The sequence below is a fragment of the Carassius gibelio genome, chromosome B19, assembly GCF_023724105.1.
Source record: "Carassius gibelio isolate Cgi1373 ecotype wild population from Czech Republic chromosome B19, carGib1.2-hapl.c, whole genome shotgun sequence".
Taxonomy (NCBI): domain Eukaryota; kingdom Metazoa; phylum Chordata; class Actinopteri; order Cypriniformes; family Cyprinidae; genus Carassius; species Carassius gibelio.
Window position 1 is genome coordinate 34474959 of NC_068414.1, and position 52609 is coordinate 34527567.

Here is a 52609-nt window from a genome sequence, read left to right on the forward strand (position 1 = left end):
TTTCACCTAGATATCACACTATAGAGACGGTGTCCCCCGAACTAGAAAATACAAAAAACGTCCAAACCAATTTAAGAGTAACAATTTGATTGAGGTTCAACAAATAAAAAAAAACAAATGGAATATGGATAAACAAATGATAAAAGCTTGGCTTATTAAATATCAGGTCCCTTTCTATAAATGTACTTTTTGTAAATAATATGATCACTAATCATAATCTAGATGTGCTCTGTTTGACAGAAACCTGGTTAAAACCTGATGATTACATTATTTTAAATGAGTCCACCCCCAAGATTACTGTTATAATCATGAGCCGCGTCCAAAAGGCAACAGGGGAAGTGTTGCTTTAATTTATATCAATGTTTCAAGATTTCTCAGCTTCAAGTATAACTCGTTTGAAGTAATGGTGCTTCATTTAACATTATCCAGAGAAAAAAATGTTAATGATAAATCCCCTGTGATGTTTGTACTGTCTACTGTATACAGGCCACCATACAGACTTTATTAAAGAGTTTGGTGATTTTACATCCGAGTTAGTACTGGCTGCAGATAAAGTTTTAATCGTTGGTGATTTTAATATTCATGTTGAACAATGAAAAAGATGCATTAAGATCAGCATTTATAGACTTTCTGAACTCTATTGGGGTTAGACAACACGTCTCAGGACCTACTCATTGTTGAAACCATACTCTAGATTTAATATTGTCACATGGAATTGATGCTCTCCTTAGAGTTACAAATGACCTGCTTTTATCATCTGATCGTGGTTGTATCTCTCTATTAGTTCTATTGGATCTTAGTGCTGCGTTTGACACAATTGACCACAAAATGTTTTAGCATAACTTCAATGGAAGTACGTTAGCATGGTTTAAATCATACTTATATGACTGCCATCAACTCATAGCATTGAATGAAGAGCTATCTTATCGATCATAAGTGCAGTATGGAGTACCTCAAGGCTCCGTACTAGGGCCGGTTCTCTTCGCGCTTTACATGTAACCCTTGGGAGATATCATCAGGAAACGCAGTGTTAGCGTTCACTGTTATGCTGATGATACTCAGCTCTATATTTCTTTTTGGCCCGGTGAAAAAGACCAATTTGAAAAATGAGCAGAATGCATAGTCGATATAAAAAACTGGATGAGGAGTAATTTACTAAATTCTGAAAAAAAAACAACAACAACAGAGGTGTTAATTATAGGGCCTAAAAACTCTGTATGTCATAACCTAGAACACGGCCTAAGACTTGATGGCTGCTCTGTCAATTCTTCGTCATCAGTTAGGAACCTAGGTGTGCTATTTCATAGCAATCTTTCCTTAAAAAGCCACGTTTCTAGCATTTGTAAAACTGCATTTTTTCCTCTCAAAAATATATCTAAATTACAACCTATGCTCACAATGTTAAATGCCCAAGTGTTAATCTATGCGATTATTTAGGTTTATTTAAAAAAAGAAAAAGGGGAAGTTGTAGACTAGTGGTTGGAGAGTTTGACTCCCAACCCTAAGGTTGTGGGTTCAAGTCTCGAGCTAGCAATAAATAAATGATTTCCACTGCTCTGGGTGTATGTTCATGGTGTGTGTGTGTGTTCACTGCTGTGTGTGTGCACTTTGGATGGGTTAAATGCTGAGCATGAATTCTGAGTATGCGTCACCATACTTATTTCAAGTCAATTTTTTTTAATGACCTCAAGGTTAGTTTTGTTTAAAGCACTAAATAAATTAAGGTAACTTGACTTTTAATGAAAACCTATTTATCGACTGGCATTTACATACAAAAAAATATATAAATGGACCAAAAAATATATAAATATTAAAATTGATAATACAGAATGTTAAATAGGATAAAAAAAGAAACTAAATATTATAACAGATATATATATAACTGTAAAGTGATTTAGAAGACTAGGATTGGATTAATAAAAATGTTTTCTTGTAGGCACATTTATTTATGTTCTTATACTGTATATTCTTTGAACATATAATATCATCTAAATAATATAATAATAACCCAACTCCTCCATGTTTTCACATTTTTTAAATATATGCCAATTTTCTGTAATAAACATTCTTATGAAAAAAAGAAATCTTATGGCAAAAATTATTTATAATTATTTATAATTGCTAACAATGTACCAAAAGGTCAAGTCAAACACATTATATTTTCATTGTTTTTAAACTCTTATAAAATAATCTCTGTCACACACACACACAAACACACACACACACTCAAATTAACAAACGCCCTCACTCACACACAAACACACTGCAGGAAGAACGCTACAATTGCTCACAACAGCAGAGGAATAAATACTCTGTTTGAACCCTGAAAGGCCTTTTTTGCTCTTCATTTTTTTCATAATAAATAATCCATGATGATGCAAACCTAAAGTCAATCTTCATGCACAAACAGGGATAAAAGTAAAAGTCAGCAGCTCTTGGTCCCTGACGTCTTTAGTTTAGTTTCACCTCCTCGTGTTACACATGAATGCTGGGAATTACAGTCCCACAGCTGTCAATATGAGCCGTTTGCGTTACATAAAAATAAAGCTGGCTTTAAAATAATGAGTTTAAGTGATGCTTGAGGGTTCAAACAGCTCGATACTGTAGAGAATAAACAAACTGGACTGTAGTGTGGGCTATTATTCTCCTGTTTTTCCATTTTCTCCTGAGACTTCGGCCACACCAGTCATAAAGGGACACCCTAATTAGCATATAGTCACCTGTCAGCCAATGAGGCGTTTGATTAAGACACTGAAGGACAGGAGGCGGTGTGTTTTCAGTATGTTTCTGAGTCTGAATCGTTGAGTTCCTCGTTGGGGATGATGAGGCAGTCCTTGCGGCCCACACTTTTGAATTTACGGTAGGAGACTTGCTCGGTGCGCAGCACAGATAAAGGGTCAAAGGTCACGGTCTGGGATGGGCTGGAGTAGTGGTTGATGGTGGTAAAGGTGAGGCTGGACATGGTGCCGGTGCTGCTGGGAGAGATGGGGATCATGGAGGAGAGGATCAGCGCCAAACAGTCGGCCACGTCTTTGTTTGGGGCGCAAGCCAAAGCTGGAGTGTAACCTGGAGAACACATTGGATTAAATTCAGATTTCAGATTGTTCAGGCATGCAAAACTAAATCATGTTCAGTCATGTTTTTTGTTTTATTTGCAAACCGTTTGTAATGCAGTGTTTTTATTGCATTTACGTTTACATTTATTCCTTAAGCAGACACTTATCCAAAGCGACTTTCAATTCAGCTTCATTGACTTGTAAATAACATCAAAACACACACATACACACACAACACACAAAACCTTATTTGTAATAGTAAAACACACAGTACACTGTTAAGATGCATGAAAATTTATAAATAACAAAATAAATATTAGGACTAGTAAGTGTGTGGATTTAAGCCAAAGCTGTAGTGTAACCTTGAAATATATAATTATTTTATTAATGAAATGATTAAAATTAAGAAATGTTTAGACATGAGAAACTTCTGCTCATTAAGGCTACATTTATTTGTTAAAAAAATAATAATACTGTGAAATATAAAAATTCTAAATATGTTTTCTACAGTACTTCAATGTATTTTAAACAAATTGTAAAATGTATTCCTGAGGTGGCAAAGCTTTACGGTCTCTTTTAATCAATTTAATGCATCCTTGCTAAGTATTTAATAATAATTTTAAAAAATAACATTAATAATAATAATAATAATAATAATACTAATAATAATACTGGGAGATGTTTCTCTAATATAGATTTCAATTTAAAAGCTTTATTATTTATTTATTTTTGTATGTAGCAGTGTTATTTCAGTATAATAGAGATGGTATTATAGTTTCTATTAATACTTTGAATTTGGTTTTACTTTTGTTTTCCTTTTTTTGTAATTGCGTTTGTCATTTCTTATTAGTTCTTTTATTTCTGCCTTTAATTTTTATTTCAGTTGTTATTTTCCTAAAAATGAGAGAACAAGAGAACAAGAGCTTGGACAAGAAGTTGGGTGGCTTGCTCTGACAGGAAGGGTCTAATCTTCCTATTGTTGTAAAAGGCAAATCTGCAGGACCGGGTCATTGTAGCAATATAGTCTGTGAAGCTTAACTGATGATCCATCACAACTCCAAGGTTTCTGGCTGTCCTGGAAGGAGTTATGGTTGAAGAACCTAGCTGTATAGAGTAGTTGTGATGAAACGATGTGTTAGCTGGAACCACCAGAAGTTCTGTCTTAGTAAGGTTAAGCTGAAAGTGATGACATTCATCCAGCTAGAAATGTCACTCAGACAGGAAAGGGTTAGAAAAAGCCATGCTTCTGAATCACAGATGCTCATGACGTCATGTAGATGGAGAAGAGAAGTGGTCCAAGCACTGAGCCTTGAGGAACTCCAGTAGCAAGAAGTTGTCCAAGACAAGTAGTACAATGATTGGAAAGGATAAGTTTGGAAATGTCTGTCTCTGAAAGTGGAGAAGCAGGAGAGATAGTGTGTATTAGTTATTATATAGATATCATCAGTCTGCAGTATGGAGAATTGGTCACTGATGGTTCTTGTCTTATTAGTGAAGAAAACTGCAAAATCATCGGCTGTAAGATTTGATGAAGGAGGAGGAGGAGGACAAAAAAGAGAAGAGAAAGTTTGTAAAAGTGTGCGAGAGGCAGAACAGTTGTTAATGTTGTTGTGGTAGTATGATGTTTTATCAGTGAAAGCATTTGCAGAGAAGGAAGAGAGGAGAGACTGATACACACTGAGGTCGGTAAAGTTTCTTGATTTATGCCATTTCCTCTCTGCAGCCCTGAGTTTAAAGCAATGTTCATGGAGAACCTCGGACAGCCAGGGGGCAGATGGAGTGGTGCGTGCTGGTCTGGATGACAGACAGTTCTGTTTCTCCACTGCTTCTGCTAACAAGGGCTTCCAAACAGCTAATTAAGTACTTACACTGGCTTTTACCATTTAGCAAACTGAAACTGGAGAGTCCCGTGACTTGCGCAAACACGAGTACAAACGCAATTTGAGCACATATTTACCCTGGTAAAACACAGTAAGTAAAAACAAAGTTTCCTAGCAACAACAACCACTCTGTAATCTAATGAGAAAAACAAGGTAAAACACTTATACTAACTGCTGTCCTTTTCTGTTGCTCGACTGCTTATTTTGATTTCAGTTAAGCTTTAATTCACAGTTTTTTTTTGTTTGGTTTTTCATGGTTTTAGTTTTAGCTCAAGTCAGTTATAATAATATAATATTTGTGCTTTGCTTGAATCAGAAACAGCTGCTTTTGCTTCAGAGGTTTTAAGTGCTCACCGTTCTCATCCACGGCCAGGACACTGGCTCCTTTAGCCAGCAGCTCCTGTACGAGCACCGTCAGCCCGTTACCGGCAGCCACGTGCAGCGGCCTGACAGAGATAAAAACAGCTCTCTATAATCTAGAAAACTGAAGACAACAAATGAGGAAGATACGGATACAGGACTCACGTCTGCAGCGCGGCGTTTGTGCAGTTTATGAGGTTTCTGTCCATCACCTTCTCAAGAATTAACAAGGCACTGGTTTCATGTCCCTGAAAATGACTAGATCTGCATTACCTGATGGAAATACTTCTGCACACAAGACTGTACAATAGATACTGAGATTCATATACTAAATGAATACATGCAATTTTTCTGACTTCCAGTAGTTTGTCTGGCCGCAGGGCTGCAATGATGTACAGCAGATGTTGTTTGATGTAAATCAGTGTGTGTGTGTGTTTAGTACCTTACTGCAGGCCAGATGCAGGGCTGTGTTTCTGTTAGCATCCTGTAAGGTCAGATCAGCTTTAGCACTGCTCACCAGCACCTCTGACAAACACAACCAGCAGCAGCTCACATCAATATCATGATTAACATGATCACAGAAGCTTCCTGAATAACAACACATCTGCTGGAAGGAAACTAGCGCCACCTTGAGCCACAGCAACGCAATGACACACCAGAAGTCTGTATTAATACCAGTGTTGATATTTTTTCATAATATGAAAACTATTCAAATGACTGAAAAAAATTCAATATTAGATTTTGCCTTGGTGACTAACTGAAAATAAGCTGAAGTACTATACTTTAACTAAAATTGACATAAAAATAAAGCTAAATAGGAATAAAGATAATAAAAAAATGACAAAAGCACATAAATTACTAAAACTTAAGTTAAAAATAAAGAAAAAAAAACTACAAAAAAAGACAAACTGACATAAAATGTATAAAACTAAAATTGGGATGAAAATAAACAAATATTTAAAAAAATTACAAAATCACATAAAATTACTAAAACTGAAATAAAAATAAAGCTAATAAAAAAAAACAATGATCAATGCACATACAATTATTAAAACTAAAACTGAAAATGTACAAAACTAAATGTAAATTAATGCAAATGACAAAAGCATTTAAAATTAGTCAATCTAAAAATATAATTAAAATGAAAACTGAAAATAAAACCTTATAGTAAAAAAAGACTGTTTTGCAATAAGAAACATTATTTATAAAAGTAACATTATATTGCAGTTTTACTTCAAATAAAAGTAACTAATTCTGTTACACTGTAGCGTTTGAGAGAACTTTATTAGTTACTTCTATGCATTTGTTACTTGTGTTGTTCTGACCCTGCTAGTGTTCTGTAACTGCAGAAATCTGCTGCGTGTCTCACCGACGGCGTTAGTCTGTCCGTTCTCGGCGGCCATCATGAGCGCTGTTTTTCCCAGCATGTCGATGGCGTTGACCTGAGCGTTGTGAGCCAGCAGCAGCTGCAGACACTCCACGTGATCGGTGTACGCCGCGGCGTGAAGCGGAGTCCTGCGGGACACACACAACAACACACTGCAGAGCTGCTCGGAAACATCTGATCCGTGAGGAAACACTGCTCTCACCTGGACTGAGAGTCTGTGGCGTTTACTATCGCTGGACCTAAAGTCTCTATCAGCATCTCAGCTGCAGACTCATTATCATTCATACTGAAACAGAGAGAATAAAGATTACTAGAAAATACTCTTTCATTTGATTCAGTGCTACTTGCTGTTTCTTTGTAATTAATCTACTATGTAGCAATTTCTGAGGGAAAATCATTTCTACACCCTTTTTTTCCTCCAGTGTGTCATGCTTTACTACAAACATTTAATATGAAGATTAATATGCACATGATATGTGCAGATGTTTCTTACACGGCGCAGTGCAGCGGACTGAAGGAGTTTCCCTCCGGTCTGTGAAACACATCATACTCTAACAGCAGTTCAACACACGCGTCATGACCTGAGATCAACAGAAAATAAGAGAAAAATACATCAGATCATGAAGGGTCTATGATATTGCTTCTTTTATTACTGCACGGCATCTTGAAAAAAAGGATTAAAGAAGAATACAAGACATCTTCACTGCACAAATGGCTGCCAAAAGCAAACATGCTACAAAATGCACATAATTAGAGATTGACATGCTACAGCAAAACAGCCACTATTTCTGAAACCAGCAGCACAAAGTACATCACTGAGCAAATACTGTATAATGCAGGGTGGTGAAGCTGTTCATCACATCGTATTGCTGAGATGACAGTGACGGGAAACGTCACACATGTACCGTTATAACAGGCCCAGTGCAGCGGTGTGTAACCACAGGTGTCCTTGAGGACGAGGACGGTCTTCTGGGCCTTCAGAAGGGCCCTCAGCACCCCCACATGACCACAGGCAGCCGCCAGGTGCATAGGAGAGCGCCCCCTGCTGTCCTGAATCAGCAGACTGGAGCCGTGCTGCAAAAGAGCCTCCACACACGCCTCCTGACCCATCACTGCCTGTGACACACACACACACACACACACCACAAAGAAGAGCTTAGTTTAGAATGACTCTTTCAGCAGCATGTGTGGCATACAATGGATTAAAACAGAAAATAAATTAATCTCATCCCTCAGCTTTTGTTAAATAAATTACTAAAAAATTTACTAAAAATAAAACTTAAAAAGAAATGAATAACATAATATGAAAATATAAATCAAATATAAAATAGCTGATATAAACAAACAAACAAACATACAACATGCTGTAAGCAGCATTCTTTAAATAATATTAATTACCAAATAATTTCAACTCACTTTAATATTCAGGTTTTGTTCAATCAGCCAATCAATAAAAATTTTATTTAAAATATAAACAAACATTAAAATTCAAAACAGGTTAAATTCTCAAAGCACATAACCTGGTTTACTATATTTTTTATTCTTTTTTTTTCTTTTTTTTTGAATTAAAATAAATAAGGGTTTGCCATTACATACATGTATACAATATATTTATATTTTTACACAAAAAATTTAAGCTTAATATTTTCAAATATTTTTTGGCACTGAATTTGAATTGAAACCGTTCCTTTAAAACTAAGGTACAGAAAAGTGTCATTTAGAAAAAAAGATAAATAGACTGGCAGGTGTGTGTGTGTGTGTGTGTGTGTGTGTGTGTGTGTGTGTGTGTGTGTGTGTGTAACTTACCCCACGGTGGAGGGCCGTCCTGCCCCAATCATCCCTGGCCTCCACACAGGCTCCTTCACTCAACAGAAGATACACACAATCTGTGTGTCCACCCAGAACTGCCAACATCAGAGGAGTCCTGTCCACACACACACACACACACACACACACACACACACACGATCAGATCAACAATCCCACAATCAATGGAGCACACATCTGAGAAGCAGAAGTCCTGTAACTCACTGTCCCTTCCCATCACGCATGCTGACAGCCGTCTGCTGGTCAGTGTTGTGGATGAGCAGACGCAGACACTCAGAGTGACCGTTCATGGCTGCAGACAGAGAAACACACAATCACATCAGGTCTGCCTACGCAAGACAAGCAGTATAAAACCAGTCTATTTTCTATTCTATACTAAGTCTATTTTGACCAAAAACTTACCATTTAGACCGAAAAACACCATATGATTGACATATAAAGTGATCAAGCAGTTCGTATTTTTGCATTTTGACATTTATATGCAAGTAAATGTTAAACTGGATATAATTTCTGAAAGATTTAATTTATTTATTGTTTTATGCATTAAATTGACCAAAAGTGACAGTTAAGACATTTAGAATGTAACAAAACTTTCTATTTCAAATAAATACTGTTCTTTTGAACTTTCTATTGTCAAATGTATCTCTGTTTCAACAAAAATATAAAGCAGCACTACGGTTTTCAACACTGATCATTTTTAGAAATGTTTCTTGAACAGCAAATAATCATATTAGACTGATTTCTGAAGATCATGTGACACTGAAGACCGGAGGAATGATGCTGAAAATACAGCTGCACATCACAGAAATAAATTACATTTTTAAATAATTTCAAATAAAAAAACTGTTATTTTAAATAAAAAAAATATTTTACAATATTACTGTTTTTACTGATTTTTTTTTTTAAACAAATAAATGCAGCCTTGCTGAACAGATATTTGTTTTAATACACATTGCTGACCACAAACTTCAGTGACCATGAACATATAGATGTGTTAACGGACATTCAATTTATTAGCTACCAAGCACCTCAAACAACAAAAAAAAGACAAATCCAGCAACTGGTAAATGTAATCAACTGTGTGTAATATGAGCAGTGTTCAGGCTAAGGCTGAGTCTTGTGTGTGTGTGTGTGTGTGTTGACCTGCGGAGTGTACGGCGCTCCTCTTGTGTGTGTAGTCCTTCAGCATCATGGATGCGCCCTGACTGATCAGTAGATCCACACACTCCGCGTGACCCTTAAACGCCGCCAGACTGAGAGCCGTGTGACCCTGAGGCGTCCTCACATCCAGATCCAGCAGAGACTGCACCAGAACCTCCAGAGCCTGATGGTGACCGTGATACGCCTGGACACACACACACACACACACACACCAATAACAACAAGTTTTCAAATGTCATTACTGTACTCAACATAAAAAATATCATAAATCAGATTCTAACTCTAAAAGCTGACTGGATGAGACACACTTTAAATCAATCTAGCTAATCTTTGACTTGCATGTTGAACTTACACTGGACTAATGAACCCTATTATTTGGTCGAAGACTTGTATAATGTGATTATTATTTATATTGCATTTAATTATTTAATGAGCATAGGTGCTTTTTTATTTTTTTTAACATTATGCCCAACAAGACTATAGTACATTGTAATACATTTTTATTTTAAAGGTGTTTATTAATATTTTGTATTAGCTTTTTATATGCTATTTTCATATTTTCACTTTTCATTTGAATTTCAGTTTAAGTTTTATTATTTTGTTCACATATTATTTTTTTTAAATACTTCTAAATAACTTTATATTTTAGCATTAAATCAGAAAATATTTGCAGTGCATCAGTGCTGTTTTTATTATCTAAAACAAACTATTAAAAATTGACAATTGAAATAAAGCAGAAATCAAAAAACCTAACTGAATATTAAAAAATTTATAAAATATAAATATATGAAAATATTTTATTTTAGCTTCGTTTTAATGACCAAAAACAGCATTATTTAACAGTAACAACACAGTGTTTTATTGTTTAATGTGGTTTTAAATGACTTTGAGTTACCGCGAGGTGTAAAGGGCTGATGGGAGGCTGGACATCTGTGTCGTGGAGGATGCTTGATACAGACGTGTCCATCAGCTGAAAATACACATATTTAAATTCAATTATATATGAGTAAAGTGAAAAAAAATTATACTTATATAATGGCATATGCATGCAAGTTATTGAATATTCAGAGAAATAAGTGCATGACTGTGCATGAGGAGTGCATGAGACTGGACCATTAAATGTTAGGTTGTCATTCATTAATAGTATTTTTCGAACCTCATAAGCTTGGATACTTCAACAGAACAATGGTTTCAGAAGTGGAAAGAGAGTTTTACAGTTTGACAGGTAATGAAAGATTATGAAAATGTTCTCATCTTCTTACACTGATAAAACAAACATAAGAGCGGAAACATTTCTTAATATAGTAAATAGAGTTGATTTGTGATCTCATAGTGAGTTTATGAGTCCATTAGATGGCAGCACTGGACAGAATCAGACTTCAACTCACCACATCTAAAGGTGTTTCATTGGCCATCTGTAATACAAAACACAGAGATGAGCACCAAACACAGCAGTGAGGAGTGTGTGTGTGTGTGTGTGTGTGTGTGTGTGTTGTACTGACCAGCTCCAGACACACTCGGTGGCCGTACGCTGAGGCGTAATGAACAGCACTGTATCCGTCTTTATCTCTGAGAGCTGGATTCGCATCGTTCCTCAACAGATACTCCAGACACCTGACAGAGACACCCATCAGATCATGAGGCCTGAGTCAAACACACACTTTACAGAATACAGACGTGTTCAAAACCCCACTCAATCTCTCCACAGTCAAACTGATTTTTAACTCATACGCCTGTAAAGACAAACTCAGATTGTGTCAATCAATGGCTTTGTAAAAGCCATCAGTTCGCATTATTTTCAACTTTTTTTTATTTTTTGTTATTGTGTTCAACAGCTGAATTTGTGGTAAAAAACTACACTACCCATGATGCCGTTCAGAAAAGTCCAACAATCAGATTCACAATCAGTCATTGAAAGCAAATTGTTCTTTTTTCTTTCATTTATTTCAGTTCGATTTTTCATAGTTTCAGTACATTAGCATAAACACAATTATTTTTTACACATATTATCTAATATTTAATTATTTATATTTTATTTAAGCTTTAAAGAAACTGTTTTTCATAGTATTACTTAACAACAACAACGATTCAAAATGCAGTCATTAACAGAAATTGATTTGAAAGACTTCTAAAGGTAGTTAATCAATGGTGTATGCATTTGCAAAAGCAATCAAATCACATTTTTTCAACATATTTTTAAAACAATCATGAAAATACTTCTGGAAACAGTGAGCGGCACTAATGTATTCTATTTGTGAAATTTAGTATGCATGCAGTATCGGTGCACAATAAACAAACCTCTATATGCCTGAAATACCCCATGACCTACTGCATTTGCTGATCCAGTGTGTGTGCTACTAGAACACACCGCTGACAATACTGTATCCCACAATGCACTGCACTCCACTCTACTCGACCTTGAATGTGTGCAGTGTGTTTGTGTTCACTCACTTGCCGTCTGAGTCTGCAGCAGCGGTGTAGTGCAGAGGACCACAGCCCCGGACATCCCGCTCGTTCACACTGGCCCCGGAGCCCACCAGAGCAAACACACACTGATAGTTACAGTTAGCAGCAGCGTAATGAAGCGGCGTCCTGAGAGAGACAGAGACAGAGATAAATCATAACCAGATCTCTGCTGCAGGATTCCTGTAACACTGCTTCATCACTGCAGCTCTAGCAGTATCTGTGCTGGAAATCTGTAGGAAAATACACATCCCAGCATGCTTTAATGACATGTCAACCCAAAAAGAAAGAAAAAGTACTTCAAAAGTAGTTCAAAATCAAATACATCACAGTTTCCACAAACATATTCGGCGGTCTTCAACACTGATAATAATCAGAAATGTTTTTTGAGCAGCAGATCATCATATTATCATGATTTCTGAAGATCATGTGACACTGAAGACTGGAGTAATGATGCTGAAAATACAGCTGCGCATCACTGGAATAAATTATATTAAAACAGATTGACAGATATTTTAAATTATATATTTTTACAGTTTTATTCTGAGCAAATAAATGCAGCCTTGGCAAGCTGAAGAGACTGCTTTTTTTTACCGTTTGAATCGTAGTGTTTCTTTTGATTTTGAAGTTAACTCACGTTTGATGATTTGATGCAACTCACCTCCCAAATCTGTCTTTCCTATTAAAGTCCGCACCCGTGTTGAGCAACAGATTTAAACACTCCAGATTCCTGGAGAAAAGAAGGAGAGACGGACGGTCACGTGATCAGGACAACAGATCATCCAGGCCACAGGGGGCGCCGATGAGCCATTAGTGAGTGATGACTCACCCTCCTGCAGCCGCAGCATGCAAACACGTCCTGCCAAAGTCATCCGGCGTGTCGACGTCAAAACCTGAACCAACAGATATCCATTATCAAGACCAGATAAAAGCCCAAGGCACTTTACTGAGAGAGGGGAAAATATGCACAGATATCATGCACAGAAATCGATTTGAACTGCTGTTATAAACACAATACATCTTCACAATGAATGCGAGTCACCTGAGGAGAGCAGTTTCCGGCAGCAGTCTGAGAATCCGCTCAGAGCCGCTAGATGCAGCGGGAACATTCCGTGGATGCCCCGCCTACAGAGGCGGAGTCACGGTCACATGATCAGCATGAGCTCATGAATAATGCATCACTGTAAATACACATCCTGTCACTCACTTTGCTGTGTCCGCACCGTTGGTTATGAGCGTGTTGATGAGCAGCTCGTGACCGTAACGAGCCGCTACATGAAGCGGAGAGTTTCCGTTCTCATCCTCGCTGTCGATCTCTGCGCCTATCAAAGAGGAAAGAGAGGATGAGAGGAAGATGAACGAGAAACGGAGGAAATAACACACTCACCGTTCTGAATGATGGCCTGTGATCTGGAGTATCGGCCGTGAATGGCTGCCATGTGGAGAGGAGTTTTACCATCTTTGCTCTGGACAAAAGAGGAACACACACGAGTTTTTGAAAAAGGACTCTTGTTCACCAAGGCTGCATTAGTTTGGTCAAAAATACAGCAAAACCAGTAATATTGGGAAATATGATTACAATTTAATTCACTGTTTCTATGTAAATCTGTAATAGAATGTAATTTAGAATGTAATTTTGTATTTTCAGCATCATGGCTCCAGTCTTCAGTTTCACATGATCTTCAGAAATCAGTGTAATATACAGCTCAAGAAACATTTCTGATTATTATCAATGTCGAAAACAGTTTTGCTGAACAATATTTTTTGTGGAAACCGTGAGACACTTTTCAGGATTCACAGATTCAAAGAACAGCATTTCTTTTGTTACAATATAAATGTCTTTCCGTACACTTTTGATTAATTTAATTCGTTCTTGTTGAATAAAAGCATTATTTTCTTAAAAACAAAAACAAAAAAAAGGAAAAAAGTCTTTCATTAAAAGATTTTTTGTATCTGTAATGCTAGAAAAATGCTCAATAGAGACAATTAACAAGTTGTTTTGGACAGTATCACACTTTTAACATCAGTAATCCGATGGAAGCATGTGAACAACCAGACTTTCTCATTTTGCTCTGCTCTCGTCTGCCATTTGTTTCATTTTAATTTCATTAACGGTGTCAGTTTTTTTATGTTTGTGTGTAGTAAGAGCATTTGTGTCACTGGCTATATATATATGTCTGTTTCTTTAGTTGAAAGACTTTAATTGACATATTGTGAGGGTTTTTCTTCACTGACCTTGCTGTTGACGTTGGCTCTGTTGGCGATGAGCAGCTCGAGACAGAGCGCCCCCTGGCGGGACGCAGCGGTGAAGTGCAGCGGGGAGAAGCCCTTCTCATTCACCTGATTGACATCAGCTCCTGCTTCGATCAGCTCATTCACCACCACGTCCTGCCCGTTAAAACACGCCAGGTGCAGAGCAGAGTTTCCATACGCGTTCGGCTCCTTAATCTGAAGAGAGACACACAGATCAGCCGATTAATGGTGCTGCTTTGTTTCTTTTATAAAGTATGAAAAACAGGGTATAGCAATATGTGTTCGGTGATATTTTAATTGTAGATTTGGCTATGCATTGCATATCAAATTATAAATATAATTTTAAAGGCATTATAGTAAAGTTTTTTCTTGAATGAAGCTTATGCATGCTAAAGTCAATTAATTAAGCAACTTAATAAGATGAGGGCATTAATACACAGTTCACTTGGCGACCAAGAGGCGGAGCTTTATATGCTGTGGGCGGGGCTTACTTACATCAACGCCCAGATTGAGCAGGTATTTGACGACATTGATCATTCCACTGGAGGCAGCGGCGTGAAGAGGACTGTATGATCTCTTATCTTTACAGCAAACCTCAGCGCCATGAGACACCAGAAACTTCATGACCTCCAGATGACCTGCGACAGAAAGAGATGCATCTGCTCTAAACCGATCTGAGGCTGATGGAAACATGTTTTCCCGCTGATTCTGATGTTGGCGTCTCACCCATGTATGCGGCCCAGTGGACGGCTCGTCTGTCCTTCTTATCAAAAGCATTGACGTTTGCACCTCTGGACACCAGCAACTGAACCATCTGCAGTGACCACAGACAGAGTACACCATGAATACTAAACTGGAGGTTTTATTCATTTAGATCTAATATCAGCACACATTCAAAAGGACAGCAATGGGTTAAAATGACTTCAAATCTTTGTTATTTGACTTTGTTTGGAGAGCTGGTCCTTTTTTACCCTTATGTGCTATAAAAATGCTTCACCGATCAATAATATATCAGCTTTTGGGTCATGTATCTGCCAGCGGCATTCTAGACAGGCCTCAATATGTTGGATTTGTTGATATCCAATCAGAAAGAAGATATGAAAAACACATCAAACCAGTCGAGCAATCATGGCAAGCAAAGGTTGTTTTAACAAACCGATTAGATCTACAGCTAAAAATGCTTTAACTAGCTGTGGATCAAATGACTTTTAGATGGCCTCAGTTTGTTTGGAGAGTTCAAATATTAATGTACACAACCATTTAAAAGTTTGGGGTTGGTACGTTTTTTCATGTTTTTAAAAGAATTCCCTTCTGCTCACAAAAGGCTGCATTTATTTGATCAAAAATACAGTAAAATAGTAATATTGTGAAATATTATTATAATTTAAAGTAACTGTTTTCTTTGTATTTAAATGTAATGTATTGCTCTAATCAAAGCCGAATTTGCAGCAGTCTTCAGTGTCACACGATCTTCAGAAATCAGTCTAATATGCTGATTTGCTGCTCAAGAAATATTCTGATTATTATTATTAGTGCTGAAAACAGTTGTGCTGCCCAATATTTTTGTGGAAACTGTCATGCATTTTTTTTTTCAGGATTCTTTGATAAACAGAAAGTTCAAAAGAACAGCATTTACTTGAAACTGAAAACTTTTGTAACATCATAAATGTCTTTACTGCAGCCTTAATGAATAAAATAAAAACCTTACTGATGCCAAAAATGCACAAAAGAAGGAATTAACTAGTGGTTTTGTCCTGTATCACACAATGACTCAATATCAGTGCATTAACATGAGTGAAACTGATATGATTAAATGGCTTTCTGTATATCCCATTAAAAATATGTGAACAAACAGATTTTCTTGTTGCATTCTATCTTTTGGTTTCATTCCTGGTGTAAGCAGCTCTGATGAACTCTGCTATGACACACAGTACATTGTGCAAACGTGTCCCATCCAGCAGGACAGATACCGAGCATCTGCTGATCAGTAAACAGTGAAAAACTGAGCGCCTGACCTCCAGGTGTCCGCTGAAGGCCGCGTGGTGTAGAGCCGTACGTCCGGCGCGGTCCGACACGTTGACGTTACTTATCAATGGGACTAACGCCTCGACACAGCGCATGGCTTTATGGGAAGCGGCCACATGCAGCGGCGTCTGCCAGTTCTTATCCCTCGCGTTCACATCCACCGAGTGTTTCAGCAGCACCTGCACTGCCTCCTGAACACACAATCACATTACTGAGCTGGAAAGACATTTCATGTGTTTATATTTGTTGTTCTGCCGCCGGAGGACGTGTCTTACCTCACTACAGGAAGCTACGGCTCGATGAAGAGGAGTGAGCCATTTATTATCTTTGGCATTCACTCTCGCCCCTGAGAGAGAGAGAGAGAGAGAGAGAGAGAGAGAGAGAGGATGTGTGTGTGTGTGAATTAATTACACTTTTAATGTCACAGCTGAAGCAGGATACATGGAGCTTCCCATAAGCCTGTTCAAAATAAACTCCCTGAATGCTCTGGGATCACATCTGTTGCTTAAAATACTGCAGCACCTGTTACTTTTCCTCTTTCATTTGTGACAACAACTCCTCCTTTACACACGGCCAATTCAAGACGTCACAAGATGAGTGTGTTTTGTCAGTGTGTCACTGGGGTAGTGCTCAACAAATAGGTTTCATTCATTTATGTTACATATTTTATATACACATTTGTTGCTAGGTGGCTTCTATTTCTAGTTTTACACTATCATTTAAAAGTTTGGGATCTGGAAGATTTTTTTTTTTTTTTTTTTTTTTAAGATATGAATACTTTTATTCAGCAAGGATGCATTAAACTGATCAAAGAAATGTATAATGTAACAAAAGATTCCTAATTCTTGAGCAGCAAATCAGTATATTATTCTGATTTCTGCAGATCATGTGACACTGAAGACTGGAGGAACGATGCTGAAAATACAGCGGAGCATCACAGAAATAAATTACATTTTAACAGATACTTACATTGAAAACAGTTATTTTAAATTGTAATAATATTTCAAAATTTGTACTGTTTTTTTTAATCAAATAAATGCAGCCTTGGTCAGCAGAAGAGAATTCTTTCAAAAACGTAGCCTAAACTTTCGAATGGTAGTGTAGATTTATCCATCAATCCAAATTCTATCATGATATTGGTCTATGAATAAACCCGGCTGATATTTGATCTTTGCTCTTCATACCTGACAGGACGAGCAGCTCTATGATCTCAGCGTCGCCCAGGTACGCAGCAGCATGAAGCGGCGTTCTCTTCTCACTGTCCTGAGGATTCACAAACACAACACTTCATCAAAAGTCATGTTTAACAATCGACCTACGTATTTTCACTATTTCAGCAAATACGATAGCTTTCAGAAGTTTAGGGTTGATAAGATGGTTCAATGTTTTTGAAAGAAGTCTCTCACCAAGGCTGCATTTATTTGATCAAAAATATAGTCAAAGTTGTGAAATATTATTATAATTCAAAATAATAATTTTCCATGTGAATATCTGTTAGTGTAATTTATTTCTGTGATGCAGCGCTGTATTTTCAGCATCATTCCTCCAGTCTTCAGTGTCACATGATCTTCAGAAATCAGGATAATATATGGATTTACTGCTCAAGAAACATTTCTGATTATTATCAGTGTTGAACACAGTTGTGCTGCACAATATTTTGTGGAAATATTTTTTTTCACGTTTCTTTAAGGAATAGAAAGTTCAAGTTCATTTGTTTGAAATATAAATCTTTTGTGACATTATAAACCTTTTTACTCTCACTTTTGATAAACAATGCATCCTTGCTGAATAAAATTATTAATTTCTTTTTAAAAAATCCTTTGCTGATTGGTGCAAGAGAAACACATCAACCAATCGAATACTCTCATTTCTGCTAAAACAGAGTGAGCTGATGGTTTATACCGGTCTGTTGTTTATGCAACATGTGTAAGTGATTCACCTCTGATTTGCACGAGTTTTACTCCATTTGGAAGCGTTTGATGCATGTGTGGTTTCAGCAGAGTTTGTGTTAAACTGTATGATACACACTGGATTCTTGTGCATGGCACACAGGGACACATTTGAATGTGTGTGTGTGTGTGTGTGTGTGTGAGAGAGAGAGAGAGATCAATGCGGCCGCAGATCTCTAGAGACGGCATGCAGAAACATGAGACACACACACACTTCTCTATTTCAGGTCCCCAGGATCTACTGCAAACACCTATTCTGAAGCTTTAACCGTTCCTCCAGATGCTTGAGGAAAGCGACCGTGATGTTTGACACTTCCATCAATACAGGCAATCACCAAAGAGCGGCTATCATTCATTCTTCAGTGTCATGCCACCCTGCAGGCTTCTGTTTTCCAACTGGTCTGGAATGAGAATGGAAAACAGGAGGCCAAGCCGCACCGAGTCACGTGACCTGAGAGCCCATCAGTGATTGGCTGGCAGTGGAGTGGGCGTCTCTCCAGACATCGGCAATGAAAACAGACTCCTCATTAAACAGTGAGCAGTAAAATAAACCCTCTCCAGTCCAAATGCAAGCTCATGAGAGCCTTTTAGCCTCTCGGATGAACATCCATTACGAAAATAGGAGAAATAATGTACAAGAACGGCCTCTGTGTGCATTCCAGAAGGCTTTCCAAGATCATCCATCAATGAGAAATCAATAAACGGGTCTCAAAAACAAGCCAGATGCAATAAAATGTGAAAAATGACCACTTTCAGAGAACATCAATGGACAGTTCATGTGTTTTTGCAAGTTATGGATATTTACCTGTACATTGACGTCTTCTTTCTTGAATATGAGCGAGCGAACTTCATCTGCGTCTCCGTTAAATATGGCTTTAATCAGAGAGGTCTGTGGAGAAATGGTCACAGACAACACTTAAGGGCTTCTTTAACTATGAAAGACAAACCAACACATCTGATATCAATCAAAACCCTAATTCTGACAAGCTTGTCTCAAATAACAGCGTCTGTGCTAAATGCTGTGTGAAGATGAAAAGAAACTAAATGAATGAAACATTGTGTTTAATCTATGCAGAAAAGAAATTCTGAGAATCAGACGTCAGTCGGTTTAACAAGAAACCATTGATTCATCAGCATGCCAAAGAGAAAATATGACTGAAGTGCAGCATGAAATTAATGTATTTAATAGTGAATAAAATCAGTTTTAACAACACTCGTGAGAACATGGAGAGACAAGACTCGCCGAACCTGAACGCTGAGTTAACTATGACACTGGTTAGGAGAGGAATATACTACTGTAGGCATGGATTAATATATTGAGATACTGTATGTAGATATGGTTTTTATACATTTTTTATAATAATAAAAAAAACATTTGCCACTTAAGAATCTAAAATTATACATGCTTCAAGTCAAATCCTAATCAATGTCGAAATATGAAAAGATTAACTGTTGTCTTAGCAATTAACTGATATAAATTTCAGATTAAGAACTAAAATTATTAACTGGAAACAAATACAAACTAAAACTGTAATAAAACTATAAAAGCATATTAAAGCATAAATATTTCAAAGAAACAAAAACTAACATTGAATCAATCCTATAACAGTATATAAATAATACTGAAATACAACTGCATCATTCCCAATAACAACATGCATTAAATATCTTTATTCCATATAAGGACTGAAAACACTGAAGCCCCACCCAGTCCAGCCCCACCTGGCTCCGCCCACCTGCCACGCCCTCCACTCTCAAGTGACACTACAGGATGTGTGCAACTTACACAGCTCTCACAGTAAAAAAATAAAATAAAATAAAAATAAGTACCAAAAGCTGTCACTGGAACAGTACACTTTAAAAATGTTGCACCTTGTTTGAGAGAGTAAACAATTAATACTGAAAAACTCTCTCTCTCTCTCTCTCACACACACACACACACACACACACCTGCTGCAAAAAAGTCATGTTTTTGTACCTTATTTACCACTGAAAGGTGCATTTCAGTATTTCAAAGGTACATATTTCTACCTAAAGTTTACAAATTAGTACATTGATATTAGTGCCATTTGAAAAGGTACCAACCAAGTGACAGATTTCGCACCTTTTTTGAGAGAGTAAACAATTAATACTGAAAAACTCTCTCTCACACACACACACACACACACACACCTGCTGCAGCCTCTATGTGGATTCACCTCAAACACAAACACAACAAACAAATGATGCAGCAGCTGAAAACAAACGTGAGAACGAAAGACAGAAGGGAACATCATAAAAGAAAGAATGCAGCTTTCCTCTGTTTAAGGAAACGTGGCCTGCTACAACAGCAAAAACTTTAGCCTGAAGCTCCTGAAAACTGACTGAAACCAGTCAGAACCACTTAGACTGGTCTTCAAAGGATGATTTTAACTATTAAAGGACCAGAGCAGCTGACTAAATCACCAGAACTGAAACCTGCCCGTCCGCTTCATCCACTAAACTGATGATTATCCTGCTAATTTGACTAGGTTTGCATTCACACTGCTGTTTTAACTTACTGATCAAAACACACTTGTAGCTGTACATGATGCATTTTGGTTTGAAATGTGTGAGAACAAGCCACAATGAAACACTAGTAAGCATTAACACAAAAACATGTTCCTCTTTCTTTTGTAGGTCAAATTCAGTCAAGACTGAACAACAATATATATGACAATGTTTTAACTCCCTGAATAATGGCTCAGACACATAAAGGTAACTACGACAGGCTAAAATTTAGCAAAACACATACATGTGTGCATAAATAAACAAAATAGACAAAAAATGTTTCTTTAAATCTTAATATATTATTAGGAAAAAAATAAAGACAAAATTTACAAAGATTGAATTTTTTTTTTATTTCATCTTTGATAAAACAACTTTAATAAATAAATAAAAATGTGTCATCCATCTTTGAATTTTTTTTTTTAAAATAGATATTAGATAAACCTCAACAACAAACCATTTACAAAAGTTTTTTTTAAGAAAATTTCCATGAGAAAAAAAAAAAAGAATATTAAACAAAAGTCAACAAGAAATAAACATATTATATATATATAATATATATAATCTATCTTTGGATTTTTTTTAGATAAAAGTCAACACAAAGCGAATTACAAAAGGTCTATCTTTGATTTTTAAAAAAAGATGAGACAAAATCTACAAAAGGTTTCAAATATGTTATCTACAGTAAATACTAAATGTGGCCTCACTGCATTAAATTTTTTTTTTATATGAATCAAACAAATAGCAAAGAGAACAGGAGGTTTGTTTATGTCTGCATTTGTACTTGTGTAAAGTGTGCTTCTGGCCTAAGGGTTTCTTTTTGCATTATATTTTGCAATTGGTCATCTGTGGCCTTTTCGGTGCATCTCACGCCATGCCAAGTTAAAAATAAAGTAAAATTTTCATAAAAGCCAGTGTATTTTGAATGAACGAACGTGTGCTGCGTGTGAAGCGTGTCCTATTGCTGACAGCTGCATTTCCGTCCAGGTCAAAGGTCCACAACTCGCCCTAGTCACATGATCCCGGGTTTCCGAAGGGAATTTTTGGACCTCACCTGGAAACCCCAATCAGATGTGACAGAGACGGATGAACGTGTCTGTATCTGTCTGCAGATAATAACGGGGACAGATCACGACATGCACCTACTAAAGCAGCTGTTCGACTTTCTTCACACACTCTTTTGAAGTTCACCGCTGCTACACACACTCAACAAACACACATTATCATCCAGGACCTCACCTTCTCGTCCTGAGAGGAATTCTGGGAAATGTTGTCTTGGGCGGCTTTGGAATGCAGAGGGGAGGGTTCGTCGTCTTCCACCTCCTCCAGGACCACGATACACACACGACTCATGCGCTCCGACCGCATGCCTGCCTCTCCAACACACACACACGAAAACCGCTTTCAGAAAAAAACCCTTGTGTTATTCCGTACAGAAGATCTGTCCATGATGTTCATCTCCAATGCCATTAGTGTCCCTCCAAACGTGCACAATCGCAGAACAGGGAATTCCTCAGAGCGGGAACATCAGCAGTGCTGCAGTGAGAAGATGCAGTGTCCTCAAACACACACATTCACACACAGGCACACACGCATGCACACACACACTGTTTCTCTGTGTGTGATCTGAGAGGACAATGGTGTGTGAGCTCCACTCTGCTGAATCCTGCACTTTACACACACACACACACACACACAGAGATCCAACCCCCACCGCAATAACACACCAACCCTACTGCAGCGAGAGAGAGAGAGAGAGAGAGAGAGAGAGAGAGAGAGAGAGAGAGCGAGCGAGGGGTGTTTTGTAATGAGACAGCGAGCTTCCGACAGCATGAGCCTTTAACAACAGTGAAATATGAGCAGAGAGACAGAGCTGATGGGACAAACACAGTCAGGGACAGATCTAATTATTATTTGTCAGGACATTGAACAAGGTCACTGTGTGCTATTTTATTTTATTTTATATTTTTTTACTTTGGGAACAAAATAACTAAACATGAGAAAAACACTTTGGGGAAGTCCTCAAATGTAAATTATGATTGTGCTTTTGTTTTTGTTTTTACTTACTGTAAATATGCAGAAGATGAAGACTAACTGTTAGTTTGTTGTTTATCTGGGTGAATGCCATAAAACTTGTCAAAAATAAATGCAGGTCATATTTAAATCTCAAAATTATATATATTATATATACACATACATACATACATACACATACATACATACATTTGTATATTTATTTATTGGGGTGACCCTGAATGGATAGGCAGAGCCTGATTCGACTATCAATCTCAAAGTCGAATTTCGCAGTGGTGTTATGATCATGCCGTCTTGGCTCAGTCTCATGATTTCACAGAGAACATCTCAGTTACGTACGGTAAGCCTCCTTCCCTGATGGAGGGAACAGAGATGTTGTGTCGAGTGTGCGACACTTAAGCTTGCTCTTAGGAGCCCAAACACCTCTGACATCTTTGAGAAAAGGCCAATGAAATAAATTGTGCAGAATTTGCATATCTTTAAGTAAATATGAGACTGAAAAGAATGAGAGAAGAATTAGACTGGAAAACGGGCTTAATTGTCCTAAAATAAAATTTTACAAAAAAAATTAATTGTCCTAAAATAGACTTAACTTTCTTCATAGATGTTTATTTTAAATAATTAAATCTGCATTTTGTTTTATTTAATTGTATTTTTTAAATGGGGTTTGAAATGTGACCTGTACATGTTTCACTGACATTCACACTGAAGTCTCTAATACAGTACGCCCTGATTTAGAAACACCAATAAATGAGAGTGAGTGTGTTTGTCTCCAGTCTCTATTAGATAACGTCTGATCTGTGACTCATTCTCACTGGCTCACCTTCATCATCTCCTCCTCCTCTCGCTCAAACACACCACAACAAACTGCTGACGGCCTGACACACACACACACACACACACACACACACACGGATCAACACTTCAACAGCTGCAGAATTATTAATCAGATGTGATTTCTGATGACTGAGAACCACATTGTCAACAACAACAACAACAACAAAAAACACAAAGAAGCCATTATTTATAGCTCAGAAAAATATCTACATATTTCTACTACTAGGAATTTCAGAAACCAATCCTGCTGGACTGAACACTAGCAGATGAGCAACACCATGTCAGTGACTTTTCATAGACAGTTTTCTTCAGATAAAGTAGAAATAAATGATTTGAATTAATGAGATTTATCAGATAATTTTGCACCACAAGTATCCAGAATATGTGACTGGCACTTCTGAGCATGTTACGACAAGATTGATGCTCCTGGCAACAAAATGATTTTCTCAAAGTTTCAAATGACATTTGACAGTAAAATCAGCATAAAAGCTGCTTCAATATAAAAGTGAACCACTGGATCTGTTACAGACTGGGAAAAAAATGTAAAAATGACCTGTTTCACTGTATTGAAGCTGTACTGTAATGCAACCAACGTCTTTTTTTTTTTTTTTTTGTACAGCAGAGTATATATACAACTTAATGTTTGAATTTAAACTGCTACATTTATTCACTAAGGTATTTACCAAAAATAGAACTATTTCAACACATGACCCATGTGCACTGTCAGTGGTGTCTCAGCATGAGCGTGTCTCTGAGGGTTTAGTGTATCGTATCAAACAGTATCAGAAGTGGAGCAGGTTTCGGTTTCTGTAAACACCCTGCAGCACTGAACTCCTCTAAGCCCCGCCCCCTGCACCGCTGCAGCCAATAACACACTCTTCTATTCAATAACACGACCAATGAAAACACGCCGTCACAAACTGCCTGCCAGATACAGCAGAAGCACAGGAGCATCATTACAGACGCTTTGTCTGATGCAGACAGCTGATGATATCATCAGTCTAGAGTGTAAAAATAACCTTCATAAAAGGTCCAGTGCAGAATTTAACCCCATTCAAGCTAAATCAAGCAGCATATAAATTTAATGCACAGTAGACATTTCATCATCTGCCATAAAGAGAGTTAACTGATTGAAATTGAGAAGATAATGACTAATGTTTTCTAGTATCAGAAAAATCAACTCAAAATATAAGCTTATCAAATATGACAAAAATCTATCCTAAATAACCAAAACCATACCAAATTTAAAAAATATATTCTAAATATATCCAAAAACTTTAACATAAAAATATATTAATTATTACTAAAATGTATTACATATAACCATAATCAAAACTATATTAAATAACAAAATATAGATTTAAACAAAAAAATATAAATATAGATATATCTTAAATCGCATATATATATATATATATATATATATATATATATATATATATACGTGTGTGCGTGTGTGTGATGCCAAAAACAAAACATGTCAAATATTACTGAGTTCATGCTAGAAATTGTGACATATTTCTTCATGAAAATTGTTCTTTGCATCAGAAAGGAATTTGCAGTGGATTTTTTTGTAACCTATATTATATTAACAAGTGTTAAAATATCATTATTAGTAACTACTGAAGACTTGAAAAGTGAATCCACATGCAGATCTTGGTAAAACTCTCATGACTGAGTCTGAAGGGATTTGATGAAGTCAGACTCCCTCTAGAGGACGAGAAACACAACACACGAGAAGAGGATTCATCTCAGTTGTAAATTCATGATCACAGCCTTCATTATCTCCTGGGAACAAACACTGCGTCACAAGTCCATGGGGGCACTGATGTTGACAAGCCAACGTGTCACAACTATAGATGATGCTATCATCCATCGCCAATGGCTGACAGACAGTCTCCCGAGTCAAAGAACTGATGTTCAGAACTTTAGAAGAAACAGGAGAACACCTAATACATTTGGTAGATTTTATAATCTATGAATGGAGGCCATTCATAGATTATAAAATCTACCAAATGTATTAGGTGTAGCCCAACCTGCAGCTCTACAGATATCTGCTAGAGAGGCCACGTTCGCCAGGGCTGCTGATGCAACCATGCCCCTGGTAGAGTGAGCCCTCACTCCCAGTGATCAAGTAGGCCTTGGTCCTGATAGACTATTAGGATCACATCCACAATCCAGTGGGAGACCCTTTGTCTGGAGACAGCATTCCCCTTCTGCCGTCCTCCAAAGCAGATCAAGAGAAGTTCATGTTATTCATACACATCTCCAGATTCTCACAAATGAATCATATCCTTCATGTTTTAATAAAAGATAGACTTCTAGTGGTTTCACATTAAAGCTTTTGTTTGCTCTCGATCTTCTCCTGTCAACAGAAACTAACAGCCTCAAACAGTGAAAATGGAAAAGTGCTTTATGAAGGCATGTTTAGTTGCATCACATGAGGGATGACGCTCCATTAAATAAGCAGACTGCCGTTAAAATTCCTATCTGTCAGTCATAATTTACCCATGTCTTACAAAGCAGAGATTATTTAATGACAATATCACAGAATCTGTCAAAGCTAACGATGCAGAACAGCTTGGCTTTAAAATGCCAGATATTAAAAATGACTCTTTATACCTTTCCTTGTAAAAAGGCATGGAAAAGGCCATTTTAAATGAAAAGAAAAACATAAAATAAAATACAAAAATACTATAATAAACCATCGAGGACCATTAAACATTATTTTAAAAAGTCATCATCAGTCAATTGCTTTAGATAAAGCATCTGCTAAATAACTAAATGTAAAAAGTCATGATATAAACATTTAAAAACACAAATTCTTATGCTAGTATCCTTATGAGAAGATAATTAAATAAATTGCTAAATAAACCCTTTAAAAAGCAGAATTAATGCAAAAACGCATCTATGCAACAACCTAACGTTCCCATTAAGTTATGAAAACCTTATTTCCGAATGCTTTTTTAAAAAATGTTTTAAAAACAAAGAAAAGGGATCGTTCCATTTTCATTTTGCAAACATTATGGTGGGAACGTTACATTTGAATATTCTCAGAATGTCCTGAAAGCAACATTTAAAAACAACGGCCAACTGAAACTTTCAGAAAAAGAACGTTCCATGATACATAACGTTTTTGAGCGTTTTGAGAACGTTATTAAAGACACTGAACAAACAAACTTCAATTACAGCAGTGAGATCTGAGCACAGGTGATGTGTGTGTGTTTCAGGTGTTGTGTGTGTCACGTGAGATGTGTGTGTGTGTGTGTGTGTGTGTGTGTGTGTCAGGTGAGTGCAGACCTGCTCTCTGAGCCGCAGCACCATCATCCTCTTCTTTCTCCTCCGGCGCGAGAACTCATGCGGAAATCAAACCGGGTTTAAAAGCCAGAAAGAGCCCGACAGAGCTCAGGCAGTCGGGGGTTAAAGCTCTGTCTTGTGTTGGGCTCGAGTTTCCTCTACTCTTCCCGAAATAGACAAACAACAGCGGCACAAAGCCACGCGAGCTTTCAGTTTTAGCGTCTCCACTCTGCAGTTACAGAGACACGATCTGTAGAGGGCGCTAAAACACGGATGAATTATTATTAGAAAACATGCCAAAATAAATAAATAAATAATAATAAATTGTATACTTCAATATGACTTAATTCATTTTTTAATTAAAAAATAATAATATTATTTTACCATTATCATTGATACAATATTAGTGATATTCGATGTCGATATACAATGCAAAAAAGAAATATAAAAGAATATATACTAATATTTATTATTTTGTGACTAAAATGTTTTATATTTTACATACTTGTGACCCTGGACCACAAAACCACTCATAATTAAAGGTCAAAGGGTAAAAAAAGAAAATCGCCTTTAAATTTGTCCAAATCAAGTTCTTAGCAATGCATATTACTAATCAAAAAATACGTTTTTATATATATGTACGATAGAACATTTATATAATATCTTCATGTAACATGATCTTAATATCCTAATGATTTTTGGCATAAAAGAAAAAAAAAAGATAATTTGACCTATACAACATATTCTTGGCTATTGCTACAGATATATCTGCACAACTTATTTTTGTGGTCCAGGGTCACATTAAAGCTACAAGAACAAATGATAAGTGGGTTACCTGCTTGATCAACTAAGTCTAAATATGCAAAGGACAAGTCATGGTAATAAACTATTTAAGGATGATTCACGTTCAACTCAAATGGGACATTAATCCATACCTGTCAAGTTTTGGATTTGAAAATAAGGGAAATTTTCCAGCGCCCATTGCGAGCAGTCCCACCACCCCAACAAAGCTCCAGTATCCCTTACATTTTAAGACAGGTGTTATAGCCCAAATTAAAACACAAAAGGGTATATATGAAGAGCATTTATTTAAAGGCTTATTTGCATATTTTCTGTTAATTTAACATTGATGTCTTTACATTTACATTTTATTTTAATTCCACACATTCTTTTCATTTCATATTGCTTTTCTTTTACAGTTTTTCTTTTCATTTCACATAACTTTTCTTTTACTCTTTTAGTGAGTTGTTTTACCAATTTGTTGCAGACTTTGCATTCTTTAAAAAAAGTAAATTCGCTGTCCCATTTATCACGGTATTTACACATGGGTTTTGGTTTTTTGGCAGGTGTGCCTTCACTCTCTATTGTAGCATCCATCATCCGTCTCTGTTTTTTCTTTTGTTGTTGTTTTTCCCACGTTATAACTCATGTCATCTGACCTCACACATCCCTCGCGACAGGCTACTACAGGTGGGAGTAATCGCGAGACTAGTGACAGAGCTCAGATTGGGAACGTTTTTATTATTATTATTTTATTAATAACGCAGGTAAAAAAAAAAAAAAAAAAATACGGGAGATTTACGGGAAAATACTAATACGGGAGGACGGCGGGAAAGAAGGGTAAAATACGTGACTTTCCCGGCCAAAACGGGATACTTGACAGGTATGCATTAATCTGAATGTCTATGTTATTTTGTGAAAGCTTGTCAAAGATTCTAGCACTCCCGCTCATTATCGTGGAAGTCAAAACCATGCGACTCCCTCCGATCCAGTGTGTGGACAATCTGAAAATATCTATGGCCTGATTTACACGACAATTCCAGAGCGAGGACGCACCTGTTTGGCTGAAACTGACTGCGATGCTGCGATGAAGACATCGATGTTTACTTAAAAGTGTTATTTTTCTCACCACTTAAAAAAAAAAAGTCACTCTGACCTTCAGATGTGAAGAAGAGCGTGAGCTTCTCAAAACTTGACATTTGTCCCAAAAGTTCCTTCCCATAGTAATGCACACAGCAGCAGGGGTTCAGATAAAAAATCGGCAGCTGGCAGCAGGAAGTGGCTGCCATTGACAGCCGGAAGGCAGTAACTGACAGCCGGAAGGCAGTAACTGGCAGCCGGATGGTAGGCGGGACCTGCCATTCGGTGGGAGCCAATCAGTATCGACCAACGTGGGTGCAACCAATCAGATATAACTGCACCCAAACGCTTCAGTAATGGTTGCGATTGATCAAACGGTAAGTTCAGAAATTGGTCATCGGAGTAATTAATGTTTTTTTGCGTTGTAAGTTTGATTTTAATTGTTATCTTGGTGAACGACTTGGTAGACTTTGGCTACTTTGGTATAATTGTTCAATGAAATCTAATTAGTGGTAGCAACGTTGTTTGTGTACCTTGTTAGGGGCCTACCATTAACTTCAAATTACGTTTGAGGTACCATTAAATATTAACGTTTGTTAGCGTGTTAACAGTCTATTGAATAATATAAAAGAATGTTGTTTGACTGGAATGATAGAAGATAAATGTGCAACACTAACCATATATTTTTGCATGTTAAGTCTTTCAGGAGATTGTGTGATATACATTAACTTAAGAGTTCTTAAAAGAAGAATCCTTTTTTTTTTTTTTTTTTGCACTATTGAGGTGTGTTTTCTCTAATACTATGCATGTGCAGAACTGTTCTGTGTACCAGTTGAAGTTGTAAGCATGTGAATGCAAAACAATTTTTTTTATTTTATTTTTTATTATCTATACAAAATATAATGGACCGGTTCATAATTCCTTATAACTTTTAGGTCTAGTTTCACAGACAGGGCCTGGATTAAGCCAGGATTAGGCTGTAGTTAAATTTAGAACATTGAAGTAGCTTTTGTAAACATGCATTTAGAAAAAAAAAAAAAAAAACATTACTGATGTGCATCTTGAGACAAAACCATGGCACTGACACCTTTTTTTTTTTTTGTGTAATACCCAATAGTTGCCAGATGCTGTCCTGTTGGAAATTCTTCTTTACGTGATCCTGGAGGAGGGTGATTCTACATTACTAAGTCCGTCTTTGGTTTGTTCCAAATTAAGAAGTCTGTTGTACTGTATACAGACTCCTTTCGAAAGGGGGCACAATCCAGCTGGCTTGACTGAGTATCTTCTTTTACATATTTGATTAGAGGTTTAAAAAGGTGCCATAACATTACATTTCTCAGTTGCCATGTCTGAATGTTTATCTTTGTAATAATGCTGTTTTCATGCTCCTCATCTCAATATACAGGTGGAACAAAATGGAGAACAAGTCTGAGCCATGTCAGGAATTCAACAAAATGTACACCCTGCAGACACTGCGACGAGGTTTACAACAATTGCTTACCAGGTGTGCAAATTATGCATGAAAATGTAATCACTGCTCTGTACATGACAAGATGCAATGGGAATAATCATTAATATGGCTGTGCATGCATGTCTACTGTTAATAAAGCAAGTTAGGTATTAAAGTCACCATTTTCTTATGAATAATAAAATGCAGCAGCTAGAGTTCTTCCTAGAATCAGGAAGTATGACCGGATTAGCCCAGTTCTGTAAACCCTATCAAACTCCCTATCAAACATCGTATAGATATTAACATCTTCAATTATATTAATCTGTTTCTTTCTTATTCGAAGGTCACTGCAGTCACCCGGATCGAGTACGTATCCAGACCAGATGGTGGATCGCACCTAGAATGGACTTCTCCTGCCCTGAAAGACAGCGGAGACCAGGACAACTAGAGCCCCAGATACAGATCCCCTGTAAAGACCTTGTTTTTTTCTCCATTTTGTCACCGGTGGAGTTTTGGTTCCTTGTCGCCTCTGGCTTGCTTCGTTGTGGTCACTTCATTTACAGTGATATCATTGACATGATTGCAAACGATTCCACAGATACTATTTAAACTGAACCGAGCTGAAGGATGACCTCACTGAATTGAATGATAAACTGTCTTTTAAACTGACTACAAACTGAGTTTACTAATGTCCTTCTGCATTATTGACTGACACACTATTTTCCTATTTAATACTGTAAAGTTGCTTTGCTTTGATCTGTATTATTAAAAGCACTATATAAATAAACAATGCTTGACTTGACCATGTTGCAAGAGGAAAATGAGGAGAGATGCACATCCACCCTGGGTTGTACAGTGATTGGTGCAAGATGCTGGAGAAGTAACTCCGTATACCTCATCAGTTCTGATCTAAGAGTCTTGAAAATACCTCCGGATTGTTGTTAGTGATTCTGATTGATATTTTAGTCTGCTTGCTTACTGTATATATTTTGTACTGTTTACATTGTAAAGCACTGACTTTGACAACTTACTAACCCAGTTACAAATTTAACAGCTACTTTATTATATATATATATATATATATATAGTTGTTTCTTGAAATACTACAAATATAACCGCAAAATATGATTTTAAATAAAGGTCTCTGAGACTTCTCTCTTTTCAGTCATTTGTGTATATAGCCTATAATAAATATACAACATACACCCAGTAAGTGCCACTCTCGTATATAAATAAATATAAATTGTTTTATTTCACACAAACAATGATACATGCATGCATAAACATTCAGCTGGAAGTTAACGTTTAGCAAAATGATCTTATTTCTTTGTTTATATTTGATCAATATTTTAAATACAATAATATACAATACTGACATTTATACTTATTTTAAAAAGTATTAAACATAATCGTAAGTGTATATAATTATTTATTTGTCTTGTTGCCGCCGGCAGCCTCCTCCAATTTCCGGGTATTAGCGACAGCTGCCATCCGGTTTTATTGGCAGCCACTTCCTGCTGCCAGTGACAGCCACTTCCTGCTGACAGCTGCCGATTTTTCGCTGAACCCCCTCTCGCACACAGCTGCATTTACAAATTATCACGTTCATAAAGGTGTGGTTTGGCGCCACCATGAGGTCACAAAAAAATTGAAAAGCATGATAAATGTAATTGAGGTTCAGAAAGCTATAGGATTTCATCAAAAATATCTTCATTTGGTTTCTGAGGAATATGACATTTATCCATTTTTGTTCTGCAGACCATAACAAAACTCTTATTTGTATTATATGCAAATATAAGTTTAAAGTTTTAAGTTTAAACAAAGAACATAATAGTGAAAGGGTGCTAAAAAAATGTATTATATAATATATATAATATACATAACACACAGATACACACACTACCGGTCAGAGTTTGGGATCAGAATGATTTTTAATGTTTTTTTTACAGGAATTTATTTTACTCATCAAGACAGCATTTATATGATCAAAAATACTGGAAAACATGTAATATTGTTAAATATTATTAACATTTTTCTATTTTAATATACATGAAGAAGTGAAGTGACATTCAGCCAAGTATGGTGACCCATACTCAGAATTTGTGCTCTGCATTTAACCCATCCGAAATGCACACACACAGAGCAGTGAACACACACACACACACACACTGTGAACACACACGTGGAGCAGTGGGCAGCCATTTATGCTGCGGCGCCCAGGGAGCAGTTGGGGGTTCGATGCCTTGCTCAAGGGCACCTAAGTCTGGTATTGAAGGTGGAGAGAGAACTGTACATGCACTACCCCCACCCACAATTCCATCCGGCCCGAGACTAGAACTCACAACCCTTCGATTGGGAGTCCAACCCTCTAACCATTAGGCCACGAAGGTGTTCGCGACTCCGTTGATTCAGATCGGCACTTCGGAGCCTGTTCGCGACTCGGTTGATTCAGATCGGCACTTCGGAGCCTGTTCGCGACTCGGTTGATTCAGATCGGCACTTCGGAGCATGTTCGCGACTCGGTTGATTCAGATCGGCACTTCGGAGCCTGTTCGCGACTCGGTTGATTCAGATCGGCACTTCGGAGCCTGTTCGCGACTCGGTTGATTCAGATCGGCACTTCGCAGCCTGTTCGCGACTCGGTTGATTCAGATCGGCACTTCGGAGCCTGTTCGCGACTCGGTTGATTCAGATCGGCACTTCGGAGCCTGTTCGCGACTCGGTTGATTCAGATCGGCACTTCGGAACCTTTTCGCGACTCGGTTGATTTCAGATCTGCACTTCGGAGCATGTTCGCGACTCCGTTGATTCAGATCGGGACTTTGGAGCATGTTTGAGATTTTTTTAAATTCAAATCTGGACATCGAAGCAGGAAGTGTTTGTCAAACAGGTGATAAATGAATATTTGGACTTGAGGCCTTTTTTACCTGTCGATTCAGTATGTACATGGACCCACACACAAAGGTGGACACACTCTAGACTTAATCATCAGTAGGGCTCTAAACTTTTCATCCATTGTTATTAACGACGTAGTGTCACGGATCGCAAGAGGCGAAGACTCAAGTGCAGGCAGATGGGAAGACTTTATTTATACGTCACCAAAATAAACAAAAACACAACTGAAACCAGAGGAGCGTTCAAAGTTACGAGACATAGACTGAAGTCAGATTCCCAGTGAAACGCTCTCAGACAGCAAATGCAATGAGTTTGCATCCTTCTTTTCTGAGAAGAGCATCCTTCTATATATATATATATATATAAACACACACATACACACACTACCGGTCAGAGTTTGGGATCAGAATGATTTTTTATGTTTTTTTACAGGAATTTATTTTACTCATCAAGACAGCATTTATTGGATCAAAAATACTGGAAAACATGTAATATTGTGAAATATTATTAACATTTTTTCTATTTTAATCTACATTAAGGTGTATTTTATTCATGTGATGTGCAGCTGTATTTTCAGCATCATTCATCCAGTCTTCAGTGTCACATGATCTTCAGAAATCAGAATAATATGATGATTTATTATCAGAGTTGTGCTGCTGAAACTGTGATACTTCTTTCAGGATTCTTTGATGAATGAAAAGTTAAAAAGAAGAGCATTTATTTAAAATAGAAGACTTTTCTAACAATATTCACTACAGTTCAATAGTTTGGAGTCAGTAAATTTTTATCCTTTCTTTTTTTATAAGAAATTGTATTTTTTGTTAGATTTTAGAATCTTTTATTCAGGATGTGTTAAATTGATAAGAAGTGATATCAAAGATTAATATTGTTAGAAGAAATTTATATTTTGAATAAACGCTGTTCTTAAAAAATATATATATACATCGAAGAATGCTTAAAAAAGTATCTCAGATTCCAAAATAATATTTGGTAGCACAACTATTAATAGTTCTAATAATAAATCATCATATTTTCATGATTTCTAAAGATCATGTGACACTGAAGACTGGAGGAATGATGCTGAAAATACAGCTGCACATCACATAAATAAATTATATTTTAAAGGATATTAAATTTTAAACCATTATTTTATATATTTTATTTTGATAATTTTGAATTATTACTGAAATACAACCTTTTTTTGTTTCAAACAGTTCATTGAACAATAATAAATGAAGTACCTGAAGCTGACAATGAAGTAAATGTATAATAATTAGCAAAGATGATTAATTTAGCGCTGTAAACGCGCCTGTGAGGGGCGGAGATGCGCCGCGGAGCGTCAGACGCGCGTGAGGACCAAACACAGCAGAACGCTAGGAAACTTCACTCCTCTTATTATTTCTCTTTTACTATAGCGATTTATTTTTAGATACGTGATCTGAGTCTTTCATAGAGTTGTAGAGTTATTAGAGAAATAGAGTTATTTTTACATTCTTTGGTCGAAGTTTTCAGATCGGCACTTCGGAGCCTGTTCGCGACTCTGCTGATTCAGATCGGCACTTCGGAGCCTGTTCGCGACTCGTTTGATTCAGATCGGCACTTCGGTGCATGTTCGCGACTCGGTTGATTCAGTTCGGCACTTCAGAGCCTGTTCGCGACTCGGTTGATTCAGATAGGCACCTCGGAGCATGTTCGCGACTCGGTTGATTTCAGATCGGGACTTCGGAGCATGTTCGCGCCCTCGGTTGATTCAGATCGGCACTTCGGAGCCTGTTCGCGACTCGGTTGATTCAGTTCGGCACTTCGGAGCATGTTCGCGACTCGGTTGATTCAGATCGGCACTTCGGAGCATGTTCGCGACTCGGTTGATTCAGATCGGCACTTCGGAGCATGTTCGCGACTCGGTTGATTTCAGATCGGGACTTCGGAGCTTGTTCGCGACTCGGTTGATTCAGATCGGCAATTCGGAGCCTGTTCGCGACTCGGTTGATTCAGATCGGCACTTCGGAGCATGTTCGCGACTCGGTTGATTCAGAATGGGACTTTGGAGCATGTTTGAGATTTTTTTTTATTCAAATCTGGACATCGAAGCAGGAAGTGTTTGTCAAACAGGTGATAAATGAATATTTGGACTTGAGGCTTTTTTTTTACCTGTCGATTCAGTATGTACTTGGACACACACACAAAGGTGGACACACTCTAGACTTAATCATCAGTAGGGCTCTAAACTTTTCATCCATTGTTATTAACGACGTAGTGTCACGGATCGCAAGAGGCGAAGACTCAAGTGCAGGCAGATGGGAAGACTTTATTTATACGTCACCAAAATAAACAAAAACACAACTGAAACCAGAGGAGCGTTCAAAGTTACGAGACATAGACTGAAGTCAGATTCCCAGTGAAATGCTTTCAGACATCAAATGAAATGAGATTGCATCCTTCTTTTCTGAGAAGATCATCAATATCAGGAAGGCGATTAGCACATCCTCAAGTAATGCAGTTAGAGATACCAAGGGTTCACACAAAACAAGGGGAATCTGCTTTTAGTTTCTATGCCGCTCGCAGTTGGAATCAGCTTCCAGAAGAGATCAGATGTGCTAAAACACTAGTACATTTAAATCTAGACTTAAAACTCATCTGTTTAGCTGTGCATTTATTGAATGAGCACTGTGCCATGTCCGAACTGATTGCACTATATTTTCACTGTTTTTTTTTAATGTAAAATAATTTTGTAACTGTTTTTAAATTCATTTTAATTAAGTACATTTTTTAATCATTATAAAAGTTTTAAAATTGCTTGTTTCATTTTTGTTATAATTTTTCTTTATGATTATTTTACTTTCTTTTATGTAAAGCACTTTGAATTACCATTGTGTGTGAAATGTGCTATATAAATAAACTTGCCTTGCCTAGTGTGTTAGTGGGCTTATATATATATATATATATATATATATATATATATATAAACACACACACATACACACACTACCGGTCAGATTTTGGGATCAGAATGATTTTTAATGTTTTTTTACAGGAATTTATTTTACTCATCAAGACAGCATTTATTGGATCAAAAATACTGGAAAACATGTAATATTGTGAAATATTATTAACGTTTTTCTATTTTAATCTACATTAAGGTGTATTTTATTCATGTGATGTGCAGCTGTATTTTCAGCATCATTCATCCAGTCTTCAGTGTCACATGATCTTCAGAAATCAGAATAATATGATGATTTATTATCAGAGTTGTGCTGCTGAAACTGTGATACTTCTTTCAGGATTCTTTGATGAATGAAAAGTTAAAAAGAAGGGCATTTATTTAAAATAGAAGACTTTTCTAACAATATTCACTACAGTTCAATAGTTTGGGGTCAGTAAGTTTTTATCCTTTCTTTTTTTATAAGAAATTGTATTCTTTGTTAGATTTTAGAATCTTTTATTCAGGATGTGTTAAATTGATAAGAAGTGATATCAAAGATTAATTTTGTTAGAAGAGATTTATATTTTGAATAAACGCTGTTCTTTAAAAAAATATACATCGAAGAATCCTTAAAAAAGTATCGCAGATTCCAAAATAATATTTGGTAGCAAAATTATTCATAGTTCTAATAATAAATCATCATATTTTCATGATTTCTAAAGATCATGTGACTGAAGACTGGAAGAATGATGCTGAAAATACAGCCGCACATCACAGAAATAAATTATATTTTAAAGGATTTTAAAATATAAACCATTATTTTATATATTTTATTTTGATAATTTTGAATTATTACTGAAATACAACCTTTTTTTGTTTCAAACAGTTCATTGAACAATAATAAATTAAGTACCTGAAGCTGACAATGAAGTAAATGTATAATAATTAGCAAAGATGATTAATTTAGCGCTGTAAAGGCGCGTGTGAGGGGCTGAGACGCGCAGCGGAGCGTCAGATGCGCGTGAGGACCAAACACAGCAGAACGGTAGGAAACTTCACTCCTCTTATTATTTCTATTTTACTATAGCGATTTATTTTTAGATACGTGATCTGAGTCTTTCATAGAGTTGTAGAGTTATTAGAGAAATAGAGTTATTTTTTACATTCTTTAGTCGAAGTTTTCAGATCGGGACTTCGGAGCCTGTTCGCGACTCTTTTGATTCAGATCGGCACTTTGGAGCCTGTTCGCGACTCGGTTGATTCAGATCGGCACTTCGGAGCATGTTCGCGACTCGGTTGATTTCAGATCGGGAATTCGGAGCATGTTCGCGCCCTCGGTTGATTCAGATCGGCACTTCGGAGCCTGTTCGCCACTCGGTTGATTCAGATCGGCACTTCGGAGCATGTTCGCGACTCGGTTGATTCAGATCGGCACTTCGGAGCCTGTTTGGCGACTCGGATGATTCAGATCGGCACTTCGGAGCATGTTTGCGACTTTTTAATTCAAATCTAGACATCGAAGCAGGAAGTGTTTGTCAAACAGGTGATAAATGAATATTTGGACTTGAGGCCTTTTTTTACCTGTCGATTCATTATGTACATGGACCCACACACAAAGGTGGACACACTCTAGACTTAATCATCAGTAGGGCTCTAAACTTTTCATCCATAGTTATTAACGACGCAGTGTCACGGATCGCAAGAGGCGAAGACTCAAGTGCAGGCAGATGGGAAGACTTTATTTATACGTTCTTTTTTTATAAGAAATTGTATTCTTTGTTAGATTTTAGAATCTTTTATTCAGGATGTGTTAAATTGATAAGAAGTGATATCAAATATTAATTTTGTTAGAAGAGATTTATATTTTGAATAAACGCAGTTCTTTAAAAAAAAATTATACATCGAAGAATCCTTAAAAAAAGTATCGCAGATTCCAAAATAATATTTGGTAGCAAAACTATTAATAGTTCTAATAATAAATCATCATATTTTCATGATTTCTAAAGATCATGTGACACTGAAAACTGGAGGAATGATGCTGAAAATACAGCCGCACATCACAGAAATAAATTATATTTTAAAGGATTTTAAACTATATGTAAGGGAAACAGGTCAATTTAGCTCAAAGGGAATCATTTAAGATTTTAAAGGGAATTTGAACAGAATCACTGTTTCACGGCTGTTCACGGAGACGCGCCTGCGGTTCAGTGAACGAGCCGTTTAACATAAAATCTGCGCTGGATACTAATATCCAAACTATAGTGAAAACACTATCAATTAGCACAGTAACAAGATCGGCAGTTTAAGACATTAACTTGTAAGCACAAAACACAAGATACTTCTCTTTTCAATATGAATAAGGCTTTATTAGATAAATCTAAGACATATAAACTAATCTAACACATAAACACACGCACACACACATTCACACAAGTTGCAGGAAGGTCGAAAGTTAGGGAAAGATGAGTTTAAGAGAATGGAAATATGGAATCCCAAGTTAACAGCAATACTTTAAATTGCATAGACATGAACAACCATCAATCACGTAATTAGCGCTCGCATTGAGTTCCTCAATGGGGTTAAAATTATATTAGATACACCAGCACAACAAATATCTGGGAATACGTTGCCTTCGTTTGCTGTGAAAGGGACTCCAGTTGAAAGGGGTATCCCGGTGTCGCTGATTGGCTGGAAGTTCAGTAGTGGCTGAAGTGACGTCTTGGGAAGCCCGTGGTTGGGCGTTGGCTGAAAGTGCAGAGTCGTGTTCGCTGGTTGAAGTTGAATGGACGTTACAAAACTTAACTCAGAACACGAAACTCTCAAACGGAAAAGAAAAGAAATAAAGTTTGACGAGACTAGGTTGTTTTCTTTCTCATCGTGGCATAGTAGCAGCAGGCAGGCACGCTGGAACCGCGCTCAAAGAACAATGATGATTAACCGCATGGCTAGATGCTACAAGCTAAAGCTACAAGCTAAAGGCTAAGAGCAGGCATGACTGATAGCACGAGCAAGGCTGGAACTAAAAGCCGACATGGCTAATAGCAGCAGCTAGGGACTAAAAGCAGACTAAAAACAAGGCATGACTGATAGCACAAGCAATGCTAGAACTAAAGCCGACATGGCTTATAGCAGCAGCTAGACTAGAACTAAAAGCAAAGATTTAAAAGCAAGGCATGACTGATGTCCAAGCAATGCTAGAACTAAAAGCCGACATGGCTAATAGCAGCAGCTAGACTAGAACTAAAAGCAAGATTTAATCGTGTCCAAAGTTTTTAAACTTCCTTGTTGGCCACCCCTCAAATGTTGCCTTGACCAATCAGATATGTTCTTGGGGTGGGTATCATAAATCATTTGTTTATCTTACCAAGCATGTGGTTCTTGCCTCACAGGGTCTAATTTTGGACAGGATTCCTATAACATGATTATGATATATTTTACAAATAAATGATTGTCAGGACAATATCAAGCAAGAAAATGCGATTATTTCAATACTAGACATGACTAGGTATCCTATAGTTATCAAAAGACATACACAATAAGTGATTATACATGATAGTCAAATGTGTGGGTTACACGTAAATGAATATGGAGTTAAGCAATGGAATGATTCATTCATAAGTCTTTTTTTGAGTTCATTCTGGTCCATATATAATGTATAAAAAGGGTTTCTTTGCCATTCTCTGGCAAAGGACTTTTCTGTGAAGACAAAGGTTTAAAGCCCTTCCCCCTTAGGAATTTCAGTCTGGTTTCACTGGCTGGGGGGGGAAGTCAATGCAAGTATTTAACTTGATCTCCTGGGTTTACATGTGATGTCCAGCGTTGCATTCCAATCACAAACAATAAATTTGACAATCTCTTCTTCGAATTAAAATTGTCAATAATTGTTCTATTGGTGTTAATGTTGAAAGCTGTTGTGTGAACAAGTTGGTTGGTTGGTTATCTTGCTTGGTTCTTGTGGCACTAGAACTGATTTATGACTTCCTGAGGAATTCAGCTCATGTTTCAATGCACACAGCTCTGATAGACTCTTTTATTTGTCTGATTTGACTAATTTCTGCTACATATATCCCCCTTTCGATCGGCGAGGTGTTAAGGTGAAGACATCGTCGATCGCTGGAGAAACAAAGGCAGAAGAAGCAGACAAACACAGCAAACAGCAAGACAACACCTCCATGACAGTTACTGTACTGGTGCAGGCATCAGGTTATTTAGGTACACGTGGTTAAGTTCAATTAGTCAATGTAGTTTAGCACATTGAGGATAGTTTAGATCGTCTTGGAAATTGTTTTTATTTTGATTCATCAATCAAATTTGTGGTTAACTTTGTTTGGTTCTTCTAGGTTGTCTTACTTTACATGTTTACCATTAGTTTTCTAGTAATTTCATTTTCAATTCAATGAATTGACCTATCATGCATGGAGCTCTCTGGCTTCCATTCAGTTTTAGAGTGGCTGGCGGATATTAGGTGTTGCGAGTCAATCCTAATATCAGACCTTCGACCCTCGCAGGGTGTCTAGGCGTTTCACCTACTCAGGAAAGAGGGGAAGGAGAAGGATAGGTAAAAGAAGAACAAAACAAAACAAGGCTGCTGTGGGTTTTCCTAGCATGTGTTACAACTATTATTGAGCTAGGATGTCAGGTGCAGCTAGTGTGTCGTGAACCTTAACTTAGTGTCAGGTGTTCTACCTATTGTGAGGATGGCTGCACGTTTCTTCATGGTGGGTATGTGTAACTTTGTTACGCTAAAAGTTGGATATTCTACCTGTGGGAAGAATATGTTTGTTGACTGTGTTATCAGTAGATGTGTTTACCTCTGGGTGTAGGTAATGTGTGGTCAGATCTGTTCAAGTCTGTGTTGTCTCCCCCTTTTTCTATCATGTCACTGAAGACTGGCTCTCAGCATCCTTGGCTTGGATGAGGGCGTGCCCATGGTCTAATGAGGGGTCAGTCCAGCAAGGCAGGAAGTTATTTAGCAGACAGTCGGAGGCAGTTTGGCATGGCTGTGTGAAGCTGAGTTGCAAAACTTGTCTCCTATGTTGCATTCTTCTTGTGATGCCTTCTGGCTGTAGCAGACTTTCTGACCTTCTGTGCTCTGGTGGTTGCTGTTGCACAGACAGGGAATTTGGAACTTGGAGTTGGAGTTCATTTGACAGTTTGTTAGTGACTGAGGTGATGTCCTTTAGTACCTCAGATTTTTCATCAACAGTTGGCCGTGAAAGACTTGTTCATTCTGGGTTGTTGTTGAACAGGTGCTTGTCATCTCTGATGTGGTGCACCAGGTGATCACCGGCCTTCCGTTCTGTCGCTGGTCACAGCGAGCATGACTCAACTTTGTGGTCATATGCATGTAAATTGTCTTGAAGGAACTCTCTTAGTTGTTCCATGACTTGTTCCATGCTCTTGTTCCTTGTTTTGAAGTTCACATCCTCTTCAAGGTCAGAGTTGTTGTGTGCACCAAAGTAGGATTGTCGGAGTCGGTTGTAGTAAGCTTGTGGAGTCTCTTGACGACCTTGTTTGGTTTCCAAGGCAGTTAACAGTCCATGTTCAGACTCTGGGTCTGTAAACTCTTTAATCAGGACCTCACGAAGTCGCTGGTAGTTTGACTTGGTTTGACTGGGCTGTCGATCTAGAAAGTTTCGTACCTCGGAACTGGACGTGGCTCTAAGGAGGTATAACCAGTCTCTGTCAGTCACATGAGGTCTCACTTCCAGATGGAATTCGATATCTCGCAGGTAAGCTTGGATGTCGGGGCTCTCTGTGGAGTTCGGGTTGAACCTGCTGATGTTTTTAGACAGCTCGTTGAGGTCTTTGATGGTCATCCCGTGTGCAGCTTCAAGGCCTTGGACGGGAGGTTTTCTTTCGTTGGCAGGAAAGGGTTGTGTGGCGAAGGCAGGTGAGGTTTTGGGTTGTGGCCCTTCGCTCCTTTCATCATATGCCAGTTCTTGGACGTGGAACTCTGCTCTGCTCAGCAGTGATGAGGCTAAGAGATGTTTCTCTTTTCTTGGCTCTAGTTTGTGCTTGTAAGCATTTTGGAGTTCTTTTCTGACCATGTAGAGCTCATCGTTGGTATCATCTAGTTGTTGGGTCAGATTGTCCATTTCAGTTCTGTACCTTTCAAGGTGGTCTTTCAAAGCACTGATTTCAGAATTCTTGTTTCTGATGTCTATCTTGGCTTTCTCCAGTAGCTGTTAGTCATACTGGAGTCTGTTTACCAGGTCTTTCTGAGCAACCGTTGCATGTTGCTGGTCGAGCTGAGCTGCTGCCAGGGCTGCTTGGAGCTTCATAACTTGTTCTGTTGTATCCTGCTCCCTCTCGCTGGGTGCTTTGAGTTGATCTTGAACTTTCACTTCCAGCTTGTCTATGCGATGTTGAGCACGTGTCAGCTCCTCTTGAAGGTGGGTGATGTGCTTGTCGCTCAGTTTCAGCTGGGTTGTGAAGGCATAGCTTAGTGAGCTCGTGATCTTGACTAGCTCCTCGTGGTTGTTGTTCTGGCTTGAATCTTGTGTCAGGAATCTTCTCAGGATTAGGATTATTATTAAAAATAATAAGAGTTCAAATGTCTTTGGAGTGAGGCTGTCTGTTATGCCTCTCAGCCAAATGTTCACATCTTCCCCATGGGAAATGGGGTCTGCAGTCTGCGGCATGTTGGCATGCTGGGGAGAAGAGAGACTGACACAGATCTGTGTGGAGTAAAAGCCTATGTGTGGTGGGACAACTAAGTGTTGTATCAGTGATTGTGAACCACTAGTGAAATGTGGTGATGACTGTGTTGGTCTCAGGGTGTCTAAGTAGACTAGAGATGCGAAGACTTTGTCACTCTAATGAGGAAGAGGAAAAGAGAGACAGAGGTGAAAAACAAATTCAAATGACAAGCAAAATTTCTGTTTTTCAAATGAGGAAAATTATTTTTTCCAATTAAATGTTATCAAAAACGTAAACAATATTATTATATTTCTTGCTTTGGACAAAAGAATACAATAATAATTCTGATATCTCTTTTCTTAGTCTGACAGGATTGACACCGTACACCTTTCAGTTGGACCGCTCACCAGGGAGGCTGCGAAGGCGACAGTTGTTCAACACGTATCTCTATTAAATTGATCTCAACGTTGGATGAGATGCTAAAACTTGGATTGCGTTTCCAAATGTAGGGAGGTTAGGAAGAACAAATGAGAGGATGATTACAATCAAATTCATAAGAATGATTCGTCGTCTTTGGCACGATTGTGTATTTACTTCACTTAGAATTGATTGATGGTTCTTACATGTCCTACAAATGTAAAAAGAGAAGAGGAAAGTAAAGGAGAGAGAGGACGGAGATGGTGAGTCTCAGTAGCGGTTATCTCAACTACAAGGAGAGCGTTGTGTTAGTTGCTGCACAACTAATCAAACAAAATAAACTTTAAGTGAAAGAGAGTTGTCTTTCTAATTTATTTGAACTCGTAGTGAGGGATAACAATGTCTCCTTTTTGGGCTCAGGTTTGTCGTTCCCAGGCTAGGATACACAAAAGAAATGGTAAGAAATAGGAAAATTAAAAAAATTAATAAATGGGCAAAATATGCAAAAATGAAATTAAAAAGAGGAAATCAATACGTAAAACAATAGTGGTTAAGTGTATAACCAAAACAGGAAGAGGGGTAAAACGCATTCAAATAAGTAAAGGTCTGAATAGCATATATTCAGATAGGTAATAAATAAATTAGGAAGAATAAGTTTACTTAACTTCCAAAGTTCAAGGCTTATTCATTCCTAAAATAATTAGACCCAAAAGAGAATACTAGAAATAAAAGATCATATGAAATGATCTGAGAGGGAAATTTTAAATGATTCAAAATAAATTTAATGTTTCAATTAAATTTCAATTTGACAATTAATTATTGTGAGTCAGTATTTCCCTTTTTAGTAAAATGAAAATAAGTGGTCTAGTGAGAAAAGAGAGCGATAAAAAGAAAGGGACTAACAAGTGTTAGTTAAGATGTTTAAAATGGTTAAATCACGTCAGCGTTGCCCAAACACACATTATTCTACCACTGGATGGTAATGCTAACGGCTAACCTTTGAGGCTAGTGGCTTTAGTATAGACTTCAATGTAAATGCAATGGTTTCGTTAGTGTAAGGACCTCAAATAATTATTTAATTTGTTTCATGTCTGTGTTTATTGTAGATATTTGTTACTAATATAATGTGGAGGATAAATGTTAAAAGTTTCATAAATGATGTACTGTTGGGGGCGCTGTGAGAAGAAGGAGGGGTAACACGTTTTGTTCATGTAAAAACTTTTCAGCCCCAGAATCTGTCACAGAAAACAAAAGAGAAAAAAAACAACCGGGGCAAATAAATCTACAAAAAAAAGAAAAGCTGTCGTTGTCATTGTCCAAGGGGGCAACATAAAATTGGTGTTTCTGCTCGGTTTGTGACGGATTTCGGGAGGAAGAGAGCGGCGAGTGCAGAGCGGCCATCGAGTGATGAAACGAGCCGCGAGTGGAGCGCGAGCTAAGAACGAGCCGCGAATCACGGAGAGAGTGGCTTTGAAACGGCGAAAAAACAACTGCAAAAGTGAGTTAATCTGTTCATTGAGTGGCCATAATGTTGCCTGTGTGGGAAGAGACGCTGGATGAAATCGAGGGTAAATTGCTCGAGTTATCTGCTTCGCAACTGAGAGATTTGTGTGAAATGTTAATGCTAAATGTGAGGGAGGATGAGACACACACGCCTCGCGCGCTGAGGAGACGTATTCTGCAGTATTTAGAGGGAGATGATGTTGTTTCACTTGAAGATGAAGGACTATCTATGTTATTAGATACAAAGGGGAAAATTGACAGTTTGATAAATGTTGATGAAGAGAAAACCGAGAGATCATCCAGTGCAGAAAATGAGCAAACCAACGAGGGGCAGCAAAAAGTTGACCTGGAGCACCACTCTGTGGGCGTTAGTGGAATTGCATCAGAAGCACCTGTGATAAACACTGCAACAGAATCAGTACGTGCCAGAACAGACCGAAAAATGGCAAATTCATCAGTTTCAGGAGAAAATGTCACACTAGTGCATCCAGTGTACAAAAAAGAACTCAAAATAATTGGACAAATTGGTGAACCTGGCCAGAGAGACAAATTAAACTTTACCAGCCTGGACAGACAGATTCACAGGGCATGCAAAAGGGGTTATGATGAGGGAGAAATTGTTGAGGCAGTCATTCAAGCCATCATCCCAGGTGTCAATTTGAGAAGTTATCTGGAGAGTAGAACAGACTTAACATTGCCTGTCCTTAAACAAATTCTCAGAGCACATTTTATAGAAAAGGATCCAACTGAATTGTATCACTCACTCACACGTGCAGTTCAAGAACCCAAGGAAACGCCTATCCAGTTCTTAGTTCGAGCCATGGATCTCAGGCAGAGGGTTTTGTCAGCATCTGAAAATGCAAAGACAGGATTAAGATATAATTATGAACTAATCCAGAATCAGTTTCTGCAGACAGTTATGACTGGCCTTCATGATGACAGCATACGCACAGATCTAAAACCCTACTTGGAAAACCCATGCGTAGAAGATGAAGTGCTTATGGAGAAAATGAACATGTCATATAGTCTCGAGCTTGAACGAAAATCAAAGTTCTCAACCACTCGACCAAAAATAGCCAAGGTGGCCACAGTGATGGAAGAGGAACAGGCACATGCTGAACAAGATAAAGGTGTCATTATAAAAAAAGAGAAAGCTCCAAAGCCTAACAACCTGATGGAAAAGCTTGATGCACGAGACAAAGTGATTTGTGAAGCAATCCAGAGCCTTACGTCTCAAGTAGCGAGCCTTGCTCAAACATCACAACCTCAGACAATCAGAAACAGTAACCAGAGATTCACTCGAAATCGATTTCCACCTGTTCGTGCAAGCACCAGGCGCTGTACCCAATGTGAGCAGTCCAACCCAGAGGGAAGATGTGAACACTGCTACAAGTGTGGCAGCAGTGAGCACTGGGCAGCTGGTTGTCGGAAACGAACTGTAACCAATGTGACATCAAGCAAGATTGAAATTACATCAGACATCATTGAAAGCTTACCAAAAGCTTGCTTATCTGAAGCACCATGGTCGAACAAACAGGAGAAAACAGCCAGTTTGGTGGGACGCAAATGCTTGGTGAAATGTTCTCTTGGAGGTGTTAATACAGCAGTGCTTTGGGACACAGGGTCACAGGTGTCAATCGTGGGCTCGGAGTGGAAGAAGAGACATCTCCCTGACACAGAGGTGAGACCAGTGAGAGAGCTACTTGAGGAGGGAGAACTCAACCTCACAGCGGCAAATGGGACGAGCATACCATATGAAGGCTGGATGGAAGTGGAATTTTGTCTGTCTGGAAACACTGAGACTGAAGGAGGGGGCACACACCTGCTGGCACCAATTCTCATTACATCCAGTGAATTGGAGAAACCCATAATTGGCTTTAATGTGATTGAGGAATTGGTCCAAGCTAACGCAGCCCAGCAGATTCCTTTGAGTTTTCTTGTGAACACACTGAGTTCATCTCTGGAAGTTAGCCCTAGGAAAGCAAAAGCCGTTCTGTCACTGCTGAAGAAACGCAAAAACAGCAGCAGCTGTCAAATTGCAAGACTGGGACGAAAATCCATAATTCTTCCAAGGTGCGCGAGAGTGAACGTCAGCTGTGGCAAACTGAATAGGACGGTTACCCTTGGAACACACGTGATGCTGGAGCCCAATTCAGAAGTACCCTGGCCGGCAGGTATTAAGGTAAACAAACAGCTTATTCAGATGCCTCAAAACGAGAATGACAACATTACAGTGATGGTGGAAAATACCACGAAAGAAGAGGTGACACTTACAGCACGAACTGTCCTGGGGTGGCTGCATACAGTGGATGCCATCCATCAGCTGGAAGTGAAACCACCGCCTCCATCTGAATCCCAATTTCAGATATCACAATGTGAAAATGACTCAACTCCAGAGACTCCAATCAGGGTTCAGGAGAGTGAAGGATGGGACCCTCCAGTGGACCTCAGTCACTTACCTGGGGAACAACAGGAGCGTGTGAGACAGCTGTTGAGAGAGAATAGTGGAGTGTTTGCTAAGGATGACTGGGATACTGGATGTATTCAGGATCTCACAATGGACATTCGTTTGAAAGACAACATCCCTGTTCAAAAGACGTACAATGCAATACCACGACCCCTGTATCAAGAGGTGAAGACCCACATACAGAACTTGCTGAGTCAGGGGTGGATCCAAAAGTCAACATCCTCCTATTCCTCGCCGGTTGTGTGTGTGAGAAAGAAGGATGGGAGCTTGCGTCTATGTGTGGACTACCGGCTGCTCAACGAGAAGACATACCCTGACAGGCATCCTATCCCACGAATCCAAGAGATCCTAGAAAATCTAGGGGGGAACTCCTGGTTCACTGTGCTGGACCAGGGTAAAGCTTATCATCAGGGCTTCATGGGTAAAGACAGTAGGGCATACACAGCATTCATAACACCCTGGGGGCTTTACGAATGGGTGCGGATACCTTTTGGCCTCACAAATGCACCAGCCGCTTTTCAGAGGTACATGGAAGAGTGTCTAGGAGAGTTAAGGGATGATATCTGTGTTCCCTATCTTGACGACGTGTTAGTCTTCAGCAAGGACTTCGAACAGCACCTAGAGGACTTGAAGAAAGTGCTACAGCGACAGGAACAGTGTGGTATCAAGCTAAGGCCAAGGAAATGTGACTTCTTTAAGCGGGAAGTCTGCTATGTGGGCCGCATCATCTCTGAACAGGGGTACAGCATGAACCCCAAAGAAAAAGAGGCTGTGCAAGCACTAAAGTGGGAAACACCAAGCACTGTTCGTGAGGTGAGGAAGCTCATGGGTTTCCTTGGTTACTACAGATCATACATTGCAGACTTTGCCAGAATAGCCAAGCCTTTATATGAACTGTTAACAAAGCCCAGCATGTGCAAGACGAAAGGCTCAGGAAAAAGAGGGAACTCATACTCGCAAGCACCTCCATCACAGCCAGTAGAGTGGACAGGGCGGCATCAGGAAGCACTGGAGAAGCTGATCGCGGAGTTGTCAAACCCACCCATAATGGCATACCCAGACTTTGAACAGCCGTTTGTCCTTCATGTTGATGCGTCAGAAGAAGGGCTGGGAGCCGTACTGTACCAACGACAGGGAGGCAAACTCCGAGTAATTGGTTATGGGTCTCGGACCCTGACCCCTGCCGAAAAGAACTACAAGCTGCATTCTGGGAAGTTGGAGTTCCTCTGACTCAAATGGGCGATCACAGAGCGTTTCCGGGATTTCCTATTTCATGCGCCACATTTCACTGTCTACAGTGATAATAACCCGTTGACATATGTCATGAAAACGGCAAAGCTCAATGCAGCGGGTCAACGGTGGGTTTCTGAGCTGGCAGACTACCGTTTCACTTTGAAATATAGACCAGGAACGGCAAATCGAGATGCAGATTTCTTATCACGGAGATCAGTTCCCATTGAAGTCACAGTCAGAGAGTGTACTCAGGAATGTGAGCCAGAAGTGCTGGGATCAATTGGGGAAGTCCTAAAAGCCCAACGACGTGCGGACGTGGATTGGATATCTGCAATCACTTGCAATATAGATGTCTTACCAGAGGAGCTGAAGGGTGGACCAGAGATCTGTCAACGGCTAACACCGCAGGATATCAGGAGTGCCCAGCTGAGTGATCCAGTCATCAGCCGAGTACTTGATCTGAAACAAAAACAAATCAATCTCAAACACAAAGAAAAATTGAGGGAACCGGAAGCTGTGAGACGACTCTTACGAGAATGGCATCACCTGCAGATTAATGAGGAAGGTATCCTACAAAGAAAAATAATGACCAGAACTCAGTTAGTTATTCCAGAAAACTTGAAAAGTATGATATATAAGTACTTACATGAAGACATGGCCCACCTAGGTGCCGATCGTATGGTGGCAGCAGCTCGTGCACGGTTCTTCTGGCCGAAAATGAGAGAAGAGATGGAACATTATGTCACAAGAGTGTGTCGATGCCTAAGACAAAAGAAACCAAACCGGATCACCAGAACTCCAATCCAGAGCATTGAGACAGCAGCTCCATTTGAGATGATTTCGATTGATTACCTGCACCTGGAGAGAAGCAGAGGGGGAGCAGAGTATATCCTCGTGGTCATTGACCATTTTTCAAAGTTTGCTCAGGCTTACGCCACCAGAAACAAGTCTGGAAAGACCGCAGCCCGGAAAATCTTTGAAGATTTCATCATGCGTTTTGGTTATCCTGGAAAGATCCACCATGACCAGGGGAGGGAGTTTGAGAACAGCCTGTTCCAAAAACTACAGAGTTACTGTGGGATTAGGCATTCTCGTACAACCCCCTACCACCCCCAAGCTAACCCGGCAGAGAGGTTTAATAGGACATTGTTGGGGATGTTGAGGACCCTAGAGGAAACAGAGAAGTCGAATTGGGCAGAACACCTGAACAAAGTTGTCCACGCCTATAATTCTACTGTGCACGAGTCAACCGGGTTTTCTCCATTCTTTCTACTTTTTGGTCGAGAGCCAGTTCTTCCAATTGATCTTGTGTTCCCCACAAAGCAAGTAAAGAACACTCCGTCTCACACCGACTACGCTGAAAAGTGGAAAAGGTCTATGCAAGAAGCATACGAGATTGCAAAAAAGAACATGAAGAAGGCTGCTGCAAGGGGGCAAAGAAATTACAATCGGAAGGCATGGAGTTCTGTCCTGGAGCCAGGGGATCATGTGTTGGTGAGGAACCTGTCAGAAAGAGGTGGCCCAGGAAAACTGCGAGCGTTCTGGGAAAAGCAAACCTATGTGGTGAAAGAAAGGAGAGGAGATGGCCCGGTGTATGTAGTCGGACCGTTGGATGTGACTGGAAGGGAAAGAGTGCTGCACCGGAACCTTCTATTGCCTTGTCCTTACCTGGTTGATGAGCAGAGGACACCTGATGTTCGTCTGGAAAGAAAAGGATGTCAGAGGAACAGTTCAAAACAGAGAGCACAACCACGACTAAATACTCACCATGAAAGCACTGACAGTTCCAACGATGAGGAGGTTGACTTGTGGGTTCCAATGCAGAGAGCAGGAACATATCTGGATCCATGTGCAGCAGAATTTCATCCTGGAAGAGAGGAGAGAAACAGGAAACCTGAAAAGGAAACTGACATTGAAGAACTCGTTGACGAATCTGTAAACATACCTGATTCGGATAAGTCAGATGAAGAAGTGCTGGGAGATCCTCAAGGGGAGCAGGAGCTGGAGGAAAGATTCGTTGGAGAAGCTGAGCATGAAGATAGTGATTTGGCATCTGAACCTATCAGGAGAACTTCTGCCAGAACCAGGCAACCTAGGAATCTGTACACGTATGACACCCTGGGTGAGCCCACGCTTCGACCAGTGAACTGGAGTGTTTGTGGTGGAAATACTGATGTGAGAACCTGCTGTGTACAACCCCAGCTGAGCATCGATCACCTGAATTTGTATCCTTCATACTAAGTAACACTAGTGAGAGTTGGAAAAAATGTATGTTCAAAGTAATAATTTTGTTAAGTGAGTTATAAACAGTTTAGGGTTTTGTAAGTTAGGTATAGGTATATTTGATAGGCTGGATGAAACGCTAAGAGATTAATGCAATACTTAGGTGACATTTGAAATGTGTTAATACATTGTGGAGGTGTAGATGGTTGTGTCCACTTGTCATTGCAGGATGTTCTGGGGGGCCCACCAGCGAGCCTAAAGACAAGACATCTCTCAACATGCAACAAATCTAAAAGTTTAGATCATTGTTATTATGTCACAGTTGTATGGAAGTAAACTATATTGTTAAGCTGAAAAAGCATGTACATTACACTGTAATTGAAACTTACATTTTCAGTATATACCCAGAGATAGTAAATAAAAAATGTTTTGTAACATTTTATTTTTTTTAGTGGGGGAGGGTGTAAGGACCTCAAATAATTATTTAATTTGTTTCATGTCTGTGTTTATTGTAGATATTTGTTACTAATATAATGTGGAGGATAAATGTTAAAAGTTTCATAAATGATGTACTGTTGGGGGCGCTGTGAGAAGAAGGAGGGGTAACACGTTTTGTTCATGTAAAAACTTTTCAGCCCCAGAATCTGTCACAGAAAACAAAAGAGAAAAAAAACAACCGGGGCAAATAAATCTACAAAAAAAAGAAAAGCTGTCGTTGTCATTGTCCAAGGGGGCAACATTAGCTTAGCGACACCGCGGAGTTTGTGCGCTGCGCGTGCACAGTTCAGAGTTGCTCCGGAAGTACGTTAGGCTTCCGGGTCACGGTCGTCACTATGGCAACCAAAACACATTCTAGTGGATTAGCACATGAATCGTTGCATTGTTGCAAATACAGTTAAGCATGTTACATGAAATGTCGGCTCATTTCAACACTGTACAAATAACAAGACCGCCTTTCAGTTGTTTTGCGATGTGGCACTTAAACTCTCAGTTTGTATAGAGTTAAATTTATCTTAATTCAAATAGCAGCTTCCTGCTGTAGTTATTATATCAATCTCAGCAATTTGATTCTCCGTGCCAGTTTTTCTGGACACAAACATAAAAGTTTTCCTTCGCTGTTGGTACACAGTTAAAATTTACTTGATCAAGCTTTTAAAACACTCCCATTCAAATTACTCTCGGACACACGCAGTGTTACGCGAGACTGCATTCACTTTGTGAACGGATACAAATGGGCAAACATTGTTCTCTAATGTTTAACGTTAACTTAGGGGAGTTGAATATCAAATTTGATTCGGCAGTGGAACACGCACTGGCAATTAAACTATATGAAATATGAATACGGGGACTTTGATAAATAGATTGAGGAACCCGCTCAAAACTATTCTTTATTCACCGATTTATATCCCTTTTGAAACACTAACAGTTTAGCTCCGTTCAGCAAACAGTGACTGAGATAGCGTTTGAGACACTGGAACACGCAGTGAAATCAAATCAGCTATAAAACAAGGCATTACACAAATGAGGAACACGCTCAATTTCTACCTTATTGTACGATCTCAGATGTTTACTTTTAAGTTCACTTACTGCTGTTAACAAAGGGGAGACGGACTCGAGTTAAAGTCTCCTCTAGCTCCTTTCATTCAAGCGGGGAGGCGCGCGCTGCTTACGTCACGCGTCACACACACATACTCAGGTCTCGCATGCTTCTCATCTTTCATTCCTTTAGCAAAATCAAAGATTAAATAACTTGGTTTATGCTCATAATTTAGATTAAACTGCCCGCAATCATTCTCCACCATTATAAATGTAAGGGAAACAGGTCAATTTAGCTCAAAGGGAATCATTTAAGATTTTAAAGGGAATTTGAACAGAATCACTGTTTCACGGCTGTTCACGGAGACGCGCCTGCGGTTCAGTGAACGAGCCGTTTAACATAAA

General features: G+C 38.5%; 1 protein-coding gene across 3 annotated transcripts; it reads right to left on the reverse strand.

The window, feature by feature from the left end:
* Positions 1-2098: 2098 nt before the first annotated feature.
* LOC127979420 (serine/threonine-protein phosphatase 6 regulatory ankyrin repeat subunit A) lies at positions 2099-27289 on the reverse strand. Of its 3 annotated transcripts, XM_052584871.1 has the most exons (29): positions 27059-27264; positions 22127-22263; positions 19167-19250; positions 17597-17675; positions 16688-16758; positions 16403-16603; positions 15114-15201; positions 14883-15025; positions 14370-14582; positions 13522-13600; positions 13342-13456; positions 13177-13259; positions 12964-13027; positions 12796-12864; positions 12123-12263; positions 11174-11285; positions 11060-11086; positions 10567-10641; positions 9654-9855; positions 8715-8802; positions 8490-8607; positions 7589-7799; positions 7177-7264; positions 6886-6969; positions 6666-6811; positions 5739-5821; positions 5462-5544; positions 5291-5382; positions 2099-3066 (listed from the first exon to the last, which is right to left on the reverse strand). In XM_052584871.1, the coding sequence occupies exons 2-29, from the start codon at positions 22253-22255 to the stop codon at positions 2777-2779; spliced, it is 3258 nt and encodes a 1085-aa protein (XP_052440831.1). In that variant the 5' UTR covers positions 22256-22263; positions 27059-27264; the 3' UTR covers positions 2099-2776. The 3 variants fall into 3 exon arrangements, with proteins under 3 accessions (XP_052440831.1, XP_052440832.1, XP_052440830.1); XM_052584872.1 differs by lacking the exon at positions 22127-22263 and having other exon boundaries at positions 27059-27289; XM_052584870.1 differs by lacking the exon at positions 27059-27264 and having other exon boundaries at positions 22127-22599.
* Between the last annotated feature and the right edge of the window lie 25320 nt (positions 27290-52609).

Bases quoted from the DNA above. Each gene is read 5' to 3' on its own strand.
- LOC127979420 (XM_052584871.1), bottom strand. From the start codon at position 22,255: ATGCGGTCGGAGCGCATGAGTCGTGTGTGTATCGTGGTCCTGGAGGAG. The intron at 19,251-22,126 runs GTGAGGTCCTGG...ATTTCTCCACAG, and splicing joins ATTCCTCTCAGGACGAGAAG to ACCTCTCTGATTAAAGCCAT. The intron at 7,800-8,489 runs GTAAGTTACACA...TGTGTGTCACAG, and splicing joins GGACGGCCCTCCACCGTGGG to GCAGTGATGGGTCAGGAGGC.